Genomic DNA, 71,455 nt, shown 5'->3' on the forward strand with positions numbered 1-71,455 from the left:
TCTGTTCCCCTTAATATCTTATAAACTTCGATCAGATCACCCCTTAACCTTCGAAACTCTAGAGAATACAACCCCAATTTGTGTAATCTCTCCTCGTAACTTAACCCTTGAAGTCCGGGTATCATTCTAGTAAACCTACGCTGCACTCCCTCCAAGGCCAATATGTCCTTCCGAAGGTGCAGTGCCCAGAACTGCTCACAGTACTCCAGGTGCGGTCTAACCAGGGTTTTGTATAGCTGCAGCATAACTTCTGCCCCCTTGGACTCCAGTCCTCTAGATATAAAGGCCAGCATTCCATTTGCCTTCTTGATTATTTTCTTGATTAAGGACAAACTGTTTGCACTGGCAGGAAGGTTGGTATCCAGAGGACCCATATTGAAAAGGAAAAATTTGCAGGGCTATGGGGAAAGAGCAGGGGAGTGAGATTAATTGGACAGATCTTTCAAAGAGCTAGCCCAGGCACGATGGGCTGAAAGGCCTCCTTCTGTTCCGTTTGATTCTATGATTCTAGTAGATATCTTAGGGGACTCCAGAGGTAACAGTGTAGGAGTGGGAAGAGAAGCCATTGCAGGTGATTCTCTGGCTATGGCTGGATAGGAATGGAACCAGCCGAGGCCAGTCCCACCCAGCTAGACAAGGGAGGAATGGCGTTGGAGAAGGATGGTGTGATCAACTGTGTCAACAGCTGCAGACAGGTCGAGAAAGATGAGGAGGGATAGTTTACCACGGTCACAGTCACATAGGATGTCATTTGTGACTTTGTTAAGGGCCGTTTCAGTGCTGTGGCAGTGGCGGGAACCTGATTGGAGAGATGCAAACATGGAGTTGCGGGAAAGATGGGCACGGATTTGGGAGGTGACAACGCGTTCAAAGGACTTTGGGAGGGAAGTGAGGTAGGGGATGTGGCGGTAGTTTGCAAGGACAGAGGGGTTAAGGTTCATAACCTCAGTCAGTCCGGTCTAGCGGTAGTATAAACATTGCTTAAAATGGTGCTTTTACACAGGCTACATCCCACTATCCCTGTCTGGGCAGAATGACCTCAGTGCATTGCTTTCTTTTCAGTTGGGAGCCGGCCACACTGGGCTCCGCTGGGGAATGCAGAGGCCTAGTTGCCATATCTAGAGCAAACATGTGGACACATTTTCAGAGCTTGCTGATGGCACAAGCTGCCTCGCCAGCCATCAATGCATATTGGGCTAGCTCCACATATTTACTGAAACCCGCTCCCTTAAAAGCCAACAGAATATTCGTTGACCCCACGTTATTATGGGTCCACAATGCCGCTGGTTCCCCAAACGTTGGGGGTCACTGACACAGCGAAGTGCGGCCGATGGATAGACCTCTGGGTTCTTGTCATATAAAGAGCACTGTTAATTGTTCAGACTGACAGTGTGGTGTAAATAGAATCACATAGAATTTACTGCACAGAAACAGGCCATTCGGCCCAACAGGCCTATGCCGGTGTTTGTGCTCCACACGATCCTCCTCCCACCCTACTTCATCTCAGCATATCCTTCTATTCCTTTCTCCCTCATGTACTTATCTAGTTTCCCCCTAAATGCATCTACGCTATTCACCTCAACTACTCCTTGTGGTAGCGAGTTCCACATTCTTACCACTCTCTGGGTGAGGAAGTTTCTCCTGAATTCCTTATTAGATTTATTAGTGACTATCTTATATTTATGGCCCCTAGTTTTGGATTCCCCCACAAGCAGAAACATTTTCTCTACGTCTACCCTGTCAAACCCCTTCATAATTTTAAAGACCTCCATTAGATCACCCCTCAGTTTTTCTCTTTTTTTAAGAGAAAAGAGCCCCAGCCTGTTCAGACTTTCCTGTTAGTGGGAGTTATGTTCTCTGCTTTGTGTTAAAAGCAGGAGTCTCACCATCTGTTCCCAGTTTGGAAAATAAGCAGGTAACACAAATTATGATAAACTTCACCAGCTTTTAATTTTTCATCTTTAATTTTGTTGCTTAAATAGTGACTCCCACGGGAAAGTTGAACGTTGCCTTTTAATAATGCCTCAAATCAGGCCCATGCGTTCTTTCTTTGTATTTAGACAAAGCAAATGCAAGTTCATATCTGTAACATAGCTGGGGATGGTAATAAACAGATATAATGTACAGCTGTAGCTGAAACCTGGCATTTGGAAATGCTAATAGCTTGTATCTGGTTTAGTCGTGCCCGTGACTAATCTCTAATTACTGACTGCCAATTTCTGAACAGCACCCTGTCACTTATTCATGTTGATTGACAAAATGCATAGAGCAGCTGATTCTGTCTCTGCCCTCACATTGAATCTCTCAATCTGGCACATAGCACTGATATTATATTAAACACCGTGCAGAGATGTGCAAACCATTACAATATCCTCCATACACGCAGGATAATGGATACTTGGGAACCATTTCAAAGCAGTAATCTAATTCCTGGGTTTAAATTACATTATAAACCACAAACTGGAAGGAAAAAAAATTGACTGGACTGTCATCTGAACCCTGAGATTACATTACTGCTTTGAAATCACACCATAGTAATCTATTATTTCTTATAATAACAGATACTGTTAATAGCTCGCAAATTCATGTTGCTGTGTGCAAATTGGATGCTACATTTGCTTACAGAACAACAGTGACTACACTTCAAAAGTAATTCATTGGCTGGAAAGCGCTTTGGGATGTCCTGACAACATGAAAGGTGCTATATAAATGCAAGTTCTTTCTTTTAGATAGAATAAAGTTAGCCAGGATTCCTGGTCCTGATCCCTATCCAGCAACACCTGTTGAAAAGTGTATGAGTGGAGAAGGGACTAGATTCATAAGAACAGGAGGAGGCCATTCACCCCCTCCAGCCTGCTCCGCCATTCAATGAGATGATGACTGAGCTGTATCTTAACTCCATTTACCCACCTTGGTTCCATATCCCTTAATACCTAACAGAAAAAAAATCTATCAATTGTGATGCTCATTGTTGTTGAATAGCTTGCCAACACTCACTGTCTTGGGTCATAAATGAAGAATTCGCCACTTCCATGAGGTACTGGAGGGTGACAGGTGCCTTTGGAGCTGTATCCCAACGTGACTTAGCACCTTCTGGACAGGACGGGAGGTAAATGTTTTTTTTTAAATCGCCTTTTTCCCCCCCCAAGGGTTTTATAATATTAATTTAAATATCATCGAAGTTTTATTGCTGCTGCAAACCCATTTGTTTTCCCAACCACTGAGGCATTTTCGGAGCAGGCCTTCGTTTCCTGGCTCCTTGGCGACAAATGGCCAAGAAACTAGCAGCTTCGGCTAAATGGGCCTTATATATATTTTTTATCAAAGAAGATTATGAATTTACCCAGCTTTAAATATCACCTTAGAGAGAGTCGCGTTATCAGGACGCCAGTTTAAAAATCAACTAAGCTGCAATGTATGAGGATTAACAGTAATGCCCATTTTGTTTCTGTTCTTTGTTTAAAGAAAGTCAGATGACACCATCAGGGGGCAGTCGCTTAAAAGAGCAACTGACGCTGACGGTGTCAGAAGCTGAATTATCAGCAAAGATAGTCATTAACCTTAAGGGTGCTTCAGCATTAACTTGTATGTTAATTCAGCCCTCTCTCACTCACTCAGACATCAGTGACATCGCAAAAGCATTGCCCACCCCCTATTGTCACAATATCATCAGCACTTGACGTCTAAATCAAAGGCAGTCAACAATTTGACAGCAAACAAGAGTTAATAATTCTCTGATGTTTGACTTTCTTTTTAAAAAGGACACTGATGATGAAGACAGTCTCTTTAATATACAGAATAAGGTATTTAATAAGGTACTTGGTTTTAAACCACCATCTGAATATTTCACCCTTAGGGGGTTTAGGTAAAGAGTGATGTTTAGTGTCTTGTTTAATTAAGCTCTTTCTGTTGGAAGTGTATGATACAATTTATTTTCCTAAAACCAGTCATGAATGGCAAGCTTTAAAGAACTGTAATTTCACAAAAGGATTATCTGATCAAAGTGATTTCATAGAATCATAGAAAGTTACGGCACAGAAGGAGGCCATTCAGCCCATCATGTCCGTGCCGGCTGAAAAAGAGCTATCCCGCTTAATCCCACTTTCCAGCACTTGGTCCGTAGCCCTGTAGGTTACGACACTTCAAGTGCATATCCAAGTACTTTTTAAACGAGTTGAGGGTTTCTGCCTCTACCACCCTTTCAGGCAGTGAGTTCCAGACCCCCACCACCCTCTGGGTGAAAAAATTTCTCATCAGCTCCCCTCTAATCCTTCTACCAATTACTTTAAATCTATGCCCCCTGGTCACTGACCCCTCTGCTAAGGGAAATGGGTCCTCCCTATCCACTCCATCTAGTCCTGTCATAATTTTATACACCTCAATTAAATCTCCCCTCAGGCTCTTTTGCTCCAAAGAAAACAACCCTAGCCTATCCAGCTCTGGCAACATCCTCGTAAATCTCCTCCGTACCCTCTCTAGTGCAGTCACATCTCCCCTGCAATGTGGTGACCAGAACTGTACGCAGTACTGAAGCTGTGGCCTAACCAATGTTTTATACAGTTCTAGCATAACCTCCCTGCTCTTATATTCTATGCCTCGGCTAATAAAGGAAAGTATCCCGTATGCCTTTTTAACCATCTTATCTACCTGTCCTGCTACCTTCAGGGATCTGTGGACATGCACTCCAAGGTCCCTCTGTTCCTCTACACCTCTCAGTATCCTCCCATTTATTGTGTATTCCCTTGCCTTGTTTGCCCTCCCCAAATGTATTACCTCACACTTCTCTGGATTGAATTCCATTTGCCACTTTTCTGCCCATCTGACCTGTCCATTGATACCTTCCTGCAGTCTACAGCTTTCCTCCTCACTATCAACCACACGGACAATTTTTGTATCATCTGCAAACTTCTTGAGCAAGCCCACCACATTCAAGTCCAAATCATTAATACGTACCACAAAAAGCAAGGGACCCAGTGCTGAGCCTTGCGGAACCCCACTGGAAACAGCCTTCCAGTCGCAAAAACACCCGTCGACCATTACCCTTTGCTTCCTGCCACTGAGCCAATTTTGGGTCCAACTAGCCACTTTCCCTTGGATCCCATGGGCTTTTATGACCAGTCTGCCATGTGGGAACTTGTCAAAAGCCTTGCTAAAATCCATGCACAATACATCAAACGCATTACCCTCATCGACCCTCCTTGTTACCTCAAAAAAAATTCAATCAGGTTAGTCAGAAACGACCTTCCCTTAATAAATCCATGCTGACTGTCCTTGGTTAACCCCGTGCCTTTCTAAATGATGATTTATGCTGTCCCTCAGAATTGATTCCAATAATTTACCCACCACCGAGGTTAGACTGACTGGCCTATAATTACCCAGTCTATCTTTTTCTCCCTTTTTAAACAATGGTACAACGTTAGCAGTCCTCCAATCCTCCGGCACCAAGCCTGTAGCCAGGGAGGATTGGAAAATGATGTTCAGAGCCTCTGCTATTTCCTCCCTTGCTTCTCTTAACAGGCTGGGATACATTTCATCCGGGCCTGGCGATTTATGTACTTTCAAAGATGATTTGCTGAAATATTTGATATGAGAAATCGGAGACTACCTCATTTAGGACTGTTCATAATCGTTAGCCCAGCAGTTCCAAGGCACGTGTGGAGAGGGTCACTACACACACACACAGACCACCCCCCCATTTTACTGGGCTAAATCACCTTTCTTGTACCACTGCGTGTGATGATTGTAATGAAAGCCACCCGATCACAGCCTCTCACTTTCCTGCTTCCCTGAATGTGCTGTGCTACATAATCCGTTCCATTATCAGTTACAGATCTTCCATTCAGAAGATTGTGGGTTCAAACCCCACTCCACAATTTGTGCGCATAATTTAGGCTATCAGCACAATACTGAAGGAGTGCTGCATTATCACAGATACCACCCGTCAGGTGAGACATTAGCCCGAGGCCTCGTCAGCTTGCTCCGATGGTTCCATAGGAACAGGAGTAGGCCATTCAATTAAATAATGGCTGATCTGTACCCCAACTCCATTTACCTGCCGTTGCTCCATATCCCTTGACACCCTTTCCTACCTCCAGCAGACACTGAAGATCTTATGGCACTATTTGAAAACCAGGGAATTTTCCTGATGTCCAACATTCCTCCCTCAACCAATACTACCCAAAAACAGATTAACAGCTCATTCACCTCTTTGCGGGATCTTGTTGTGCGCAGTGGCTACCACGTTTGCCAACACAACAAATGTCACTACATTTCAAAGTACTTTATTGTATGTGAAGTGTTTTGAGTCATGACTAGGCAATATAGAAATCCAGCCCTTCCCTTCTTTCTTTGCAGAGTCTGTATTCATCACAGTCTAATTAATGCAGCACTCCTTCTGTATTGTGCTGATAGCCTAAATTATGTGCTCAAGTTGTGGAGTGGGGTTTGAACCCACATTCTTCTGAATGGAAGATCTGTAACTGATAATGGAACGGATTATGTAGCACAGTGCATTCAGGGAAGCAGGAAAGTGAGAGGCTGTGAGGAAACAGCATAATCCATAGGCTTTCAAAAGAGGAAGGTTCACTATTGATCCCTACTGAAAATTCAAAGAGTTTTTTTCGCCTTTGTTCTCAAGTGAAAATAAAGAACTTGCATTTCTATAGCGCCTTTCACGACCTCAGGACATCTCAAAGCGCTTTACAGACAATAAAGTACTTTTGAAGTGTAGTCACTGTTGTAATATAGGAAACGCGGCAGCCAATTTGCGCACAGCAAGGCCCCACAAACAGCAATGTGATAATGACCAGATCATCTGTTTTTAAGTGTTGGTTGAGGGATAAATATTGGCCAAAACACTGGGGAGAACTCCCCTGCTCATCTTCAAAATAATGCCATGGGATCTTTTACATCCACCTGAGAGGGGCAGACGGGCCTTGATTTAACATCGCATCTGAAGGTGGGCACCTCCGACAGTGCAGCACTCCCTCAGTACTGCACTGAAGTGTCAGCCTAGATTTTATGCTCAAGTCCCTGGAGTGGGACTTGAACCCGCAACCTTCTGACTCAGAGGCAAGAGTGCTACCAGTGAGCCACAGCTGACACCGTGGCCACACGTGATCCTAGACAGGCAGTGTGTGCAGCCTGTTCTACCATGGAGGGCATCGCAGTGAAACCCGATCTTGTCTAAAACACACGCACACTTTCCTGCAGGGTTATCACTGGATCTTAATCAGGATTTTATTTCCCCCTCTCCTCCCCAACCTGGGAGGTTGATACAATTTCTGGCATCTCATTCTGCCTTGGCTGAGATCTGCTAACTCAGTGCAGACTGGAGAATTGTTTCTTCAAAAGTCTTAAAGACAGCAAGTGCTGACAGCATCACTGGGGGAAGCTGGCTGGGAGAGGTCCAACCATCTGAGGTAGTTGAATTGACATCAAAGAGATATAGTTTATATATGCAGGACACATTAAAGAGGGAAGTACATTCAAATAAATAAACACATAATCCGAGATGTCATCAGTTTCTCACGCCTCTTAGTCATGGTTTACCTTGAAAGTTGCTGGTTAAAGGCAGTCAGGGAACAGACATTTTGTGCGGAATTGCCCCATGCAATTTTGCTGTCACAGCATCATCAATGGGACCAGTGGGTCAGAAAGTAAAGGGTTGTGTGTGAAATTAGCCCAGGCAGTCTCAATCCAGCACGGGCCACAGCACAAACCGCCACTAATTCAGCAGCAATTGGCAATGCCACTCAGATAAGCCATCCTGTCTGGGAAATGGAGAAGAGTGTCACTTGGGAGGTGCTCTATTGAAGCTGCGGTTGGGCCAGAGTAGAGAGAGCTCTACCCTCACCTGCCTGTGCTACTCGTGATCTGGGAGCGCTTGATGCGGATAATGGGTGCCTGAAATGGGACGTGTTCTGTTCCCCAGCACTAACAACCCTCGCCTCGCCGAAAGCAAAAATTAGGAGAGACTTTTAAAAGGCACCCGCCTTGTGGCTCAGTGTCTAAACACACGACCACAGCATTGGTACTTAGACACAAGATGGTCCGAGACTTGATTTCCAATCTACGCAGAGTTAGCTGGCCCAGTGCCTTTAGGAGATGGGAGAAGATTGAGGGGAGAGGGGTTAAATTCGCTACAAGGTCTACTCGAATCAGTCCCGAGTGAAAAATGAGGCACAAGACAATTTGTCTATGGCTCCCTCAACAACTAACCAGTAGAACAAACATTTTCATCCCAGCGTGACTGCACTGTGCTGTTTCAATACTACCAGAACGGCAGTATTTTTTTTAAAAACTTTTTTTTTTAATGGCTATTGATGGAAAACACTTTGGCTCCATCGCAACATCGCACAGAAGGGACGAAAGCTGTACATTACTGCCACCTAGAGAACAAATGCTCAAAGACAAGAGAAAGAAAAACAAGCAACTTGACAGGGGATTCGCATTTCTGAACACTGATTTTCACAGGAGATTTTCGCAAGATTAAATCTTTATGTCACTTCATTAAAACTACTCCTCAGTCATGTTTGAAATGTTAAAACCTCTCACGCCTGACCTACACCGACGCGGAGAAATCTCAGCGGAAATTTAAGAAAAAGAGATTTCCACTGATATGACGAGATTACCGGGTCATTCATCCTGTTTTCTTTGACTGAAATAAAATCTGAAAATTTATCCAACTGGCTTTGCGTAATTGAAAATAAAATGTTACAGTATAAATAGATCGGGCAGGTGGAATGTACTGAGAGCCTCGAGGAGCTCTGTCAGAGAGGTAGCATCTGTGTTTGCACCTACTAGTATTCCCAACGTGATAAGTTTCCTGACCCCAGACAGATCATCGGGGACATTTGCAGTCGAGTGTTTTCCCAAAGGGAAGGGAAATGAATCAGGTGATGAAACAAGCCGCTCTGCTACCGCAAAATGGGATGGCAGGGTTCGGGGAGGGAGAAAGGGGGACTGGAGCAGTCCAGGGTTGAACAATGGCGACGTGAGGATCATCGTAGGTACAGCACAGGTGGAGGCCATTCGGCCCATCGTGCCTGTGCCGGCTCTTTGAAAGAGCAATCCAATTAGCCCCATTCCCCTGCTCTTTCCCCATAGCCCTGTAATTTTTTTTCCATTCAAGTATTTATCTCATTCCCTTTAGAAAGTTACTGTTGAATCTGCTTCCACCGCCCTTTCAGGCAGTGCATTCCAGATCATTACAACTCGCTGCGTAAAGAAGTGTTTCCTTGTGTCACCTCTGGCTCTTTTGCCGATCAGCTTAAACCCGTGTCCTCTGGTTACCGATCCTTCTGCCACTGGAAACAGTTTCTCCTTATTTACTCGTCAAAACCGTTCATGATTTTGAAAACTTCTATCAAATCTCCCCTTAATCTTCTCTGCTCTAAGGAGAACAACCACAGCTTCTCCAGTCTCTCCACGTAACTGAATTCCCTCATCCCTGGCACCATTGTAGTAAATCTCTTCTACACCCTCTCTAACGTCTTGACATCCTTCCTAAAGTGTGGTGCCCAGAATTGAACACAATACCCCTGCTGAGGCCTAACCAGTGTTTTATAAAGGTTTAGTATAACTTCCTTGCTTTTGTACTCTGTGCCTCTATTTATAAATTTAGTCACGAGTGGTGGAGGACAATTAAACAACTAACGGGAGGAGGAGGCTCCATGAACATCCCCATTCTCAATGATGGCGGAGCCAGCTCCTGAGTGTAAAAGACAAGGCTGAAGTGTTCACAACCATCTTTAGCCAGAAGTACCGAGTGGATGATCCTTCTCGGCCTTCTCCTGAGGTCCCACCATCACAGATTCCAGTCTTCAGCCAATTCGATTCACTCCAGATGATATCGTGATGACTGAATATTCTCGGGTTTTGTTTGATTGCCTTTGTGAATCAGGGAGCTTCGATGCAGAACTTTGCCTCAGGAGATTAAATGGATGGAGTAAAAACCCGATGATAGGGTATGTTATACATGGTCTGTGGAAGAAGATTAAACGGGTGGGTAGAGTCCACGATAGGATATATTATAAAAGATCTGTGGGAGGAGATTAAATGGGTGGGTAGAGTCCACGATAGGATATATTATACAAGGTCTGTGGGAGGAGATTAAACGGGTGGGTAGAGTCCATGGTAGGGTATATTTTACATGCGTGGGAGTCGATTAAATGGTAGGGTAGAATCCATGATGGGGTCAGGTGTTCACAGGCTGTGAAAGGACATTAAACGATGGGGTAGATTGTGGATGGGCAAAAATCAAAATACTGCAGATACAGTAAATCTGAATATAAAAACAGAAAAATCTGGAAATACTCAGGTCAGCATCACATGTGGAGAAACAGAGGTCGACATTTCAGGTCCAAGACCCTTCTTCAGGATTCGGGTAAAGTTTAGACCTGAAACATCAACTTCTGTTTCTCCACGGTTGCTGCCTGACCTGTAGATGGTAGATGATGTGGGAGGAGATAAAATGGATAGGATAAAGTCCATGATAGGGCAGATTATGCATGGTGTGTGAGAGGAGAGGCGTGATGGGCTAAATCAACTTTCCTTTAATCCAAGGCTCTCCTTTGTTCTTAAAAGTATCAATGTTCTACTCAAAGAGTAATAATCAACAACCATTTCATTTCATTTAAAGAAGAACGTTACCTCCCTCTAATTTTCTAGTCTGAGGCACAGTCCCCACAGGCGTTGACACCCAAGTGGCCATGCTTCAGGTCTGCCCAGAAGAGATAAGCGTCCATAAGTTATTCAACTCTCGGGACATGGGGGGGGGGGGGCGGTGGGGAGAGACATATCAAGCCTGATCCTGTTCTCACCCAATATCTGCATAAAAACTTTCCACTGGAGAGCAGAATTCCCACCCCTAATCACAATCCAGGCATCACTAGCGTGCAGAGGCTTGCCAGGACTTGTGGGGCCATACCTCACTGTGCACTGCCTATAGGAGAGAATCGCAGGGAGAAAATTAGATTCTTATTTTTAAAACGAAGGGCAGAAAATGTTACGCCATCAATTAATTCCACCTCAGTAATTATTTCATTAGTTGGCACAGCAAGTCAGAAGGGAATAAGGGTGTTAAACAAAATTAAATTGGAACAAATTCACCTAAAGTTTGCTTCCCCCTCACTCCAGCGTCCTTAGATCTTAGCATCAGAGATAAGTCATCCAGCTGATGTGGTAATCTGGCACCAGGTCTCTGCTAATGTTGCTCTTAAGGATTACCCATACTAGGGTCCATACCCGAAAAGTTATCCTATCTTTTCTTTTTCAGGCACTGAACGACCTGGACAAAAATCTACAGTGATTTGAACAACAATTGCATTTATATAGCGCCTTTAACGTAGTAAAATATCCCAAGGCGCTTCACAGGAGCGTAATCAGGTAAAATTTGACACCGAGCTACATAGAGATATTAAGACAGGTGACCAAAAGCTTGGTCAAAGAAGTAGGTTTTAAGGAGTGACTTAAAGGAGGAGAGGTAGAGAGCTGGAGAGGTTTAGGGAGGGAATTCCAGAACTTTAGGGCCTAGGCAGCTGAAGGCACGGCCGCCAATGGTGGAGCGAAAGAAAACGGGGATGTGCCAGAGTTGGAGGAGCGCAGAGATCTCGGAGGGTCGTAGGGCTGGAGGAGGTTACAGAGATAGGGAGGGGCGAGGGCCATGAAGGGATTTGAAAACAAGGATGAGAATTTTAAAATCGAGGCGTTGCCGGATCGGGACCCAATGTTGATCAGCGAGCAGAGGGGTGATGGTTGAACGGGACTTGGTGCGAGTTAGGATTCGGGCAGCAGAGTTCTGGATGAGCTGAAGTTTAGGGAGGGCGGTAAGTGGAAGGCCGGACAGGAGAGCATTGGAATAGACGAGTCTGGAGGTAACAAAGGCATGGATGAGGCTTTCAGCAACAGATAGAAACACGCAGAACATCTGTTGATGCAGAGTAACCGGGAAATAAAGAGCAAAAACTGTGATGGAGAGAGACTATTTTTAACAATTAAAATATCCAAAGAAAGTGATTCTATTCTTTGGTCAAAGTGCTTCAGATTTCAAGGCACTCTGCCTGCGATGCGGTCTAAAAGCACACTGTTACACAGCCACACTGAAACAACAAAGAATCAATTTGAATAGCTAAAGAATTTTATTTGCCTTCATAATTTTACCAGTGTAGTATTCACACAGTGACAGAACTGTAACCACTTTCCACATATTGTACTGACATCCACCCCTTGATTGAGTAGCCTGTCGATACCGACTGTCTTATCTCGGAAATGAATAATGGTCACTTGGTTGAGTTACTAGGGGGCTCCTGGTGCCTGTGGACATTACCCCAGCCACCAGACAGACCCAACAAATACATGACTGGATGGCAGTCCAGATATTCAGCTGTACTGGCAATGTGGGGGGAGGGCGTTATGGGTCCACTACATGACCGCAACTTTGCCCCATATTTAAATACCCCATTAGTGCTCAGTTCTGGCGCTGTTCCTTCAGACGCAAATAACAGACTTGCACGATCAACTACTTAAGTTGATTTTTTTTTAATTATTTTTTTTTTGAAAAATATCATCAGTATTTCAAAAATGTTACATAGAATTAGGATCAATTTTTAAACAAAATGATGGGTTATATTTAAAGAGCTAATGACCTTATCGGCAGAACTGGGCCCCATGCTCCTCAGAAGACCGATTTTAAGAAATACTGACAGCCAGATTTCCCCTTTAACTATACCATAACACACAAGAGTATTTTCTTGTTGGTGTTTCACTTTAGCGTATCATGGACAGTCCCTGGGAATGGATGTAGAACTGTTAATTTCCACTTGTGTAAATAGTTTTTAACGGTCTGGAGCATGGGACCGTGTCACTGCTGCTGTGTCTCGCCTTGTGTCTGAATGTGGCCTTCCTTCTGGGCTTGTTGCTGTTGCTCCTCCTGCATCCCTTTCAGCAGCTCTTGCAACTTCAGCTCTAACACTGGGTCCCGCTTCTCCGCATCCTGGGGACCCTCACTCACGACACTCGTCCGCGACATCTGAAAGTCACAATGAGGGAGTTAGAGGCTAATGAACGGCTGGGCCTATTTTAATCGAATTAGCACAGTAAGTGCTGCTTATACAAGAAAGAAAAGTCTGGTCCAATCACACTGAAAGAAGCTCAACAAGAGTAAAAAAAAAACAACAAAAACAAAGGGAACCTTCCCAACTTAATCATAATGTTGTTATCTGTGTCTATACGACCGGTGCCCACCGGTTGCGAAAGATCTCAAGCATGCTGGCAGACACCGCATGTTCCCTCTCCAAGGCCACCTAGGCAAGGAGAATATCACAGAAGAGATGCAGAAAGCCAGGACAACGACCACCACCACCTCCTCCTCCTCCTTCTTCTCCCCCCCCCCCCCCCCCGCTTGCCATGGGCCGTGAATGGATACCTGGGATCAAGGCAGTAATGCAATCCAGTGGATTTGTGTGTGGGGTAATACAACAGCAACTTGCATTTATATAGCGACTTTAACATAGTCCCAAGGCACGACAGATAGAGAGAGATAGTTCGTAATACATATGAACTAGGGATAATGCACAAAACTCTGGCAGATATTTTCCCACTCCGAGCCCAGCAGCAGAGGTCCTACTGCCATGGCAACCAAGATCAGCTAACTCAGCAAAGACTTGGGTCCTTCTGGTCTACGTGGCTCGATACCACACTGAGCCATCAGAGGGAGCTAAAGCCGGAATTGCAACATCAAACTGACGGCAGCGTTAAGATTAATTTTGGCCTCGTTTGCGTCAAATGTTTGGCCTCTGCTCTTACTTGACTGAATGAGGGAAAGCGCAGTCTAGCTAAGCTACTGGTTGGTGTGTGTTTACCCCACTATGAAGTGCATTTGCCCCCTAAGCCAAGAGAGCGCTGAATATTTCCGTCGCAAAGCATGGAATCATTCTCGGCAATTGTATATTGGTGTCAAACTCCTATAGATGAGAAACATGGCAAAGTCATTTTCATGACGGAACTGCCACTGTGAATTTAACATGCAGCGACAGTTTTTTTTAAATGAACTGTTCATAATTAATGTGATCCAGTGGCAAGAACAAACTTCTTAAAATTTGGACAAGACTTCATACTTTAAATGTAAATCTATAAGAAGCGTTTGTGATGGAGGGAGGTTGTATTTTCAATGAGAATTGCTGGTTCCTCCCCCCCAATGCCTCCTCTTTTCTAACCTGATGTTACCCTACATCAACTACCCTCCCTCCTGGCTGAGGGCATGTGGCTCTGCGGGCAGCAATCCTGCTTCTGGGTCAGAAGGCTGCATGCTACAGCAGAACTTGAGCATATAATCGAGAGCAGGCAGACACTCCAGTGCAGTAATGGTGGAGGTGGAATTGTCACTAGTGGGACATTGCAGTGTCTGGGCACAAGTCCCATCAAACCTCATCACAACAAGAGCTCTCTCCCAGAGCTCAGGTGAAGCTGATCACGATGACCGAGCACCTTCTCTCCTTTCCTCCCTGCACCCCCCCCCACACACACCCAAGAACTGGCAGTCACAGGCTGGTCCTGCTGCTGAGAGACTGTGTTATACTTACTCCCGCGCCGCCCCTCCTTCGTAAAATGACTCCCTCCGCCAGGAGTGCCCTGCCGGTCGCCTCAAATAACATCTCTTCGTTGGTTTCACCCTGTGCCTCCAGATCTTGGTACTTCTCCACAAATCTAGAAACAGCAGGTCGGACAATGTGTGAGCTTCCCACCATCATAGTCAGGAATCCTAATGACCAGGAGACAACCATACTGCTGGCCTGAGGTTGTAGACTGTATTCTTTTTAGATTAGGACTAGCAGAAAAACTTTGGGCATCAAGACTGAAATTCCGTTTGTGGAAAATGATTATTTTTAAATTAACAAAAAGTTAATTCGTTAACAAAATGAATAACCTAAAGAAACAAAAAAGGAAAAGAAATATATATTTCCCCCTATTTTAACATCTACCTCTCTTTCAATTTGTTCAGCAACTTTGCAGTCAGGTCCAAACAGATTTTTCCCCACACGACCGGTCTTTAGGTATTACTTTGAAACTCACCATTCCTTGAATGAAAGGGCAAGCAGCAAATTGCCTCCCAGGCCTCTTCCAAAGCCACCCTGATGGTCAGTCAGGGTGAGAGGATGGCCCAGCTAACTCATTAGGTCTCATTTCCCCTCTTCCCCATGTGCATTTCACTCTTAATTCGCAGTCACTTGTTTCACATTATCTGATCATTCAAATTTTTGTAGCACTAAATTCCCACTCGGCTGAGTTATTTATGTTGCTCGATACAATTCGGTCGATCATTCACTTTTTTTTTATAAAATGCAAAAAAAAAAATCAAATCCAGGGACCACCTCCAATCAAGGGGGTAAATTGTTTCTAGTCCTCCGTCTATGCCAATTCTGGGGCAGAGGTTGAGAGCTGCGTGAGTGCGCCTCAGGGGCAAGGTCCATGCCCCCATGGCAAAAAGCTCCACTTAAGATCACCCTGCTGCAGCACAGCTGAGACATAACTCAAATCCATAACTCAAATCCATATCCCACCGCTTCAGTCCGTTGCTTCATAAATAACTTAGTCAATCCTTGTTCAATCTAATAATTCCTTCTACATGCTTGCTACACTTCTATTTTACATTGAGAAATCAGGGTGAAGAGCCAAGTGCCAACTCTGCTTTTCGCTGCTGGTGCCAGTTTTACACTTTCCATGTGTTTTTATTCTGGCCTGAGGAGAAATCGCCTCCATGCCCCACTCTCATTTAGGTTTTGTTGTTGGGTGCCAGTCTCCGGGGCCCAGCTGGGATCTACTGTGTAACATGGAGGAGGGTGTGAGGCCAGCTCCCGGTGTTTAGCACAAGCGACGAGAGGCACTTGATTCGTGCCTTCGTGGATCTATAACTCCGCTGGTTGTCTGCGGGTCGGATTGTTTATACCTAGGAGCGCAGTCAATGGTGGAGAACTGTGTGTCTGCTTGGCCGCAATTCTCGAACGTAAACGCGCTCTAAGAGTCACACAAACGGAACCGTTTGCCGAGACCAAAGGATATCCGAGGACAACCCATTAGATTATTTATTGGGCATTGTGAGCTGTGACAGTGCTGCTAATTTTTTTTTTGGCGGGGGGGGTGAATATTAACAAGGGTTTAACCTTACCTTTGGCACGTCGAGACGAAATTGGATCGTGTGAGGTCAAAAGCTCTTGGCCCATTCCCATACACCTCGTAGAATTTCCTGCAATTAAAAGAGCCTCAGAATGAGGGGGTGTGAACCAGCACAAACACAGAAAAGTCTCAGTTTCCACAGATATCTTTCTGTCTAAATAAAATCCCATAACAGTGAGGGGTTTCTTTTGTGTGTGTTATTATAGATTTTCTCCCTTCCCCTCTGTTTAAGTCTCCCTTCATCGCAGCCTGACTTGCCTGGGATTTGGAAAGAACGGGGTGTGTGTGTGCGTGCGTGCGTGCGTGCGCGCGGGCGGGGATATTAGTATTCAGAGAAGTGGAACACACACTATGATCTTAACACTCCTGTCGGGGGAGATTTTAAATGAAAGTCTGGTGCGTCTCCATACCAAAGCAGGTAGGGGAGATTTTTTTTTGTTAAGGCAGAGAGCAACACTGAGCAGCTGATTAATAATTATCAGCCGAAGATGCCATCTGGCTGTTCTTTTGGCCAAGGAGAAGTGTGTGAAAACCAAGGACATAAGAATGTTTAGGACCAGGGAAGGTCCAAAAAGCTCATCTCTTTTTGGATAGATCAACCCCTTGAACCTATTTATCAATCTTAAAATACTCAGCAAGTCAGGCAGCATCTGTGGAGAAAGAAACAGAGTTAACATTTCAGGTCAACGACCTTTCGTCAGAACTGGAAGAGGTTAAAGATTTAATAGTTTTTAAGCAAATACAGAGCCAGCACCTTCCCCCCCTCCCCCGGCTCTGTACTTGCTTAAAAACTGTTAAATCTTTAACCTCTTCCAGTTCTGACGAAAGGTCGTTGACCTGAAATGTTAACTCTGTTTCTTTCTTCACAGATGCTGCCTCACTTGCTGAGTATTTCCGGCATTTTCTGTTTTTATTTCAGATCTCCAGCATCCGCAGTATTTTGCTTTTTATTTATCAATCTGCTCTGCTGGCTTTCCCTGGTAATTTACTCCACAGTTCTATTACCCTTTGGGTGAAAACATTCCACGTGATTTTCCTTACTGCACCTAACTTTCGTCTCCTGGTATTAGAACCATTCTCCATGGTGGGCAATTTGCCTGGATCAACATTGTCAATTTCCTACATAATCCTGGAACATTTCATAGAATCATTACAGCACAGAAGAAGGCCATTCAGCCCATCGAGCCCATGCCGGCTCTTTGTAAGAGCAATCCCCCGCTCTTTCCCTGTAGCCCTGCAACATTTTTCCTTCAAATATTTATCCAATTCCTTTTTGAAAGCCACGATTGAATCCGCTTCCACCACCCTTTCAGGCAGCGCATTCCAGATCATAACTACTCGCTGCGTAAAAAAGTTTTTCCTCATGTTGCCTTTGGTTCTTTGGTCTTAAATCTGTGTTCTCTGGTTCTTAACCCTTTCGCCAATGAGAACAGTTTCTCTTTATTTACTTTATCTAAACCAGTCATGATGTTGAACACTTCTATCAAATCTCCTCTCAATCTTCTCTGCTCTAAGGAGATCAACCCCACGTAACTGAAGTCCCTCATCCCTGGAACCATTCTAGTAAATCTTTTCTGCACCCTCTCCAAGGCCTTCACATCCTTCCTAAAGTGCGGTGCCCAGAATTGGACACAATACTTCAGTTGTGGCCGAACCAGTGTTTTATAAAGGTTCAATATAACTTCCTTGCTTTTGTACTCTCTGCCTCTACTTATAAAGCCCAGGATCCCGTATGCTTTTTTAACCGCTTTCTCAACCTGTCCTGCCACCTTCAAAGATTTGTGCACATATACCCCAGGTCTCTATGTTCCTGCACCCCCTTTAGAATTGTACAATTTAGTTTATATTGCCTCTCCTCGTTCTTCCTGCCAAAATGCATCACTACGCACCTCTCTGCATTAAATTTCATCTGCCATGTCTCTGCCCATTCCATCAGCCTGTCTATATCCTCTTGAAGTCTGTCACTATCCTCCTCACTGTTTACTTTCAAGTTTTGTGTCATTTGCAAATTTGGAAATTGTGCCCTGTACACCCAAGTCCAAGTCATTAATATATAGCCAAAAAAAGCAATGGTCCTTGTACTGACCCCTGGGGAACACCACTGTATACCCCCCTCCAGGCAGAAAAACAACTGGTCACCACCACTCTCTGTTTCCTGTCACTTAGCCAATTTCATATCCATGTTGCCACTGCCCCTTTTAATCCATGGGCTTCAATTTTGCTGACAAGCTTATTATGTGGCACTTTATCAAATGCCTTTTGAAAGTCCATATCCACAACATCAACCGCATTTAATTAGGTCACTTTGAGGTCTCAATTTTTCCAAGGTAAACAAACCCAACTTCCTTAACAGCACTTCAAGTACTATATTCAATTTTGATCACCAAGGGAAACATTAACCCACGGAGGAAGTGTGGATAAGAGCCAAGAGGTTGATTCGCTAGTGTCAAAAGATTGAATTACAAGGTAAGACTTTAGCCTTTAGCGGAGAGGACCAGTCAGATCCTATATAGGTCGGTAGAGCTCAGGTAAACCCAGAGTACTATTTCAGGATAACACACTGGTGAAAGAGCACTTTACAACTTCAGGAAGAACCAAGAATGATCAACACAAAGAATAGCCTTCGGGTCGATGAAAGCAAAAACTTTAGCTTCAGCCCAGATCCAGCTAGATGATGTGATTAAGGGGAACTGTAAACTTTCTCTTCTGCATGGATGAGCTAAGGTGGGCGTCCCTTTAACTGTAATTCTCTTGTGATCTTGGTTGCTTGCCTCAGGGAGAAAAAATTGAATGAGACACAACTGGAATATTGTTGGCTCTAAAAATGTAAGTAAATCTTACGCTCGAATCATGTCTTCCTGGTAGAAAATTTCTTGAACTGGGTCTTGCACTTTTCCAAACCTTTCCTTTGGTTTCTCGTAGACTGGCTCCCGTTTTGGAGGGAAAGCAGTGTAAACATCGTACCAGATAGGTTTCTCGGACTCCTTCATGACACCAGATCGCAGCAAATCTCGGACCCTACGTTTGAACAACAGCAACGACAACATTAGTGGACTTCTTGTCTTTATCTACGGTGACAAATCAAATTCTAACCCAAAGTCTGAATTCTTAACAAATTGGCATCTTTAACCCAACAGAGCACGGGGAACTGAATAAGAGTTGTGTTGTCATGTAGAGGGCAGTCAGCCTGGAGCGCACCTTTCAATCTCAAGAAAATTCTGTGAGGGCGAAGACTCAGTCAAGTACCAGAGGAGGCAAATGGAGCCAAACTTGCTGGGGTATGAGGGCTGTTTTATCCCCTTTGCCCGCCCCTAAAAAGCTTTCGGTCAGCACAAACCCTTCATTTATTCTGAAAATGCTGTAATTACAGAGCAGGTCTTTCCGCACTTGAAAAAAGAGGCAAGTTAACACTTCAGGTGGAGAACTTTTGAAATTCTCCACCCAAGATACCAACTCATTCTTTTTTTTAAAAAATCATGAAGGGTCTAGACAGAATAGAGAGAGAGAAACTGTTCCCATTGGCAGGAGGATCAAGAACCAGAGGGCATAGATTTAAGGTGATTGGCAAAAGAACCAAAGGTGACATGAGGAAAAACTTCTTTACACAGCGAGTGGTTAGGATCTGGAATGCACTGCCCGAGGGGGTGGTGGAGACAGATTCAATCATGGCCTTCAAAAGGGAACTGGACAAGTACTTGAAAGGAAAAAGATGTGCAGGGCTACGGGGATAGGGCAGGGCAGTGGGACTAGCTGGATTGCTCATGCATACAGCTGGCGCGGACTCGATGGGCCGAATGGCCTCCTTCCATGCTGTAACCTTCTACGATTCTAAAATGTTCTTGGGAAGCATCATTGGCCAGGCTGCATTTGCCGATCCCATGCAGCTTGCTAAGCCACTTCATGGGGCTTTAAGAGCCCGCCACATGCTGAAGGGCCAGAGTCAGGTTCCATTCCCTGGTTGTCATTAATGAACCAGTTGGGTGTTTACAACAATCTGGCAGCTTTTGTGGTCACTTTTTTCTGGTGCCGTCCCACAAACGACCCGATTTATTAAATTCAGTATCACAAAAAACCTGCCATGGTTCCTACCGTTCTCCTTCCAGAAGCTGCCTGAGCAGCTGTTGATTTCTAACGTTTTCTGTTTTTATTTCAGATTGCCCATTTATTTTTAACCCATTAATTTATTGCGTCTGATGTAAAATACACTAGTGAACTAAGCAACGATGAGTGCGTGGGTGTCAAACACTCAGAACTTAAATTTACAAAGCGCCTTTCACGGCCTCAGGACGTCCCAAAGCGCTTTACAGCTAACAAAGTACTTTTGAAGTGTAGTCACTGCTGTAATGTGGGAAACGTGACAGTCAATTTGTGCACAGCAAGATCCCACGAGCAACAGTGGGGGGAAAAAAATGACCAGATCAACTGTTTTTAGCGATGTTGGTCGAGGGATAAATATTGGTCAGAGCACCGGGGAGAATTCCCCCACTCGTCTTCGAAATAGTGGCAGTGGGATCTTTCATGGTCCACCTGAGAGGGCAGATAGAGCCTCAGTTTAATGTTTCATCTGAAAGACGGCACCTCCGACAGTGTGGCACTCCCTCAGTACTGCACGGGGTGGGGGTCAGTCTGGATTTTGTGCTCAAGTCTCTGCATTGGGGCTCGAACCCACAACCTTCTGACTCAGAGGCGAGGGTGCTGCCCACTGAGGCACGGCTCACACCGAGTCAATGAGTGTGTTAGAAAGGCTGGGAAAAGATCTCACATCAATACCCAGTTTATTCACTTCAAGCCTTTAAGTGAATTTAAACCCTCCCCCTCTCCGTTACCCTGGCAACCACTGACCACCCCCCCTCCCTTCACCTCTCCTCACCCCCACCACCCCTACCACCCTCTCCCACCCCTCTCCTCACCCCCTCCTCTCCTCACCCCCTTCCCCTCCCTCCTCTCCTCACCCCCTTCCCCTCCCTCCTCTCCTCACCCCCACCACCCCTACCCCCTCTCCCCTACCACCCCTCTCCTCACCCCCTCCCCCTCCTCTCACCCCCTTCCTCTCCTCACCCCCTTCCCCCCCACCCCTCTCCCTCTCCCACCGGTTCCAAACAGCTGCCAATTCCCCCGGACCTGGTGAAGATGCTGCCGAATTTCTCCAGCCTGCTGCCGGCCATGATCACAGAGAGCCGGGGCCGGAGCCGGAGCCGGAGCCGGAGCGGAGGGTCAGTCACTCAGGCCCGCTCTCCTCACAAACTGGCTCCGAACCGCGCTCTCACCCGGAAACACTAACCACTCCTCCAGGCTCATCAATCGAAGCCCGGCCAGACGCAATCTATCCACCGCCCACACATCGATCAGCAACTAATCCACACAGATTGATACAAAATGCAGATCAGAGCATGTTATGTTACATTTATTGGGACCATGTATGACAGAGGCTATACAGCTAATAGATATATATCTTATATGATATATATCTATTAGCTGTAATTTATATAATGTCATATTTTTTTAAATTACATCGACCTGTGACAATATGTAATGATTGCAGCAAATGATTTTTTATTGCTCAATTCTGCTGATCAACGAGCAGTAGCGAGCATGGTACCTCCTCCCGTACATTGGGCTCATGGCGGTAGGGACAAGGCTTTTTATGCCAAATTGCAGTACTTGGGCAGAAAATCATCTACACCCAAAGAGATACTGTATTGAAACTCTTGAGAGATTTTATCCAGGATTTCACGCCATGTCAAATAACTCACCCTAATCATAATGCCATATTTGCCAAGTGTCACTCATTTGAATAGAGGTCAAACGTCAGCATTTTGAGGGCCCGGTTAGCGTTTGCTGACAAAAATTTTAAAGCGTGGGTCCTTCACCCCTTGGTTTTTCTCCTACCCAAGTCCTATTGCAAAAGGACTGGACCGAGCTCTTCCCTGCCACTGCACCCCGCCCTTTGTCCCCATCACGTGGAAGGAATTAAGCTCTCGACTCTTCAGCTGTTGATCCCTGCCTGGCCCGACCTGACCCTTCGGCCACTGCTCCTAGTCAAACCTGACTCTGCAACTACTGCCCCCCACCTCTTCCAACCCTGGAGTAATTTAAAATCTGCTGTCTGTACTGTGTTCAGCTCTGGACACCGCACCACAGGAAGGAGATATTGGCCGTGGAAGGGGTGGGAGTGCTGCACAGAATCACCAGAATGATACCGGGGCTAAAATGGTTAAATAATGAGGACAGGCTGCATAGACTAGGCTTGTATTCCCTTGATTATAGAAGATTAAGGGGTGATCCCGAAGAATCATGCACCCTTTTAGTCCACCCCTAAGGTCCAACCAACCTCAGGAATAGAAAGCCAAAGCTAATGAGACCTGCAAGAGCTACGCTTGTACAGTAATTTTTAAAAGCAGCTGAGGAATTGACACAAGAAGGGCTTTAATCAAACGTTCCCCTGTCCTCTAGCATACTAGCTGATCTGACAGCAGTTTTGACACACAATTTATTACCATTTACATAAGTCATTAAGTCAATGTCAACTTGGCAAAAAACTGTTCTGATTCATTCCCATCAAAATACAGTAACTTTAATAAAAAAATATAACAGTACTGATCCCCTCACACCTACTGCAACTCAACAAACTGATTTAATAATAAACTGTATAACAATATGTCAACCAGTATATCATCAAAAGAAAATACATTGCATCAATTTCTCTATTAAATAAGTCAGTTTCAGGAAATATGTTTTGATACATTAAAGCATTAGGTTTGGGGGAATTCAGCTGGGGATTTGGGAGGAGGGTTGTGCTGGAGATTTGGGGGTAGCTTGTGCTGACAATTTGGACCGGGGAAGGGGATTAGTAATCAGATTTCTGCCCTAAGACTGAAATGACCATTAACCCTATGTTTTCAACCACTTTAATTCCCCCCCCCGCCCAAAAAAAGAACAAGTCCCAATTGTAATATATAGTGTTACATTATGTGTTAAATGATATAAATAATCCATCCATCAACTCACTGTGAATAACAACAAAGGGATCTACTAACAAGTTGCAAGCACATTGATTGAATCCCTAGATTAAAATACTGCAGTTGCTGGAAATCTGAATCCCTGGAGTTGTTACTGAGAAACTAAGGTCAAGGACCAAAGGTCATAGTGCAGGACATCACCAAGATTGCTGTGAGGAGAAAAGGTGACATAATTTAAGTATTAGTTAAACAATACCAAGCAAAGCCTGTCAGTCTGGGCCCTCCAGACTGGCCAGCGGGTCATGTGCAGCCTCATTCTGTTACACTTTTAATGTTAACACAATGTTCTGCATGATTTTTTTCTAAGATATATAGCTAATATTTTACAGATTCAAAATGTATTATGTTATACATTGCGACCACGAGCAACAGCTTTTTAAAAAAATGTGATTTTACAACATTTAACTTGCTGTAGCGCTGCTCATTGGTAGCCCTGGGTCTGGAGCATGATTATAATGCTTAGCCGTTAATTTGGCTTGTTCCCCTTAAGGCCACTTTGGGGAAAATGGGCTTAAATAGGAGCGGAGGTCAGTTGGAGTTTAATTGGTGTTTGGTGAGGGAAGGTTGCAGATTGCCTTCTGCTCGTAAATTTCCAGCTCCAGGTCAAAAAAAAAACACCTTTGAAAAATATTGGAGATGAGGAAAGAAGGCTGTTTCACAAACGGTCAAGCTTAATCCAATTGGGTAACAAAAGAGTGTGTTCCCTTTCAAATTGGCTTGGGAAGGCAGTGTGGCTGGAGGATGGACCAATGGCAGTAGTGTGGGGGGTGGGGCGGTTCGAGGCGGGAGGTCATGTGATGACACTTCCAGGAATACACCCAACCAGAGCTGGCAACCCTAGCCACAGGCAGGTACATGAGAGAAAGTCAGCCAGGCTTCCTGCTGCCGAATGCTATCATGCAATCCCTACTGGAAATGCATATATATGGACACTGGTTAACAACACAGTGTTGGATGTGGCTCTGAGGCCCTTCAAAACCTGCCGATTCTCACCATCAAGGCCCACACATGAATAATGATGTGGAGATGCCGGTGATGGACTGGGGTTGACAATTGTAAACAATTTTGGTGTTGGTGTTGTATAACTTGGTGTTGTAAAATTGTTTACAAATGAATAATGATAACCTGGGTGAGTTACCAGAGGGGCCACTGCTTACCTGTGGAACTATAGCCCAGTGAGGGAGTCAGCGGGTTCAGGGGAGGAGACGAGTGACAGCGGAGCAAAGGTGGGGGAGGGGAGGATACAGGGATTCAGCAGGTAATGCAAAGAGGAAGAGGTAAGGTTAGAGATGGGAGTGAGGGGTGGTATAAAAGGTGAAGGGGTAAGGGGAGAGATAGGAGTGAGGGGTGGTACAAGGGGGAAGAGGTAGTGAATGGGGGACTCAATAGCTGTGGCGGTCGCACAGGTGACGGTCAGAGGGGGCGGGAAGGGAGTGACACAAGGCAACATTTTAGCTGTGACCCATACCGGAAATTATAGCCTACAGCCATTGGTGGCTCCTTTTCCTCATCCTGACCTGCCAATAGCACAATCATGCCACCCACCACCTCCCACCGAAAAGGAAAGGAGAAAAAAAAGTTTAGAAGCAGAAGAGATACAGAATATACTTGAAATGGGAAAATTTGTAGGGCTGCAGGAAAGAACGGTTGAGCGGGACTAATTGGAAAAGCTCTTTCAAAGAGCCAGCATAGGCACCATGGGCCGAATGGCCTCCTTCTGTGTTGTATGATTCTATGAGAAGCAGGAGAGAGACAGAGAAAGAAACAAGGACAAGGCAGGTAAGAGAGAGATAATATTCCCTGACTTACCGTGTGCGAGATCCAGTAGTAATTAAAAAATATTTACTTGACCCTGAAAGAAGTGCAAACAGGAACTTTCAAAGCAAAGTTTCGCACATAACTGACTTCAAATCTAAATTCAAATCTACCAAATCACTCAAATTTATGAATCAGGCCTCATTTTCCAGTTATGGGTTTTCAGTGCTCAGTACACATAACACCCATCACATATTAAAAAACTCTATGAATATACTTCATGTCTAATAAAGTGTTACATTCAGATTTGACTACAGTCAGATGGATTAAATGAGCTGAGGCACAAATGCCCCATTTAGTTTTTAATATATACAAGCACTCTACATAAATCCTGTTCCAGACATATTTTTTCCAACTGATGTGTGTTCACTGGGGTTTAACTGTATATATTACTTTCAGGGCCATTGACTTACGGTGACTGAATAAGTCAAATTGCATTTTTATTACACAGGATATTTGCATTCCCTAATTCAGTTCATTTTTCTGTTCAGAAAGCAGTGCCCTTACCTACAAGCAAAAGGAGCTGTTATTCCTTGTAATGACTGAATAAGTCAAAAATCTGTTTCCGTTAAATAAAACTCTGTGATTTTGCCAGGGTTCTGAATTGGTCTGTTTTTCCATGAAAACTGCAAAGCAAAGTCCTTGATCATTTTTATTTGTGTGGTATCAGGTACAAATATCAATAAGATCATTAGAATGTCAGGTACAGAAAATAAACAAAAAGGCTAATGGAATGCTCGCCTTTATATCTAGAGGACTAGAGTACAAGGGGGTAGAAGTTATGCTACAACTGTACAAAGTCCTGGTTGGACCACACCTGGCGTACTGTGTTCAGTTCTAGGCACTGCATCTTAGGAAGGATATATTGGCCTTGGAGGGAGTGCAGTTTAGATTGACTAGAATGATACCTGGATTCCAAGGGTTAAATTACAAAGAGCGATTACACAAACTAAGTTTGTGTTCCCTGGGTGAATTGATCGAAGGTTTCAAGATATTGAGGGGAACTGATAGGATCGATAGAGAGAAACTATTTCCGCTGGTTGGGGAGTCTAGGACTAGGGGACGTAGCCCAAAAATTAGAGCCAGGACTTTCAGGAGTGAAGTTAGGAAACACTTCTACACGCAAAGGGCGGTAGAAGTTTGGAACTCTCTTCTGCAAATGGCAGTTGATGCTAGCTCAATTGTTAATTTTAAAACTGAGATGGATAGATTTTTGTTAACCAAAGGTATTAAAGGATATGAGGCTAAGGCGGGTATCTGGAGTTAGGCCACAGATCAGCCATGATCTCATTGAATGGCAGAACAGGCTCGAGGGGCTAAATGGCCAACTCCTGTTCCTGTGTAATACTGTGCGTGTCCACAAACTTCTGCTGCAGGATAGTCATCAGTGATGAAAGAGAAAACTTAATTCAGGAAGAGACTGACAGTACATAGCACGGTTGTTGCTACACTGTCACGTGGAATGAAATAAAACCAGATGTCACTTCAGTTCAAATCACGGATACAGTCGCAGGATCCTGTTGCCTGCTGCCCGTATCCTAACTCGCACCAAGTCCCGTTCACCCATCACCCCCTGTGCTCGCTGACCTACATTGGCTCCCGGTCCAGCAACGTCTCAATTTTAAAATTCTCATCCTTATTTTCAAATCCCTCCATGGCCTCACCCCTCCCTATCTCTGAAACCTCCTCCAGCCCTACGACCTACCCAGGTCTCTGCGCTCCTCCAATTCCGGCCTCTTGCGCATCCCCGATTTTCATCGCTCCACCATTGACGACCCTGCCTTCAGCTGCCTCGGCCCCAAGCTCTGGAATTCCCTTCCTAAACCTCTCTTTAAAACCTATCTCCGAGACCAAGGTCACTTGTCCTAATATCTCCTTATGTGGCTCGGTGTCAAATTTTGTTTGATGATCGCTCCTGTGAAGTGCCTTGGGACATTTTACTACATTAAAGGCGCTATATAAATGCAAGTTGATGATGTTGTCTGCACAGCGCTGGCTGAGGGTTCAGCTCAGGAGATTTGTGTGCAAAGGAATAAAATTTAAAAATACAAAGCATGATTTATTTAATTTTAATCCAAATTCAATCTACCAAAAACACACCACAATGTTTAATATCCCATAACAGGCAATTTTTTTTTTAAATGACTGCCTCACTAATAACCAATGCAGAACACTTCCTCTATAACATACGTTTGTACGGTATCCAGGGACAGTGAGCGAGCGTTCAGTGCTTTTAATTCACTATTGACAACTGTATCAAATTTCACTTTAAAGCTGTAAAAAGACTTCCATTTATTCAGCGCCTTATCACTACTCCAAAACATTTCAAAACGCTTCACGTACAATGAATTGCTTTGAAATGCACTGACTTGTTATGTGGCCAGGTGCTGGAAAATGCACAGTGCAGCTCTATCTGTCCAGGATTAAACCCATTCTAAAAATAAAACACTCAATCTCTGAATGTTTTACTTTGTTCTCCCATGAATGATCGAATTACATCAAATGTACAGCACAAAAACAGGCCATTCGGCCCAACAGGTCTATGCCAGTGTTGATGCTTCACATGAGCCTCCTCCCACCCTACTTCATCTAACCCTAATCAGCATAACCTTCTATTACTTTCTGCCTCGTGTTTATCTAGCTTCCCCATAAATGCATCGATGCCATTCGTCTCAACCACTCCTTGTGGTAGCGAGTGCCACATTCTAACCACTCTCTGGGTAAAGAGGTTTCTCTTGAATTCCTGATAAATCCAATCTGGGATTAAAAGAAACATTGAAAAAACACTTTCGGCATTGCACACCACACTGCCGTCTTGTAAAACTTTATTCCACGATTAAGAGTCACAATCAACTGCTCCACACTTACACGTCTGATTTCTGTAGCGCTTGACATCGAAATGCATGAACATTTAACAAGGGGGTAAAAGGTGGGACCAAGCGGGAAAGGGGAGGAAACTACAGTTGAAGAAAAGTTTATACAGGAGACTGGTGAAGGCAAAATGGTTTTGGGAAAGAGAATTTCAGTGTAGTGGCTGAAAGACTGGCCTCCTGTGGTAAAGTGGAAACAAGTAGGAATCCAGTGCAAGAGGGTAACACTATCCATCAGTAACATTATTTTACTCATTCTTTGTAGAATGCAAAAGAGGGTATTAGCATAAACCACAGCGAGGAAAACAGAATCTGGTGAACGCAGCTCACAATGTGCTTGGTAAGGGAGAGTAGGATTTGGTGGCAGCAACATCTAACCAGCCATAACTTCAAAAAATGAACCGTCTGAATCTTCGTAACCTGCGTTGAGTATGAAGGGCAAACTGACCCAACCATTTATATTAATTTCCACGTTTCACTCCTCTCCCCCTCCCAGCTACAACAGCAATCACTTCCATCCAGGACTCTGCTCCAAGTTCAAGGCTAAAGCCTCCACTTGACGTGGCTCAGCGAGGAAAGGTGTTCAGGGCGACCCACACCCGTGCTCATCACTGCACCGTGGCAGCAAGCACCAGCCAACGCACTAACTCAGCCATCCCCATCCCCATCCACCTCCACCCACCCCCCCCCCCCCCCGTCTCCCTGAGTCATGTTAACCCAGACATTAAGACCCATAATATCTACAAAATGTGAGCTGGTGTCCCGGTCCCTCTGTGCTCCAATCTGCAGATTTCCATCCCCACCCGTGCAAAACCTAGATGCAATTTAATGAATATTTAGGTGATTTGGTCACAAATTAAAACTGATGCTTAAAAATGAGGGAACAAGGAGAAGGAGGGAACAAATTGCATCTAGTCACTGGGGGAAGCTGCATTAGTTCTAGGCAGCAAAACTAGACAAAGCACAGGATGTCAAGAGAGCACCCATCCTCACAGAGCAGCACTGTGCACCCACTCCCACCCCCCCCCACAGAGGTTACCACGGACAGTCATCCTCGATCGATGCGATGAAGCCAAAACTCGTTTTGCTCTGACAGCTGAAAGGAAGCAACTGTTTGGATTTTGGGGAGGGGGGGGAAGGAGGAGAAACACCAGAGAGATAAACTACTGTGAACATTGTACCCAACTCTAGTCTTTATTTTAAAACACTCGTCTTTTTAAACCATCTTGTTTATCACACTGTCTGTAGGAAGCAGGAACAGGTAATTTGCTTCGAAGAACGTGTTTGGCGATGAATGCGTTTGGCGACTATCCTCCGCACCGCGAGTAACGTTTTGCAGCGGAGCTGGACTTCACGGGATCAGAGACAGCGACCCACAAATTTCACAAGCAAATGGTCAGCCGGGTTTGTGGTTAGACGATTCCCGCCCACTTCACGCAGAGGGCTTTTGCTTCTGGTGTTTTGCAAACCACTCGTTGCTCTTGTCTGCTGCCATAGCCTGTTAGGAAAGAAGCGCAAGATTATTCCCTCAGCCCAACAAGGAAAATGGATAGCTAGTGGTTCAGACTCTCCCTACCCTTCCAATTGACTTAACGGCAGAGAGGGAAGCTAGGGCAATTAGGGATGGGCAATAAATGCCGGCCTCGCCAGCGACGCCCACATCCCATGAACGAATAATAATAAAAAAATAAAACCAATGTGAAGAGGCACTGAACCATTAACGTCGCAGCATTTAGTTTGCAAAAGCTCATATTGACATTAGCCTCCACCCAAACCCTGTATCAGAATTCTTATTGTGATCACTTCCACCCACTCATTGCTTTCCATCTGATAAATTGTAACAAACAAATAGGTTAGAAGTTCTGGGTACACTTTGCACCTTAATTGGAGACATCAAGCTCTTTGACAGTTTGTTTTAATTACCACTGAAATTCTCATCACAAACCGTGGTAACCTCTGCAGGGGGGGGGGGGGGGGGGGGAGTGGGTGCACAGTGCTGCTCTGTGAGGATGGGTGCTCTCTTGACGTCCTGTGCTTTGTCTAGTTTTGCTGCCTAGAACTAATGCAGCTTCCCCCAGTGACTATCAACTAACCCCAATGTGCCCCAGGATCAAGAGATCAAGTCCCAGTTTTCGGCAATAAGTCCCATCAAGTACTCTCCTGTATGGGTTGTTGGTTAAAGTTTTGTTGGGACAAAGTATGTGAACGATGGGAAAGGCTCTACTCACATAATCCATGGGTGCCCGCCCCGCCCCCACCCAAACCAAGCGCCACACAGAAACATGGACACAGGTAACAATGACTCCCTGTGGCACAAGGCTCTCGGGGCTGTAACAGGGTAAATTTGTTTCTCGTTTAATGGTAAAAATAACCAAATGCAGAATATCGAGAGATGTGCATTACTCTAACACTCTCCCAAACACCATAAATTGCAAATTGTCCAATTCTGCGTTACCCACATCCTTTCCCACACTAAACTCTGCTTGCCCATTATTCACATACTCAACTGATCTACACTGGTTCCCTGTCCTCTGACCCATTGAATCGAAAATTCTCATCCTCGCCTATGAATCCCTCCACCCCAGGCCAGCACTGCAACTTCCTCCATCCTTACATACTCTCCCATTCCCTTCAGTCCTTAGCTTCTGTTCCCTTCTCTCCTCATCATTGGTGGCTGAATCTCCCTCTTCAAACCCCTCCCCAACTTTAAAACTCTCAAAAACCATCTCTTTGGCCAAGCTGTTGCTTGCCTCTCCCAGCTCGCTACCCGTCCGTCCCTCCCAGCTCGCTACCCGTCCGCCCCTCCCAGCTCGCAGTTCCTTTCCTTTTTTTGTGAAGCACCGTGGGACATTTTTCTACATTAAAGGTGCTATATAAATGCAAAGTTATGATCTGGAATGCACTGCCTGAAAGGACGGTGGAAGCAGATTCAATAGTAACTTTCAAAAGGGAATTGGATAAATACTTGAAAGAGAAAAAATGTGCAGGGCTCTGGGGAAAGAGCAGGGGGAGTGGGACTAATTGGACAGATCTTTCAAAGAGCCGGCACAGGCACGATGGGCCGGATGGCCTCTTCTGTGTTGTATGATTCTATGATACTAAGCTGCTACAATAAAAGATGAGTCAAGGGAGGGGAAGAGAGAGGATGCAGTTCTTTGAATATTTTGCTTATCTATGGTTTGATTTCACGCTCTGGTGTGCCCGGTGTACTCACATTATCCAGTAGTTTTCTGCCTTCGGGATCCATCCTGGAGAGCTCACGGAAAGCTGAGTCACCCACAAGGCAAATTTCATGGCCATCCTGATGGATAAAAGAAGAACGCAGTGTTGCAGTGCACAGAATCTGGGTACAGCACTAAACATCCCTGACCACCATGTAGAACAAAACCCGGCTCGCCCACACCAAGTATCTGAGAATCATTTAAAGAAAAGTCATTCCTCCATTGGAGGGAATATAGGAACAGGAATAGGCCATTCAACCCCTTGAGCCTACACCACCATTCTATTAGATCATGGCTGATCTGCACCTCAACTCCATTTTCCTGCCTTTGCTCCATATCCTTCGATACCCTTACCTAACAAAAATCTATCGATCTCAGTCGAGAAAGTTCCAATTGACCCCCAGCATCCACAGCCTTTTGTGGGAAGAGTGTTCCAGATTTCTACTGCCCTTTGTGGGGAAAAAGTGCTTCACAATTTGGCTCCCGAACAGCTTGGCTCTAATCTTATTATGTCCCCTTGTTCTTGATTCCCCCACCAGAGGAAATAGTTTCTCCATAGTTACACTATCAAATCCTTTTAACATTTTAAACACCTCGATCAGATCATCCCTCAATCTCCTATACTCAAGGAAATATAAACCAAGTTTATGCAACCTGTCCTCATCCTCATAATGTGACCCTCTAAGTCCCTTCCCTTTGGAAGGGAGAAAGAAAATAATAATAAATAAAAATTTGACTGCCAAGTTTTAGAAACTATCTATCAAAAGAAATATTACTTAAAGCACAACACAATCACAAGCTTTGCGTGCGTTGTGAAAATGGTTAATTTTGACCAGAGCTCCCCAACACTTCTATCCATCCCACTCCCAGACCTCAGTTAATGCTCCCGTTCCTACAGCACGTACCTTTCTGATTTACCTCCTTTCTCAGGAGGTACTGCAGCCTTTCTGCTCAGCCCGGCTGAGCCGACCAGAGTGCAGAAATTGAACCTGCCTCTTTACGCTCTTGAGGCGTTAACAACAACAACTTGCATTTATATAGCGCCTTTAACATAGTAAAACGTCCCAAGGCGCTTCACAGGAGCGTGATCAGACGGAGATTTGACAGTGCTCATCGATGTTGCACTGCCCCAGCGTAAAATGACTTGCATGATCAACGTGCAGAACTCGTCCCAGAATCACTCTGCACATTTGCGAGAGGCCAGTGGTTATTTATGATCACTGACAGTACCTGTTCAGTATGATTCCTACCACTGAGACCAAAGGCAAATAGAAACTTGTACCCGTCCCCCACCGCCCCCGACGACAAAAGGCCGGAACTCACCGGGTCTGCCAGGATCACGACCTCCACCGTCGCCTTTCCCGGAGTGTCCAGACTCACCAACGGGGTCAGGATCTTCTGATTCTCCTCCTTCATCTGGGTCTCGATGCCTGGCAACTTATTAAAAATTGAACAACTCTTGGACCTAAACAATTTCCGTGATCACATCCGACAGAAGAGGATCGCTGACATTTGAGAGTTTGAATGCAATTAAAAATTGAAGTTTGTCGAGTTGAGAAACAATGGCAGCAACCAATCAGGGTATTTCCCTCTCATTCCTCGTCTAGGCAGTCGAGCCTGGATTTTCTGACCGAGATGCATCTCCAACAGAGCGGGGCTTCCGCCCGTCATCGAGATGCCCCACCCCCCTGTCCCCAGTTGACCTTTTGATTCCTGGGTCATCTGCAAGGGTGGGGTCAACAGGAGTAAAGCTGAGCTGAAGCCTTACTGTGGGAGATCTCGGGAGCCTTGCTGTGGTGGGAGGAAGAAGGCAGCCTCTGAGCGGCCCGAAATTTTCTATTATTTTAAAAAATTTCTCTCGGGGGCCCGTGCATAGACACATCCAGAGTGATTTCACGGGCAACTTTGCGGGGAAAGACTCCAAGGCCACTTCCGTCGGCCGTTAAAGGCTTCACATCAGGGTCTAATGGGCAGCCCTGGTGTCCAGTGTTCAAACGGGACTATTTGGCAAAGGCCGTGGTTTCCTCATGTTAATACCGTTCGCACGCACCTACCCACATATAGGCAGCCCCACGCTCTGGAATTAGGAACATAGGAACAGCAGTAGGCCATTCAGCCCCTCAAGCCTGTTCCGCCGTTCAATGAGGTCATGGCTGACCTGCCTAAATCATTCCACCACCATTCCACCTCCCTCTCCTCTTTTACGGCCCTTCTTAAAATCCATCTCTTTGACCAAGCTTTTGGTCATACCTCCTAGCATCTTCCTCCTTTAGCTCAGTATCCATTTTTTTAAAAACCCCTCAGGCCTCTGTTAAGCACTTTGGGATTTTGTTTTATTTTTAAAGGTGCTATATAAATCCAATTTTTGGGGGAATGGGAGGCTGTTGGGGAATCAGCGATTTTCCAGCTCCAAATCTGCCAAAAGACCAGGCTATGGAGTATATTTTCTTCAGAGCACACTGGCATAAATCACCATATCACTTTTATGCATAACATGGCTGAGGGGGTCTTCTGTTCCTCCCCCCACCCCCCCAACTTCCTCTAAGAAAATATAATTCCATCAAGATGGCACCAGCCCCTTTAAAAGGAGGTGCGAATTGCAATGGATACATTCTCCCCACCCTCCCCCATCTTGCAAAATTCTCTATTAACCCCCCACTACCCACCCCCCACCCCCAAATTACCTGCTCTCTTGGGCAAGAGAAAGCGATTCTTCCATAAGCTGTACCATGGTCGATGGGGCACCCGATGTCCTGCAGTTCCAACTTGCACTGCAAGATAAATAGCAAATGGACAATATGTCAGCAACGTTACAGTCAATGGCCTCTTCCTCTTCCAATAGCGATGAGAGTATACATTCGCTCATGTATTTTATTGCAACCTCCCTGGGCGTGAGAGTGAGATGTCGGCGTCCTTCACTCTGTCGCCAGATGGTTGGCCAGCAAGTAAGTGTGGTGCCAGGCAGGCCTCCAGCTAAAAACAAACCCCCTCTCCACCACTCACCGACATGCGAGGTGGTGGAAGCAGATTCAATAATAACTTCCAAAAGGGAACTGGATAAATACTTGAAATGGAAAAAACTTGCAGGGTTCTAAAGAGCGAGCAGGGGAGTGGGACTAATTGGGATAGCTCTTTCAACGATGGGCCGAATGGCCTCCTTCTGTGCTGTATCATTCTATGCTTCAATGTATGGAACTCCAGGCACAAACCTATCACTTGTGGCATTGGGCCTCCTCCTGACTGTATTTTTAAGGTGAAGTGCTGACAAAATCACACTCCCATTCCCAAAATAAAGGGAAAAATTGCAAGGCCACCTAGGCCAGGGGGGGCCACGATGACATTAGGGCGGGGTCCACTTTGCTGAGAGTCTCCAAAGTCAACAATCCTTCTCTATTTCAACCATGTTGTGGAGGCAACTTTTACCAAGCTCCTCACAAAAGGAACACTGAGCTCAACAATGGGAATTTGAATCCAGGACACTCCTAGCCTTTGAGGCCATGTCAAGTTAACCAAGCATGCACAAAAACAGAAGCTAAATCCAAATGGGTGTGCACCAGATTCACCGGCCTCGATATTAACAGGAGAGCCGGAAGGGTGCGGGGCAGCCCGGTAGCGAGCGACAAACCCATTTAAATAACTCTTCGCTGACACCTGGCCAGATTGACGGTCCCTGGCAGCGCGGGATTCCCCCTGGTGGTCAGTTAATTCTACGTTGCAGCTTCAATGATGTTACTTGAATGTTAATTAGAAACATAGAAAATAGGAGCAAGAGTAGGCCATTCAGCCCTTCGGGCCTGCTCCGCCATTCAAAATGATCATGGCTGATCGTCTAACTCATTACCTGTTCCCACTTTTTCCCTATATCCCTTGATCCCTTTAGCATTAAGAAATATATCTATCTCCTACTTGAATACATCTAATGACTTGGCCTCCACTGCCTTCTGTGGTAGAGAATTCCACAAGTTCACCACCCTCTGAATGAAGAAATTTCTCCTCATCTCGGTTCTAAATGGCATACCCCGTATCCTGAGACTGTGACCCCTGGTTCTGGACTCCCCAGCCATCGGGAACATCCTCCCTGCATCTAGTCTGTCTAGTCCTGTTAGAATTTTCTCTGTTTCGATGAGATCACCTCTCATTCTTCTAAACTCAAGTGAATATAGACCTAGTCGACCCAATCTCTCCTCATACGTCAGTCCTGCCATCCCAGGAATCAGTCTGGTAAACCTTCGTTGCACTCCCTCCATGGCAAGAACATCCTTCCTCAGATAAGGAGACCAAAACTGCACACAATACTCCAGATGTGGTCTCACCAAGGCCCTGAACAACTGCAGTAAGACATCCCTGTTCCTGTACTCAAATCCTCTTGTAATGAACGCCAACATACCATTCGCCTTCCTAACTGCTTGCTGCACCTCAATGCTCACTTTCAGCGACTGGTGTACAAGGACACCCAGGTCTCGTTGCACCTCCCCTTTTCCCAATCTATCACCGTTCAGATAATAATCTGTCTTTCTGTTTTTACAACCAAAGTGGATAACCTCACATTTATCCACGTTATACTGCATCTGCCATGTTCTTGCCCACTCCCCCAACTTGTCTAAATCACATTGGAGCCTCTTTGCATCCTCCTCACAGCTCACATTCCACCCCAGCTTTGTGTTGTCTGCAAACTTGGAAATGTTACATTCCATTCCCTCATCCAAATCATTGATATATATTGTGAATAGCTGGGGCCTAAGCACTGATCCCTGCGGTACCCCACTAGTCACTGCCTGCCAACCAGAAAAAGACCCATTTCCTGTCTGTCAACCAGTTCTCAATCCATGCCAGTATATTCCCCCCAATCCCATGTGCTTTAATTTTGCACACTAACCTCTTGTGTGGGACCTTATCAAAAGCCTTCTGAAAATCCAAATACACCATATCCACTGGTTCTCCCCTATCTATTCTACTAGTTACATCCTCAAAAAACTCCAGTAGATTTGTTAAGCATGATTTCCTTTTCATAAACCCATGCTGACTGTCCAATCCCATTAATGCCCTCCAAGTGTTCTGTTATCACAACCTTTATAATAGAAGCGAGCATTTTCCCCACTACTGATGTTGGGCTAACTGGTCTGTAATTCCCTGTTTTTTCTCTCTCTCCTTTTTTAAATAGTGGGGTTACATTTGCCACCCTCCAATCTGTAGGAACTGTTCCAGAGTCTATAGAATTTTGGAAGATGATCAATGCATCCACTATTTCCAGGGCCACTTCCTTTAGTACTCTGGGATGTAATTATCAGGCCCTGGGGATTTGTCAGCCTTTAGCCCCATTAATTTCCCTAGCACTATTTTTTTTTAACTAATACTGGTTTCCTTCAGTTCCTCCCTCTCACTAGACCCTTGGTTCCCTAACATTTCTGGGAGGTTGTTTGTGTCCTCCCTTTGTGAAGACAGAAGCAAAGTATATGTTTAATTGTTCTGCCATTTCTTTGTTCCCCATTATAATTTCCCCCATTTCTGACTGTAAGGGACCTACATTTGTCTTCACTAATCTTTTTCTCTTGACATATTTATAGAATTAGGCCCCCCCCACCGCCTCCCTTTTCCGGGAGCCTCGTTGAGGGCCTGGTTTGGGGCAGTAAATATTTAAACGGCTGGGAAGGCAGCGGAGTGAAAACGGGAGGTAGAATCTTTAAATTTTAGCCCCCTCCCCCCCCCCCCCCCCACATATTATTCCCACTGGGCGGGTAAAATCGGGGCCATGAAATCTGAACCAAAGTTAAAACCAACGTGGAGAGCAAGAATCACTTACTCTTTCTGCAACCTGCTTAACCAGTTAATGTTAAAAACCCAAATTAAGTTACGGTGAGGTGCAAACAGGGCCACAGAGTCCAATCTAAATTGGGGCCAAGCTGATTAAACTGGTAACGCACTTCACATCAATCTGGAGTGCAGAAATATGAAATGGAAAGCTGATGATCCACCAATTTTACCTCAAGTGTGTGTTTCATGGGCGTCTGCCGACTGGCTGGTCACCATTTCAATGGCAAAAACCAATTCAGAGAATGATAACTAATCAAAGGATAGAACGGCATGAACCTGCATCACTGCATTCATTTCACTTTCTTATTATTCTCCTCAACTCGGCTGCATCGACAGAATCACAACACTATTCGATGAGGTTTGGTCGCAGCTCACCTGGTCGTCCGCATATCCCAGCAGGGCTTGCTTCATGGCATCATTCTTTTCGTAGACTTTCATCCCAAGCAAATTGGACCAGTAATTGATTGAACGCTGGAGATCCGACACTGCCAGGGTTACCTTCTGCACAGGATCTGCACGAGCGACACATGCTTTAAGTATCGTTTGAAATGAACAACAAAAAAAATTGAATACAACAGCTCCAATTGCTCCATCTAACCCATTGGTTACTCAAACTTCTTGCGCTGTAATCCAGTGCCAAGCCTTTCCCAAGGGGTACAAGGGGAGACACAGAGACTAACGCAGCTCTCCGCTAGCAGCAATGGCAAAGCCATACCCATACCTGCCAAGCCCACAGATGCAGACTAAGCACCCATGGGTCATTTGACAGTGAGAGCATATAACATATGGCCTCCACCTAGAACTGGGAAAGTACCAACAAATTGGACCCTTTTCTGTCAGCCCAAACAAGTCCCTCATCCACAACCCCAAACACAACCCTTCACAGGGAGCGCCAGGCACACAGAAAGTTGAAGCACACCATCAGTGATGCAGCCCAAAGCCCCCAGAAAAAAACTATGTAACCACTGTGCAATCATGTCAGATTATACAACTAATGCCCTAAACCTTAAGCATGTGAAGCCACTGTACAGATAAACACAACTACACCATCAAGGGAAGCCCCTATAAATAGCACGTTAAGAAAATGTATTACAAATACACCAATACAGAACCCAGTTTTCAATGTTTCTCTTTAAAGAATCTTTTAAAAATATGCATCTTGAGAACTCAAACTCAACTTTCAGTGCTTTCTCCACCCACTTCCCAAACTCCAACTTGTCCATTACTCTGCTGCCCACATCCTATCCCACACTAGGTCTTGTTCACCCTCCACCCCTGTTCTCGCTGACCTCCTCTAGCTCCCTGTCTCCCAACGCATCAAATTCAAAATCTTTGTGCTTCGTTTACAAATTCCTGCACTTTGCCTTGTTCTACCCCTCCTCTATAATGTCCTGCAGCCTGATACCTGTGGTTCCCCAAAGGGAACGGGATTCTTTGGGAGTCTCACGGGAAAAGGGGGGTGGGGGGAGCGATAATACTGCGCTACGAAACCATTCACAGGGGGCACCCTGGCAAATCTCCCGCTTCCCCACATGGCCAGTCCACCTCTGATGTGCACCCAAATTTGGCTTAGTAAACCAGGCACCCAGAGCTTTTTATAAAGATCACATACAAAAGACTAACTTACTGTTCTCTCTGGTCTGTAGCAGAACATTTTTTAAGCTGCGATTAAACTAGTGACATCAAAAAAAAAAGCCAAATTGTAAATAAATTCACCGAAATATTCCCCCTCGCCTGCAGGTCAGTGAATCGATTTGTTTTTTTTTTGCTCTTTGTCAAGTTGATCCGAAGGTTTTAACTTTGTTCTTATCCAGACTCATAGCCATTCATTTCACATCTTGCACGACGGACCTACCAAACTGGGTTTAGAGCTTTATACAAAAGCAACTGATTGAAGGAACTAAAATCAGTTTGCAAACCTGTCTGAGGCTGTTCTTTGTCCACCAAAAAGAACTTGTATCCTCCTGGGGCCTCGGTTACAAACACGCCTTCCGTAGCTTCAGTCAGTGTCCATCCCTGGTTCTTGGCATTGCTGATTGCCTCACTGGACTGAAGAGTAATCCCCTGTGGAAAGAAAAATAATTTAACATTTCCAATACACTGCAATTAGATTTTAGGAGTTCTGTTCCTTCATATTAGGAATATAGGAACAGGAGTGGGCCATTCAGCCCCTCGAGCCTGTGACGCCATTCTATTTGATCATGGCTGATCTGTACCTCAACTCCCTTTACCCTCTGTCGCTCCATATCCCTTGATACCCTTACCCAACAAAAATCTACTCCCTCCACCCCCAGGCAGATAAAGAAATGCAACACAAAAACAGCATGGTTAAAAAAATAAAACACTCACCAAGAAGTCATTCCCCAAGCGATAGTCACCCACTCCGTAATTATAAGTCAATTCTGACACAAAGTGATTGTCCTCAGGGCCAAACCCCACCATGGTTTTACTCCATCTGCCATCGTAAGGCCTGTAACACAATTTAGAAAGAATTTAGAAGAACAAACTGTTATAGTGTCGTTCACACCCTCAGGATGTCACCAAAGAGCTTCACAGCAAACAAATTATTTTTGAAAAGCAGTCACTGTTGTTATGCAGGCAAATGCAGCAGCCAATTTGCACACAAGCTAGGTCCCACAAACAGCAATGAGATAAATGGCCAGATTATTTGTTTTTGGTGGCACTGGCTAAAGGATAAGTGTTGGCCAGGACACAGAGAGATCTCCCCTAATCTTCTTTGAATAGTGCCATGGGAATTTTTGCATCCACAGAAATAGTTAGACAGGGCCTCAGTTGAACATTATATCTGAAAGACGGTAGCTACGACAATGTAGCACTCCCTCAGTACTGTACTGAAGTGGCAGCCTTGATTATGTAGCTGGTGTGGGGCTTGAACTGACACTTCCTGACTCAGAGGTGAGAGTGCTACAATGGAGTCAAGCTGACATTCAAATTTACATCAATGTTAAAGTTGCAGCATTAAAGCCACCAGTACCATTCAGAAAAAGGCGAACGCTGGATTCTCAGTGAAACCTTTTGGCTGATGTTGCGCTTCCAGGCAGTAGGAGTTGTGTGCCGCTAACCTGGATAGGCCACGAGACCATGCAGGTGAAAGGTGAGGCAGTGGGTACATATATTGTTTGCCTCCCTATCCCACTCCATCATTTCTCCACCCAGACGAGGGCAAGCGGGCGACTTGCTCCTGTGCCTCTCCCATGCTAGCGCTGAAGGTGTCCAAAATATTCCAGGGCAATTAGTCGCCATCTTTCTTACCCCATCATTGGACTCGGGAAAGCATTTAGCCAGCATTAACCACCTCCAACCGACCAATCAGAAACTCACCTTGCGTGGGGACGGGGGTAGATTTGCTGAGTTCATTATCTGTAGCACAGTCGCAAACGCAAACGTAAAGAACATGTTTTAGTTTCACTATAAACAGAGGAAATCTTCTCTCCCTTCTCCCCGCACGATGAGCAATTACAGGGGATTAAATTGTGCCCATTATCAGTGGAGGATCCTTTAAAGTTTGGGTTGATAAACACTCTCGGCACAACCTTGTGCTCGCCCAAGCAATTATGCCAGATCGGAAGCTTAACGGTCATCGGAAATCGAGTGGTAAAAATGATACCTCTGAGTCCGTCAACCCTTGCTCTCACAAACAGATAAAAGAATCTACACACCCGTTGCAGCTTGCTTTGCAGCCTTCTTCAAACTCCTCGTGCCTCAGTACCTGCACAAATATCCAACATTAGAAAGTCAAACCCAAAACCAGTCCAAGTGTTCTCTCTCCACCCCCCCCCACACACTTTGCCATTAATTTCTCCCTTTACTCCAGAACACACTCATTCCTTACAAGAATATGATTTCATGAGCACTGGACATCTTCCTATATGTCATCCAAGTAGCCATTATTTGAGAGAGCATTGATGGTGAGCGTCGGCATGCTATTAGACAGTGGGGAGGTCAAAGTTCTGCCTGATCCTGTCCACAGGGGTTGCTGAGAGCCACTAGGGTAGGGACACTGCCTAATATTTTGCCTCCCTAAGCTAAGAGCGCTGAGGTGAACGTAGGGCCCAAAACAATGCCTAACCAAGATCGGCTAACTCAGCAGAAACTGGAGATTGAAACCAGGACCTTACTGGCCTGGATGGCTTGGCTACACATTGGATAAACGTGCAAATATAATCGGGAACATTCTAGAACGCTCTTCGATAAAGCTGCTACCAGAGCTCCCCAACACAGTAACTCCTGCAAGATCGCAGGTACAGTGATCCCACTGGTATTCATTCCACCCAGGTTCTTGCCCCTCTTCCCCTGAAGTATGTGAGCTCGTGCCTCACATACTTGAGTAGTTAGCTGATACGCACTGTCTAGGTTCAAACATAAAGAATGGCCACTTGTAATGAGGTACATGTGGGCTACTATTAGCCAGCCCATTCAGGAGGGGAAGTGGAGAAGGGAAGAGTAGCAACGTTATATGTATTTATATGTTAGGCAACTGTCTGCAGCAACATGTAAAATTGACATGTAGAATGGGTCCTTTCATACTCCCAATGAAGAATCATAGAAAGGTTACAGCACGGAAGGAGGCCATTCGGCCCATTGAGTCCGCGCCGGCTCTATGCAAGAGCAATCCAGCCAGTCCCAGTCCCACTCCCCCGCCTTATCCATGTAGCCCTGCAAATTTTTTCCTTTCAAGTATTTATCCAGTTCCCTTTTGAAGGCTATGATTGAATCTGCCTCCACCACCCCCTCGGGCAATGCATTCCAGATCCTAACCACTCGCTGTGTAAAAAAAGTTTTTCCTCATGTCACCTTTGGTTCTTTTGCCAATCACCTTAAATCTATGTCTTGTGGTTCTTGACCCTTCTGCCAATGGGAACAGTTTCTCTCTATCTACTCTGTCTAGACACTTCATGATTTTGAATACCTCAATCAAATCTCCTCGCAACGTTCTCTGTTCCAAGGAGAACAACCCCAGCTTCTCCAGTCTATCCACGTAACTAAAGTCCCTCATCCCTGGAATCATTCTCGTAAATCTCTTCTGCACCCTCTCTATGGCCTTCACATCTTTCCTGAAGTGCAGTGCCCAGAACTGGACACAATACTCCAGTTGTGGCCGAACCAGTGTTTTATAAAGGTTCATCATGACTTCCATACTCTATGCCTCTATTTATAAAGCCCAGGATCCTGTATGCTTTTTTAACCACTTTCTCAACCTGCCCTGCCACTTTCAACAATATGTGCCACATTCTACCCCCAGATCTCTCTGTTCCTGTACCCCTTTTAGAGTTGTGCCCTCTAGTTTATATTGCCTCTCCTCGTTCTTCCTACTGAAATGTATCACTTCACATTTTTCTACGTTAAATTTCATCTGCCATGTATCCTCCCATGACACCTGCCTGTCTATATCCCCTTGAAGTCTATCATTATCCTCCTCACTGTTTTCTACCAAGTTTTGTGTCATCTGCAAATTTTGAAATTGTGCCTTGTACACCCAAGTCCAAGTCATTAATATATGTCAAGAAAAGCAGTGGCCCCAGCACCGACCCCTAATGGACACCACTGTACACCTCCCTCCAGTCCGAAAAACAACTATTCACCACTACTCTGTTTCCTGTCACTTTGCCAATTCCATATCCATGTTGCTACTGCCCCCTTTATTCCATGGGCTGCAATCTTAATAAGCCTACCATGCAGCACTTTATCAAACGCCTTTTGAAAGTCCATACACACCACATCAACTGCATTGCCCTCATCTACCCTCTGTTACCTGCAATTTTTGAAATTGTGCCCTGTACATCCAAGTTCAAGTCATTAATACTCCAACAATTTTTTAAAAATTCTCAGAATGTGGGCATCGCTGGCAAGGCTGGCATTTATTGCCCATCCCTTTTTACCCTGAGAAGGTGATGGTGGATCTTCACATCTGAATGGCTTGCTTGGCAGAGGGCTTGCTCGGCAGTTAAGAGTCAGTCAATCATGTTGGTGTGGGACGGGAGTCACATAGCAGACTCTATGCAAGAGCAGGATGTGGAGATGCTGGTGATGGACTGGGGTTGACAAATGTAAAGAATCTTACAACACCAGGTTATAGTCCAACAATTTTATTTGAAAATCACAAGCTTTCTGAAAGCTTGTGATTTTCAAATAAAATTGTTGGACTATAACCTGGTGTTGTAAGATTCTTTACATTTATGCAAGAGCAATCCAGATAGTCCCACACTGGAGTGGGACTAGCTGGATTGCTCTTGCATAGAGCTGGCGTGGACTCGATGGACCAAATGGCCTCCTTCCATGCTGTAACCTTTCTATGATTCTATATAGGCCAGACTGGGTAGAGACAGTAGGATTTCTTCTCTAAAAGGATATTAGTGAACCAGTTTTTTTTTAAAAAAAGACAATCCGACAGCTTCATGGTCACTTTTATTGATATCTGGAAATAAACTGCTGATTTTGATTTTAAAAAAGCCTAATTCAAATTCTCAAACTACCACAGCAGGATTTGAACTCACATCCTCTATAGATTATTAGTCCAGACCTCCTGGATTACTAGTCCAGTAACATAACCACTACATTACAGGGTTTGAGTGCATCTCTAACATAGTTTTTTTTAAGGGTGGGGGGGTGTTGATGACAGCAATTAAAAGTGAGGAGGACAACACTTGAGGAGGGGAAACCATTGATATCAGCAGGCATGGGGTCTGGGTGGTCAGCAGTTTTGTGGCAATGGGGGCAAGGGGAGCTGGAGGTGGGTCTCATGGACGAGATGAGCTTGGCGAGGGCATGGGAGAAACTAGAGAAAGATGTTTGGCTTGGTGAGCGAGGAAAGCATCAGAGGAAACTGAATGGATAGTCTCAATCTTGGACAAAAAAGTCCATGAGCTTCACAAACTTTGAGGTAAGGATAGAGGGCAGGTGAGAGGGGTTTGAGGGGATGATTGGTAGTAAAGAAAAGAAGCCAGAGGTCATCTTTGCTCTCCAGGATGATCCTAGAATACCCAAGAGCGAGGCCCGATATCACTTGATGTGCTCCAGCCAGTCTGGTGATGGGTGGCTAAACCAGTTGTGTGGCAGATACACTCAAATCTGTGTCCTTTAGACTTGAGGAAGCGAAGGTGGGGACCATGCCAGCAGGAAACAATTAGGATGGGAGACAGTAAAGTTTTTTCTGGGGACAAAAGGGCATCAAACCTGGAGGTGAGGGAGTGATTGAGAAAATTGACAGCTGCAGAGGTATTGTGGTGAATCAAGGGCCGATGGATAGGTTGCCTGGATGAGTGCAGCTCCAACAACACAAGACGCTCGACACCATCCAGGACAAAGCAGCCCGCTTGATTGGCACCCCATCCACCACCCTAAACATTCACTCCCTTCACCACCAGCGCACAGTGGCTGCAGTGTGTGCCATCCACAGGATGCACTGCAGCAACTCGCCAAGGATTCTCCGACAGCACCTCCCAAACCCAAGACCTCTACCACCTAGAAGGACAAGAGCAGCAGGCACATGGGAACACCACCACCTGCACATTCCCCTCCAAGTCACACAACATCCCGACTTGGAAATATATCGCCGTTCCTTCATCGTCGCTGGGTCAAAATCCTGGAACTCCCTTCCTAACAGCGCTGTGGGAGAACCGTCACCACACGGACTGCAGCGGTTCAAGAAGGCGGCTCACCACCACCTTCTCAAGGGGCAATTAGGGATGGGCAATAAATGCTGGCCTCGCCAGCGACGCCCACATCCCGTGAACAAATAAAAAACTTAGGAATGTGAAATTGAATACTGTGGTCCAAGTCCTGATGGGAATAGACGAATGACAGGTGAGGAATAGAACAATCAGGATCTGTGACCGTCACATGGAGCTGTGCCCCTTCTTCAATCAGTGGGCACAGCAAGGAATAGGAACAGACATGAATAACAATTAGGATTTAGTTTTATAAGTTTCCTTTTGTTCTGTTGAAATATGTTCTATTATTAGTTGTGCACCTTAAAAAAAGGGGAGGCACATGTAATTTTTTTTTCTGTTGATGGCACTGGGGCAAGCTGGTGTCATTTTTATGGATCATTTTAAAAAGGCATAAAATTGTGTAACATTCAGATGGGGAAGTTTTGATTAATGATAGACTGTATTTATTCTACGATTGGCAGGAAGTTATGCTAATCTCACATCCCTGTACACACTGTAATTAGACCTTAATGTTTTGCCACAAGCTGCACAGAGTTTGTCAAATTCTACAGTCAGGGACCCTGACATTTATCAATGCCTCCTGAAATCAAGGTAAACATGAGTAGGGCAATAATTTGTAGGCGCACAAAATCCTCACACACACACACACCCTTCCGAATGTTCAATCTCATTTATTTTAGCCAGATTTGATACCCATGCATTGCAATTTTACATAAGTCTGGAGGCAGTGAAGTTTCTGAACGGATCTGAATGATAACAAATCACCGTCCAAAGACCATAAGATCTTAAATCTCTTTTGCAAAAATAAAAAGCCTATTTTTTGCACTGTTTCTATATGAAGGTTGCAGTTATAACCGTGTAGTTTTCTTTTAAAAAAAAACATTAATTTCACAATTCAAACCAGGCTGAAAGAGGCGAGTTTAGTAGCTGATACATGTATTTGGTGCAGAGCGTTGGACTATCCAATGACCTCGGTTGGAAAACGCTTCAGCTGCTGCTGGTTTACAGCTTCATATTTACAGGAAGAGAATTAAACACCAAACTCACAGTCATGCCCAGAATGTCCCTGTAGAATCTGGCAGTCCGGGCTCGGTCTCCCACCTTAAAGACAAAATGCAGCGCCCTGCCCAGCACCATGGTGACCAGACTCCAGTCTGGGCCGTCACCTGACCGGATGGTTCCATCCCCCCCCCCCCCGCGTCTCACGTGACATTTCCCACTTTGCTACACGCGCATCCAGTGCGCACGCGCGCCACTAGCAGAGTCTTTCTTGCTCAATTGGATTTCTTTAGCAGTAAATTAATTGAAATTGTCTGTCTGATATCCACCCCCCCCCCGCCCCCGCGTATCTGGTCCTGTGTGTAACAAGCAAACAGCTGAAATAAGAACACCCACACTCAACAGGTCAATTAGCATCTGTGGAGAGAGCAGACAAGTTAAACTTTCAGATGTGGACCCCCCCTCGTCAGAACTGTTTGGTCCTGCTTATTCTCATTGTCTTCCTTCTGCTCAGAATGCAACTGAAGCAATTATCCCTCTCTCCTGAAGTGGTAGACCCTTTGCTGAGTTAGGGTCCACGACATGCCACTAACCCTCTAGCCTCACCCACGTGTCCATTCTTCACGTATAAGGTAAGACAGCGAGGGGCAATTGTGTCTGCGCTCGACATCCACGTGTGCCATTTCCAGCATGGTTCACTGGATAGTGATTCAAAACCTGGCAGATATTTTCCCAACCTAGCCCAGAAGAATTGAGGACAATTATAACATCTCAACTGAAATGTTTATATATTACTTGTAAACACCTCACCTGAGGAAAATGGTGAGGGCAGAGACCCAGTTAAGTACAGCAGGTGTGAGGTGTAACTAAATTAGCTGGGATGTCAGTGCAATGTGTCTGGGACTGAGATCAGGAATCAAATCCTGGCTGGAAGGATTGTTATTTGGGTCCAATATTGAGTAGAAGCAAGGTATCTGAACCACTTTCATAAGAACATCCCCAGATTAACATGTGGGGACATTACCATAAACCAGTTAGTTATACAGCAGCACTGAGACAGCCCTTGGCTGAGCTCTGTGATCCATGGTGTAAAGCCCAGAAGGCTTCAAGAGAGTGATTTTAAATGAAGTAAAATAGATATGTAGTATATTGAGGGATGTGATAAGTGAATGTATCCGCTTGAGATTATCAAAGCATTTCATGAAGTTCTGCAAAGCATTTCATTACAAATAAAGTTCCTTTCAGTTTAAATAAAAGTCATGTAGTAAGGCAATTAGTGTTGAAGTCTGAACAAAAGATAGCTTGGGGCATTTTGCTCATCTTTGGTTTTATCTCATATTAAAGTAAAAGAAACAAACAAACACTTTGTTCACATGCTTGGATGGAACGACTTTTCAACTGTGAAAGACATCTTGTACTCAAGTCATTTAGCAGTTTTTCACTGTTAGCTTTCCAGCTTGGATCCTAACAGAACTTTTTGTCACCCGTAGAGCACATCTGGTGGAAATGATGATGGATAAAGGAAAACACAGAGTTAAGGATGTAGGGCTGGGACGCAGCATGGTTCTACCCCATTTCTCATCTAAAGGACGTAAAACAAATGACTGTACTTCAATTTTTTTTTATTCGTTCATGGGATGTGGGCGTCGCTGGCGAGGCCGGCATTTGTTACCCATCCCTAATTGCCCTTGAGAAGGTGGTGGTGAGCCGCCTTCTTGAACCGCTGCAGTCCGTGTGGTGACGGTTCTCCCACAGTGCTGTTAGGAAGGGAGTTCCAGGATTTTGACCCAGCGACAATGAAGGAACGGCGATATATTTCCAAGTCGGGATGGTGTGTGACTTGGAGGGGAACGTGCAGGTGGTGTTGTTCCCATGTGCCTGCTGCTCTTGTCCTTCTAGGTGGTAGAGGTCGCGGGTTTGGGAGGTGCTGTCGAAGAAGCCTTGGCGAGTTGCTGCAGTGCATCCTGTGGATAGTGCACACTGCAGCCACGGTGCGCCGGTGGTGAAGGGAGTGAATGTTCAGGGTGGTGGATGGGGTACCAATCAAGCGGGCTGCTTTATCTTGGATGGTGTCGAGCTTCTTGAGTGTTGTTGGAGCTGCACTCATCCAGGCAAGTGGAGAGTATTCCATCACACTCCTGACTTGTGCCTTGTAGATGGTGGAAAGGCTTTGGGGAGTCAGGAGGTGAGTCACTCGCCGCAGAATACCCAGCCTCTGACCTGAAGCATTAGAGCACCAATGCATATCATGTGTCTCCTGGCCATGCCAACAGTAAATGTGACAAAAATTATAATTAAAGTATTATAAAAACAAATAGAATGTTTTTATCTTCTGAAGTCGAGATTGATGACGTGAGGGAATATTAACAATAGCTGGAATTCAGTAATGAGGGTCTCCTATTTGATCCCTGGGCTTGCTACAAATTACCTTGATATTTGGCAAGCCAAGATATACTTCTACGGGAATGATCTGTGATGTTAGACCTGAGAAAATATTTAGAGTAAAAACCCCATACTGTTACAGTCCACACCAAAGCACCTTATAGCAGGAGTCACCGAATATTAATCAGGAGCAGGAACCCTGGCTGATTTGTTTCCAGCCAAGACTAATGGGCATCATCTCCAGAATGTTTAAGAACCGATTTGCAGAACCCAAAATTTGCCCAGACATAGTTGGCAAAGCACATTTGGAATGATATGGTGACAGTCGTGTTCCAGGAGGAAAAGACATTCCTGTGAAACATAGCGGTCACAGGCTTGGTCCTCCCCTTGAAGAAGACGTAGGAAGATGTCTGAAGACGTTTCCACTTCTGCGGGAAACCAAAATTAGGGGCCACAAGTATAAGATAGTCACCGGGAGGAAATTTCTTTACCCAGAGAGTGGTGAGAATGTGGAACTCGTCACCACATGGAGTGGTCGAGGCGGAAAGCACAGATCCATTTATGGGACATGAGGGAGAAAGGAATATGTTGATGGGGTGAGATGAAGAGGAGGGTCGTGTGGAGCATAGACACTAGCACGGACTAGTTGGGCCGAATGGCCTGTTTCTGTGCTGTAATCCAGAGGCGTGGTCTGTCACAGCGCCCTGAGGGGGGCGGGACCCTGCCGCTCACGTGACCCAGATGTAGCCGAGCGGTTCACGTGACCCCCCCCCCACGCCTTTTGGCTACATTCCCCGCGCATGCGTGGAGCTCAGGGCCAAGATGGCGGCGCTCATGAGAAGCGTGAGCGGGTGGGGCGCTGTCCGATTCCTCGGGCCGGGGCTCCTGCCGGGTCCGGCCAGACGATCCGTCCGAGCGCTGAGGAGGCGGCCTCTCCAGATACTGTATCCCCAGAGTGAGGGAGGGCCTCGGCTTAAAGGGAGCGAACGCCGCCCGGCTCCCCAGCAGGAACGGTTGCCGGCGGCGGACGGCCACAGCGGACCGGCTGCCGTCCCGAAAGGTCAGCCGGCGGGGCCCCTCCGCCCGGCTTCGTTGGACGGACTCTCCTACGAGAAGGCGTTTCCCGGGGACAAGCGGCTCGCGTAAGGGACAAATCTGACCCCTTCCAGCAGCGTTAATACTCGGACCTGCTGAGTCTCTTCCCCCGGTACTAATAAACCGGACCCGGAGCTTGTCGCACAGCCAGTGGGAAAGGATCCTGTCCCCTCCCCGGCACACACACACTGTCCCCTCCCCACACACTCTGTCCCCTCCCCGGCACACACACTCTGTCCCCTCCCCGGCACACACACTCTGTCCCCTCCCCGGCACACACACTCTGTCCCCTCCCCACACACTCTGTCCCCTCCCCACACACTGTCCCCTCCCCGGCACACACACACTGTCCCCTCCCCGGCACACACACACTGTCCCCTCCCCGGCACACACACTCTGTCCCCTCCCCGGCACACACACTCTGTCCCCTCCCCGGCACACACACTCTGTCCCCTCCCCGGCACACACACTCTGTCCCCTCCCCGGCACACACACTCTGTCCCCTCCCCGGCACACACACTCTGTCCCCTCCCCGGCACACACACTCTGTCCCCTCCCCGGCACACACACTCTGTCCCCTCCCCACACACACTGTCCCCTCCCCGGCACACACACTCTGTCCCCTCCCCACACACTGTCCCCTCCCCGGCACACACACTCTGTCCCCTCCCCACACACACTGTCCCCTCCCCGGCACACACACTCTGTCCCCTCCCCGGCACACACACTCTGTCCCCTCCCCACACACACTGTCCCCTCCCCGGCACACACACTCTGTCCCCTCCCCACACACACTGTCCCCTCCCCGGCACACACACTCTGTCCCCTCCCCACACACTCTGTCCCCTCCCCGGCACACACACTCTGTCCCCTCCCCACACACACACACACTGTCCCCTCCACTCCCCACACACACACTGTCCCCTCCCCACACACACACACACTGTCCCCTCCACTCCCCACACACACTCTGTCCCCTCCCCACACACACACACACTGTCCCCTCCCCTCCCCACACACACACTGTCCCCTCCCCTCCCCACACACACACTGTCCCCTCCCCACACACACTCTGTCCCCTCCCCACACACACACTGTCCCCTCCCCTCCCCACACACACACTGTCCCCTCCCCACACACACACACTGTCCCCTCCACTCCCCACACACACTCTGTCCCCTCCCCACACACACACTGTCCCCTCCCCTCCCCACACACACACCCTCCCCTCCCCACACACACACTGTCCCCTCCCCTCCCCACACACACACTGTCCCCTCCCCTCCCCACACACACACTGTCCCCTCCCCTCCCCACACACACACTGTCCCCTCCCCACACACACACTGTCCCCTCCCCACACACACACTGTCCCCTCCCCTCCCCACACACACACTGTCCCCTCCCCACACACACACTGTCCCCTCCCCTCCCCACACACACACTGTCCCCTCCCCTCCCCACACACACACTGTCCCCTCCCCTCCCCACACACACACTGTCCCCTCCACTCCCCACACACACACTGTCCCCTCCCCACACACACACTGTCCCCTCCCCTCCCCACACACACACTGTCCCCTCCCCACACACACACTGTCCCCTCCCCACACACACACTGTCCCCTCCCCTCCCCACACACACACTGTCCCCTCCCCTCCCCACACACACACTGTCCCCTCCCCACACACACACTGTCCCCTCCCCTCCCCACACACACACTGTCCCCTCCCCTCCCCACACACACACTGTCCCCTCCCCACACACACACACACTGTCCCCTCCCCACACACACACTCTCCCCTCCCCTCCCCACACACACACTGTCCCCTCCCCTCCCCACACACACACTGTCCCCTCCCCACACACACACTGTCCCCTCCCCACACACACACTGTCCCCTCCCCACACACACACTGTCCCCTCCCCTCCCCACACACACACTGTCCCCTCCCCACACACACACACACTGTCCCCTCCCCTCCCCACACACACACTGTCCCCTCCCCTCCCCACACACACACACTGTCCCCTCCCCACACACACACTGTCCCCTCCCCACACACACACTCTCCCCTCCCCTCCCCACACACACACTGTCCCCTCCCCTCCCCACACACACTGTCCCCTCCCCACACACACACTGTCCCCTCCCCTCCCCACACACACACACTGTCCCCTCCCCACACACACACTGTCCCCTCCCCACACACACACTCTCCCCTCCCCTCCCCACACACACACTGTCCCCTCCCCTCCCCACACACACACTGTCCCCTCCCCACACACACACTGTCCCCTCCCCTCCCCACACACACACTCTCCCCTCCACTCCCCACACACACACTGTCCCCTCCACTCCCCACACACACACTGTCCCCTCCCCACACACACACTGTCCCCTCCACTCCCCACACACACACTGTCCCCTCCCCACACACACACTGTCCCCTCCCCTCCCCACACACACACTCTCCCCTCCCCTCCCCACACACACACTGTCCCCTCCACTCCCCACACACACACTCTCCCCTCCACTCCCCACACACACACTGTCCCTTCCCCACACACACACTGTCCCCTCCCCTCCCCTCCCCTCCCCACACACACACTGTCCCTTCCCCACACACACACTGTCCCTTCCCCGGCACACACACACACTGTCCCCTCCACACACACACTCTGTCCCCTCCCCTCCCCTCCCCACACTCTGTCCCCTCCCCTCCACACACACACACTGTCCCCTCCCCTCCCCACACACACACTGTCCCCTCCCCTCCCCACACACACACTGTCCCCTCCACTCCCCACACACACTCTGTCCCCTCCCCTCCCCACACACACACTGTCCCCTCCCCTCCCCACACACACACTGTCCCCTCCCCACACACACACTGTCCCCTCCACTCCCCACACACACTCTGTCCCCTCCCCTCCCCACACACACACTGTCCCCTCCCCTCCCCACACACACACTGTCCCCTCCCCTCCCCACACACACACTGTCCCCTCCCCTCCCCACACACACACTGTCCCCTCCCCTCCCCACACACACACTGTCCCCTCCCCTCCCCACACACACACTGTCCCCTCCCCTCCCCACACACACACTGTCCCCTCCCCTCCCCACACACACACTGTCCCCTCCCCACACACACACTGTCCCCTCCCCTCCCCACACACACACACTGTCCCCTCCCCTCCCCACACACACACACTGTCCCCTCCCCTCCCCACACACACACTCTCCCCTCCCCTCCCCACACACACACACTGTCCCTTCCCCTGCACACACTTATGCTCATTACTTTCCCCCCTCCCCTTATTCATCATTAGTGATTCAGCATATTCCAGGCTCCCCATGTCGATTATTACGATCTGTTTTCATGTGCAGTTGAGATGTTTCATATTCTAGGAGTTTTCATTGAGTAACATGTCACAGCTTCTTGTTCTCAAAAATAATTGCCCAACAGCATGAAGGTGTCTTTTTTTAAAGTTTATGGTAATTCAGGCTATCTGGTTTGGATAACTGAAGTTGCTATTGAATTCTCTTAAACTCTTGACTAGTTTAAACAATGACCTTTTAAAATCCTTTGTACCCATTCCATCTCACTTAAGTAACTCTGACCGAAAATGAACGGTAGCTCATTTCAGGATCTTTTTGCATAGTCATAGTTTCCAATGATCTGATCTGGGCAATACTGAGCACTGTAGTTAATTGTTTTTTTATATTTTTCTCACCAAGTTTCCTCCTGTTTCCGAGCCGGGTTACAGTTTCATTGGAGCCATTTGCCACCCTGTACCTTGCCAAATATCCATTATTCATGTACGAATTGATAGACTATTTGATTGAGGTGTTAGAGCTGAACCCAATCCTGCCACCCATATGTAGGCACTTCAACAGGGATAACTGGGTGGTATTCAGGGTGGGAACTTTACCCATTTTTTTTCTCTCTAACCTGGGGGTATGGAGGCCACTTGCAGTGACCCTAACGCTACTGCTGCTGCAATTAACTAACTCGGCAGAGACCAGGTAACAAACTGGGATCTTCCCATCAGTACATGGCATAAGCCTTCCACCCCAAACCAAACTGCTTCATTAATCCTCTGTGTTCTGATTGCTGTTTTTAGGATTCCAAAGGGACTAGATAACGTGAGAACCTATTTCACCTTGTCAAGAATAGTACAGCCAGAGGAGACAGCCTGTGCTTGAAGGGGTTGGGGGGTTAAGTTCAAAACTAATCTGCAGAAACATTATTTCAGTGAGCAAGTGGTCAATCTATGGAACAGGCTCGCTGTGGAAATGGTGGAAGCAAAAAGTGTCAATTCATTCAAATGCAAATTAGATAGATTTCTTTCAGAAAATAATATTTTGGGATACAGTGTATGCGTAATTTGAGACATGACATGTGGTGAGTGTAACATGCTCGGGAGGAACAGGTGACTTTGGACCTAGGGTTCCCAAAGCTCTCCACCACTGGGGGTTTCCTTGTGTCTGGGTCTGTTGTAGACTCATTGAGAGAGATTGATTGCTATGATTAGTCAACAACTCCATTAACATTGTATCCTGCGACTGCCCGGATGGTAGAAGGCGAACTAGATGGACCATGGTCTTTTTTCGTCTCGCAATTCCTATGCTCTTTTTAGAATCTAATTATATATTACTCTTATCAATAGGAAAGTTGTGACCATTGTCAAGTCCAAGAAATTCCGTGACCAGCACAGGAAGATCCTGCTGGAGGGCCGGCGGTTGATAACCGATGCCTTGGGAGCTGGAGCGTTGCTGCAGACTCTCTTTTTCAGTACTGTCGAGAGCCTGAAGGAATTGCCTCTGGAGAAACTGAAACATGTCAAGTTAATCAAAGTGAAGTTCGAAGAGATCAAGATGTGGTCTGATCTTGTAACTCCCCAGGGAGCAATGGGTAAGTCCCCAAAATGATTGCTCTTGGATGCTCATTTCATTGTTGCCTGTTAGATCAGGGCTCAGCAGATATGCTCCACAACTTCGACAGCACCTCCCAAACCCGCAACCTCTACCACCTAGAAAGACAAGAGCAGCAGGCACATGGGAACAACACCACCTGCACGTTCCCCTCCAAGTCACACACCATCCCGACTTGGGAATATATCGCCGTTGGGTCAAAATCCTGGAACTCCCTTCCTAACGGCACTGGGAGAACCGTCACCACACGGACTGCAGCGGTTCAAGAAGGCGGCTCACCACCACCTTCTCAAGGGGCAATTAGGGATGGGCAATAAATGCCGGCCTCGCCAGCGACACCCACATCCCATGAACGAATAAAAAAAAAACTGGGAGCTGACAAAAAAAAACATTGGTGCATAGCAACAACAAAAAAAAGAGGCACTAGTCTGCCAATAAGACTTTCTTTCATTTAGCACTTTATCACATGGCTTTGAAACATTCCAAAGTGCTTCACACAAGAATTGTTTTCTGAGCGCACTGTGTGTCGGTGAATGGCAGCCATTTTGTGCACAGCAAGATCCCACAAAGAGCAATGAGATGAATGACCAGTTCTTCTGATTTTGGTGGTGGTGTTGGTTGAGGGAGGAATGTTGGCCAGGACACAGGAAGCAGAGAACTCACTGCTTTTTCTTTCAAAAAGTACTATAGGATTTTTAAAATCTACTGGAACAGGCAGGCTTGGGCTTTGGTTTAATGCCCTAGACTGAATCAAATACAAAATTGTACACACCGTTACACAGTATAAAAATTCTAGTGATAACCCTGCGCTTGAGCTGTCAAACTACCTGTGGGTGACGAGCAAATAGAATCAGAGGTTTTAAATCTTTAATTTAAGCTCTTAGCCTTACTGTTTTTGACAGGGATTTTTGTAAGACCAGAACACTCCCAGATGAAATATCCAGCTGCTCAGCAGGAGAACGCCATTCCCCTGTTCCTCATCTGTGACAACATCCGAGACCCTGGAAACTTGGGGACGATATTGAGATCGGCAGTGGCTGCTGGATGCAGCAAAGTACTGTTGACAAAAGGTTAGTGTCATCAATGTTTGCATCAATTGTGTTATAACCCCTGCCCCCCCCTCGGCTCTTCAATTTTCTCCCCTTTCTCTCCCAAAGACATTGACTCACACACGGGCCATGATTTGCACAGGTTCCAGCAGCACTTTGATGCCTCCCCCAACCAGCTACTGTTCACGTGTGAGCCGAAACAATGATGGCAGGCTAATTGACCGTGGGAGACCTCACCGAGCTCAACCCTGTCCTCATCTAGTGTTCACTCACTTATATTTTCCACGAGGGGCCATTTGTTAGAATTCAGGAGTGGGAACCCTAGCTGATTTTTTTTTTCAAGCACCTCCCTAGTCAAGGGGTACAGAGCCCAAATTGGATGGCCTACCCTTGCCTCCGAGATTAGCTAACTCAACAAAGCTGGTGGATCAACCTTGATCTGTGTTGCTGAGTATCACATCAGGAGAGCCACAAAGAACAGTTCAAAAGAAACAGCATTGGTTCTCCACTGCCTCGTTTAGAACACATCATCAGGCTGTCCCATAAATATCTTAACTATCAGGAGATGATTGTATCTTCACATTGTTTCTGACGGAGCTATAAAGTATCATTGGAGATCTCTTCTCAACCTACACCGCGTTAAACAGAAACTTATAGCCAACACAGAGAGAGAGCGCCTTGAAAAACCAGGCTAATTTTGTGCTGATCGAGGTGAGGGGTGTTTGTGCTGATGAACAGAACACTTTTCTAGACTGGGTCCCCAGCGGTAGCATGGAGTACTCCTTGCTTTAGGTATAACACAGGGTCAGATGTAGGGCAGGGCTCCTTCAGCTCTGCCCTGAACAATGTGTCTCCTTCGTAGCCATAGAACAGTGTCCCGTTAATGCGCCAGTGTGACACTTCTCTGTCCCACTTCAGTTACCCCGAGAGAGACTGCCAACCCATTTGAATGTTTAACACTTTGTGTTTTCATTGATTCGTATCCACTCCCCAAACGCTTTTTTTCATTTGCAGCTGGCAAAGAAAGGAAACTTTCATTCCATGAGTCTGAGCTGTATTCTGAATCAGACGCCCAAGGCGGAAGAGCAGTGTGCGAACCCACTGCACCAACTTCCCCTGCGCCACCCAGTTGCTCCGATCCTGCACCAGCTCCCCCTGGGCCATGCAGTCCTGACCCTGCACTCGAGCTCCTGTACAAGCTCAATTTGCGACAGTGAAAAAAAATTGCTTAAGGATAATTAAAATGTTTTCTTCCCCCACCCCCCCCCCCCAGGCTGCGTGGACGTCTGGGAACCCAAAGTGCTTCGGGCTGGCATGGGCGCTCACTTCCGCATCCCTGTTATTTCAAATCTAGAATGGGAAGTAGTCCCTAACTACCTGACCAACAGCACCCGTGTTCACGTGGCAGACCATTCCTACCTGGGTGCTGAAAACCACACGGCGCCTCCTGAATCTCTCGCAACCAGCGAACAGAGCGGGGCACCATCGCGCACAAACGTGAGACGGATGGAATACGGGGAGAGCAACAGTGAGGACGGAGAGAGAGAATTTCCACTTTCGTTGCCTGCAGTGGGAGCTCAGTGTCACTACCACGACTGGGCACAGGAGCAAACCGCCATTGTGATTGGCGGCGAGACGCACGGGCTCAGCTTAGAAGCCCTCTTGCTAGTTGAGAAGACGAGAGGGAAACGACTGTATATCCCCATGGTTCCTGATGTGGACAGCCTCAATTCAGCCATGGCAGCGAGTGTTTTACTGTTCGAGGGAAGGAGACAGCTCTTGTTCAAAGAGGCGAATGCCGACCGGACTAAAAGGACCTAGCAGTGGTGTCGCTCGAATGCGAGCATGTCCGCTGTAACCCTGGGTTTAGCATTCTCTAGCAGCTCGCCAAAGCAGCGTTCGAGTCAGCCGTGCCAGTTCAGGAGATGTTAAACATCCACCGTCAATACTGGTACCTCAAGTTTTGGCAGGTCTACAAACAAGGCTGAGTTTTTACCAACATAATAACAGTTGCTGGACTTCAAGTTCGTTCATTGTACGAGAAGAGCTTTGGGATGCTTCTGAGAGACTTGATACGGCACAGTGCAAATGGAAGTATTTGTTGGGCTGGCGCAGTATATTGCAAATATCAGCTCTTTTACCCCTTACACCGTCGTCCAAATCGCAAGATGATTATGGTTGAGGGAGGCTAATCGTCCCACCTTAATTTATCCATCCAGATAAACCCTATAGTCCCACTGCAGCATCCGATAGTTTCTTAAACAATTCCAGGGTTTTCACCTCCACTACTCTGGGAGTCCGTTCCGAGTGATGATCTGTGCTGAATTTACCTTTTACTAGTTTTAGCCTGCGTCCCCTCGTCCTACTGGTAAGGTAATTTTCCTCATTTACCGTTACTATTCCCTCAATTTATAAGATTACTTCTCGGATTTCTCCAGCATAGGCTGAAAAGCCCAAATCCAACCCAAACACAGGAGCTAAAGCTGTCTTCGTGTCTGTATTCACCTGGGAAGCATCATAATAGGTACATCACAGGAGGAGGCCGTTTGGCCCATCGTACCTGTGCCGACCCTTTGAAAGAGCTATTGATTTAGTCCCACTCCCCTGCTCTTTCCCCATAGCCCTGCAAATTTTTTCCCTTCCAAGTATTTATCCAATTCCCTTTTGAAAGTTACTATTGAATCTGCTTCCACCACCCTTTCAGGCAGTGCATTCCAGATCATCATAACTCGCTGCGTTTAAAAAAAAATGTTTCCTTCTTTCTCCTCTGGTTCTTTTGCCGATCACCTTAAATCTGTGCCCTCTGGTTACCGACCCTTCTGCCACAGGAAATAATTTCTCCTTATTTACTCTATCAAATCCCCCCTTAACCTTCTCTGTTCTAAGGAGAACAACCCCAGCTTCTCCAGTCTCTCCACATAACTGAAGTCCCTCATCCCTGGCAACATTCTAGTAAATCTCAACTGCACTCTCTAAGGCCTTAACATCCTTCCTAAAATGTGGTGCCCAGAATTGAAGACACAATTCCAGCTGAGGCCTAACCAGTGTTTTATAAAGTTTTAGCATAACTTTCTTGCTTTTGTACTTTATGCCTTTATTAATGAAGCCCAGGATCCCATATGCTTTTTTTAACAGCCTTCTCAACTTGTCCTGCCACCTTCAAAGATTTATTTGTGTACCCCCAGGTCTCTCTGGTCCTGCACCCCCTTTAAAATTGTACCATTTAGTTTATATTTTGCGTCCTCATTCTTCCTACTATAATCTATCACTTCACACTTCTCTGCGTTAAATTTCATCTGCCATGTGTCTGCCCATTTCACCAGTCTACGTCCCCCTGAAGTCTGTTACTATCCTCTACGTTGTTTACTACATTTGAGTTCCGTGTCATCTGCAAACTTTGAAATTATACCCTCTATACCCAAGTCATTAATATATATCAAAGAGCAGTGGTCCTAGTACTGACCCCTGGGGAACACCACTATAATTCCCTCCAGTCTGAAAAACAACTGTTCACCTCTACTCTCTGCTTTCTGTCCCTTAGCCAATTTTGTATCCTCTGTCCCTTTAATCCCATAGTCTCCAGGTAACAGTGATACATTATTGAACTGATTATAGTGTCTCCTATTCCACATGGCTTCACAGTAGTAGACTCTTGCAGAGTAAATCATAAGCTTGTAGCTCCCAGCTTCATTATACTGAGAAATAGGAAAGACAGTTCAGTTAACACAGCACCATAATCAAAATTTAAAACACCTGCACAAGGAGAAATTTGCCAGAGCTCCAGGGGAAAGAGCAGGGGAGTGGGACTAATTGGCCTCCTTTGCGCTGTCTGATTCTATTGCTGGAAGTCACATACGAGCAGAAAACGCTGGATGTACAGAGCGGGTCTGTCAAGTTGTAGACCCTTCACTTGCAGTCCTGATGAGAGGTCTACACCTGAAATGTTAACCTGCCCTCCTTCTCGGGCACTCCAAGCCCAGCACAATCTATTTTTATATCCTGATAGTATAATTTATTAGAAAACAAATACCACAGGCAGCTGTTGGCCCGTCGAGCAATGACACGCACGTTGAGGTCCCTCTTATCCAGATGTTGCTTGTTTAATTAGAAATTGTACAACAATTGTATGGTGAATTTCATTCTGACTGGAGTAATCTTCCATTTCATATCAAACTGCAGACTTGCAGAGTTTTATGTGGTTGGAAAATTACTATTTGTGCGTAGATTGCCAGAGTCTGAACCAGCAAAAGATATTTGGTAGAGGTTTTTTTTTAAAAAAGTGGAAAAACTGCAAAGTTGAAATAAGAATAAAGGTGTACACCAGAAATGTTAACCTGTCTTTTCTCCTTTCAGATGTCAACATGTCTGCTGTATTTTTTATTCCTAGGCAGGACTTTCAGATTCTGCAGTTCAGATACTTGGCACTGGGTGATGCTATATCGAATGTCTGTACTGAAACATGCCAATGGTGGTGTTCCTGATTGCAGCCACAGGATGGTGCCTGGATCTGCACAGTCCCCATCAGGGACTGGAGTTGAGCACTGCAGCAATTTAATGAAATTTGCCATGCATGATTCAAAAGGAGGAATTTCTGCTGGTCAGCCATGGCTCAGTGGTAGGACTCTTGCCTCTGAGGGGGTTCAGGTACATCGATCATTGAAGTGTCATGAACAGGTGCAGAAAATAATCAAGAAGGCTAATGGAATGCTGGCCTTTATATCTAGGGGACTAGAGTGCAAGGGGGCAGAAGTTATGCTGCAGCTATACAAAACCCTGGTTAGACCACACCTGGAGCACTGTGAGCAGTTCTGGGCACCGCACCTTCGGAGGGACATACTGGCCTTGGAGGGAATGCAGCTGGTTGGGGATTCTAGGAGTAGGGGGCACAGTCTAAAAATTAGAGCCAGACCTGTCAGGAGCGAGATTAGAAAACATTTCTACACACAAAGGGTGGTAGAAGTTTGGATCTCTCTTCCACAAACGGCAATTGATACTAGCTCAATTGCTAAATTTAAATCCGAGATAGATAGCTTTTTGGCAACCAAAGGTATTAAGGGATATGGGCCAAAGGCAGGTACATGGAGTTAGATCACAAATCAGCCATGATGTTATCAAATGGCGGAGCAGGCATGAGGGGCTGAATGGCCTACTCCTGTTCCTATAAGGTTGTGACTCCAGGGACTTGAACTCATAATCTAGGCTGACACTCCAATGCAGTACTGAGGGAGCGCTGCACTGTCAGAGGTGCTGTCTTTTGATGAGACATTAAATCTCAGGTGGCTGTAAAAGATCCCACAGCATTATTTCTAAGAGCAGGGGAGTTCTCCGCAGTGTCCTGGCCAATATTTATCCCTCAACCACTATTATTTCATTGCTGTTTGAGGGATCTTGCTGCAAATTGGCTGCCATGTTTCCTACAATAGTGACTACACTTAAAGTACTTCATTGGCTGGATAGCATTTTAGGACAGCCTGAGACTGTGAAAGGTGCTATATAAACGCAAGTTGTTTCTATAATCAAAAGATAAATTGAATGCTCTGGGAGATAACAGAACAGATTAACGTTAGGTCAAAGTAGTGCTGAAGGGAGATTATTGATTGGGATACACAAGATGACAAGACTATTTCTGAGCTTGAAGATCTGAAGATGATGCAGAACCTGTTTCTAAAACAGAGAGAGAGAGGCAGGCAGGCAGCCAGCAAGGAGGGAGAGTGCAGTACCAGACCTGATCATGGCCAATGGAGATGGTGATAAAAGCAATACTGGTGAGGGAACATCTGGAAACTTTCTGGCTAAAATGAGCAGACTATTAAAATAGTGTGATTTTTGGCGAGCTGACAAAGGTTTGCAGAGGCAATAAAATCAGTTGTAATAGGACATTTTAAAGAAATCAGTTTTTAAATACAGAAGGAATTTATCCCTGAAATGGGTAGAGGGTGAAATAGGATAAAATCCAAGGGCCCAAGTAATGGTTAAGATAAGGAGATTGATACAGACAAGCTGACAATGTCAAACTGGGATTCATTTCTAGAACTGAAAAGCAGAGAGGTTATGTTAAACTTATATAGAATCATGGTTATACCACATTTGGAGTACTGTGCAGCGTTCTGGTCTCCATATTATAAAAGGAATATAGAGGCACTGGAGAAGGTGCAAAAATGATTTACAAGGATAATCCCAGAACTGAGAGGTTATAATTATCAGGAAAGACTGAACAGGCTGGGGCTCTTTTTCTAGAAAAGTGAAGGCTGAGGGGTGACTTCAGAGATCTTTAAAATTATTAAGGGGTTTGATAGTGTAGACGTGGAGAAGATGTTTCCACTTTTGAGGGAGTCCAAAACAAGGGGCCATAAATATAAGACAGTCACTAATAAATCCGATAAGGAATTCAGGAAAAACTTCTTTACCCAGAGATTGGTTAGAATGTGGAACTTGCTAGTACAAGTAGTTGAGGCGAATAGCATGGATGCATTTAAGGGGAAGCTAGATAAGTACATGAAGGAGAAAAGAATGGAAGGATATGCTGATAGGGTTAGATGAAGTAGGGAGGGAGGAGACTTATGTGGAGCATAAACACCAGCATTACAACAGTGACTACACTTAAAAAATATTTAGCTGTAAAGTGCTTTGGGATGTCCTGGATCATAAAAGGCACTATATAAACACAAGTCTTTATAGGCAAATTGTGTACTGTGGCTACAAGAGCAGGTCAGAGGCTGGGTATTCTGCAGCGAGTGACTCATCTCCTGACTCCCCAAAGCCTTTCCACCATCTACAAAGCACAAGTCAGGAGTGTGATGGAATACTCTCCACTTGCCTGGATGAGTACAGCTCCAACAACACTCAAGAAGCTTGACACCATCCAGGACAAAGCAGCCTGCTTGACTGGCACCCCATCCACCACCCTAAACATTCACTCCCTTCACCACCGGCACACCATGGCTGCAGTGTGTACCATCCACAGGATGCACTGCAGCAACTTGCCAAGGCTTCTTCGACAGCACCTCCCAAACCTGCGACCTCTACCACCTAGGAGGACAAGGGCAGCAGGCACATGGAAACAACACCACCTGCACATTCCCCTCCTAGTCACACACCATCCCGACTTGGAAATATATCGCCATTCCTTCATCGTCGCTGGGTCAAAATCCTGGAACTCCCTACCTAGCAGCATTGTGGGAGAACCTTCACCACACAGACTGCAGCGGTTCAAGAAGGCGGCTCACCACCACCTTCTCAAGGGCAATTAGGGACGCCCACATCCCATGAACGAATAAAAAAAAAAGACACTAGGTGGATAAGGCACCAGCTCCAATGATCTGAATCCCAGGACCTTAAAGGAGTTGGGGACAAGTGATTGTGGATCCACTTAAATGTATTTTCACGAGCGCACCGGACTTGGGGCAGATGCCAGAGGGCTGGAAAATAACATCTGTATCTCCTACAAGCCATCTCACTATAGATCTCTAAGTCGCTCCGTGATTGTGGGAGAACTTGATGAAACAATGGTGAGGGACAGTATAAGGGGTCACCTTGAGAGGCGTAGATTAATTGGAGAGGAATTCCCTCCCCAAACCTCTCCTTTAAGGCACTCCTTAAAACCTACCTGTTTGACCAAGCTTTTGGTCACTTGTCTTAATATCTCCTTATGTGGCTTGGTGTCAAATTTTTGTTTGATAATCGCTCCTATGAAACGCCTTGGGACATTTTACTACGTTAAAGGCGCTATATAAATGCAAGTTGTTGTTGATATAGCATTAGGAGTGGGAGGTCGTCTTTGATAAATCCATACGGTTATTTTGAAGTTACCAACGTTGTGGATAAAGCTCATTCTTTACCTCAACATCGTCCCACAGAAAAGACTACGGCACAATATTCAGACCCACGGAGAGAGAAATGTATTGAATTAGATGAAAGAACAGATAGCGGAAAGAAAGCAAGGAGCGGCAACATCATCAACAAGTTGCATTTATATACAGCCTTTAAAGTAATAAAACGCCCCAAAAGGTGCATCACAAGAGTGTAATCAGACAAAAAATGGCACTGAGTCAAAGGACAGGTGACCAAACGCTTGGTCAAAGAGGTAGGTTTTAAGCAGCGTCTTAAAGTTGGAGAGGTTTAGGGAGGGAATTCCAGAGCTTAAGGCCTAGATGGCTGAAGGCATGTCCATCAGTGGCGGGGCGAAAGGAGCAGGGGATGCACAAGAGGCCAGAGTTCAAGGAACACAGAGTTCTCGGAGGGTTGCAGGGCTGGAGGAAGTTACAGAGATAGGGAGGGGAGAGACCATGGAGGGATTTGAAAATGAGGTTGAGAATTTTAAATGGCAGTGGGCGAGGTTCCTCACCACCAATGGAAAACCACTCCCATGGTGTCCAGTTTTGGTCCCCCTATTTCAAAAGGTGTTTTTTGGAGGGGTTCGGTGTCATGCTACAGGATTGATACCAGCACTTAGATAGGCCGAGTCACAGGTCAAGGAACGCATGTGCAGACCTCCATCATCATTGCACTTCAGTGCTCGACATACTTGGGTACGTCTGCAGTATAACATCGCAGCCAGCAGGTATCAGTTTCAAATCGCTAGCTGCAGCATAACTGCAGACAGTATAACGTTAGACAGTATAAAGCAGTTAGCAGCGAGTCAGCACACCCAGCTGTGAGAGGGACTATAGCAGCTCCTTCACCCACACTGTCCTTCAAAACAATCAACAACTTGCATTTAAATAGCGCCTTTAACGTAGTAAAACAACCCAAGGCGCTTCACAGGAGCGATTACCAAACAAAATTTGACACCGAGCCACATCAGGAGATATTAGGACAGGCGACCAAAAAGCTTGGTCAAAGGAGTAGGTTTTAAGGAGCGTCTTAACAGAGGAGAGAGAGGCAGAGAGGTTTAGGGAGCGAATTCCAGAGCTTAGGGCCTAGGCAGCTGAAGGTACGGCCGCCAATAGGGCTGGAATGGACCAAAGATACACCTTCACGGCCCACCATTCAAGTGAGACATTTAAGAAACAATAGGCAGCACTTCATAGAATCGTACAGCACAGAAGGAAGCCATTCAGCCCATCGTGCCTGTGCTGGCTCTTTGAAAGAGCAATCCAATTAATCCCACTCCCTTGCTCTTTCCCTAGAACCTTGCAAATTTTTCCTTTTCAAGTATATATCCAATTTCCTTTTGAAAGTTACTATTGAATCTGCTTCCACCGCCCTTTCAGGCAGTGCAATCCAGATCATCATAACTCGCTGTGTAAAAAAAAAATGTCCTCATCTCCCCCCCCACTCTGGTTTTGTTGCCAATTATCTTCAATCTGTGCCCTCTGGTTACCGACCCCCTCCTGCCAGTGGAAACAGTTTCTCTCCATGTACTTTATCAAAAAAAACCCTCATAGCTGTGAACACTTTTACCATCTTTCTGCAGAAATTCCTTTTTACAACAGGAAGGTGGCTCCCATGCTCTATTCTAACAAATGATTCATCCTTATTATACCAGCAGGCCTTTTTTTATTTTCCAGTGGGGGGGGGCGGGTGGCGGTGACATAATGAGGGTGAGATTATTAAAAGATTTATTGGGTTCCAGCACAGCACTGTCAGACTGACAAATGTTGTCTGGGCTGCGGCACTGATACAGCAGGCCTGTTATTAGCAGCCAGGCGCACACTTGCATCCCATGCCTCACTGGTTAACAACATTACAGACTGCGGGTAAAATATGAAGTGAGGTTTTCTCATTTGCTCTGCTCGGGTGCGTTGGCAGAGGGGCGGGCCGTGAGCATCTCGGCCGAGCAACGTTTAAGGTTTATTTTTTGCGAGAAAACCCACTGCGGGTCGGCTCTAATGAAATCCGACCAGACTGTTATTCCGAATCCCTCGTTCGTTTTAACTCAGAGCCCCTCAAATAAATATTAAATACAGTAACTAGTTAAACATGTCCTGAAAATGAAAAAAAATTTTTAAATGCGTGAAGTAATTTTTAAAGTCCATTAAGAAATATCAGTGTTGACTTTATGTTTTATTTTGAGCTAAGTGGTGAGAGCTGCATTCAAATCACTGCCGCTCCAGTCACCAGCCCTGAGGGGGCTTCTGCAATCTATTTGCATTAATTCAGCTCCCTCAATACTGTCACGCACAATAATTCTTCCCAGCCAGCTCCCCGACGACATCAGAACTGCCACTGGAAGCAAAACACTGACTTCCCCGCCACACACACACACACACATCAAAAAAGCAAAAGAAGCAAACCGTAAAAACAATTTTTAAATTAAATTCTTATTAATGGTTTCATATTTTTTTCCTTTCTTTCCCGTCAGTATCTTGCTCCCCCCCCCCACCTCTCTCTCTCTGTGTGCAGGATTGCTAAATGCTATCCGTTAACTCCCGCTTGAAGGTGGACTTCAGTGAGGATGGGATCAGGTTTGGCTGTGATTTCCCCCCCTCCCCCCATGGTCAAATAGCTTGCTGACACTCACCATCAAGACTCATGCATGAAGAACAGCTACTATGGGTTGAGGTCTGCCAACACTCGTGAAACTGTATCCCAGCCAGGAATCAGCTCAAAGCAGTCAGGGCGGTGGCAGGAGAGCTCCAATTGGACTCAGCACCTGTGGCCTACGGTAGTGGGTCGAATAAAAATCAGCCAGGTTCCCTGGCCTGATACCAACATAGTGACCCCTCCCCACCCCCACCGTTGGAAGTGTGTGGGCGTGGGCGTCGAGCGAAGACACGATCGTCACTTGGCTGCGACGCCCTCCACAGTCGAATAGCCGGTCACCACTCATACCTGAAGAATGGCCAGTTGGGCCAAGGTACTGGAGTGCAACCAACACTTTTGGACCCAGCAAGACTCAACACGTTCGAGAGAGAAGGGGAAGCAACAAAAAAAAAATACACAGGCGCTAGTGTAGGGTCAGTAACAGGACCCCGGGGATGGCATCAGTGGCCGCAGCATCAACAATAGTCCCAGCCTCAATATAAGGGTCAGTCAATCGGACGTCACTCACATTGTGAACAATTGCAGCTTTTATAGTCTGGGAGGAGTTCATTCAGAAAGGGCTGAGTAAAGGAGAACATGGTCCAAGGATTTAAACCCATGAAGAGAGCTGGTGGAATAGATTTGGAGAAGGACAGGTGCAGGATCATAAACTAAGGAATAGCATAACTTACTTCAGTGTCATCAGACCTTCAACACCCACCGAAGCAGGCGGCTGGGATCTCAGCTCAACGTCTCACCCAAAGGATGACACCTCCAACAATACAGAACTCACTCAGCACTGCACTGGAGTGCCAGCTTAGATTGTGCATTGTAGTCCTAGTGCGGGACTTGAACCCACAACTTTCTGACTGAGGGGCGAGAGTGCTACCTCTGAGCCATGGCTGACAAGTTTGCGGATACAGAAATTACTGCACTTCAAAATATTTCATTATACATAAAGAGCTACGTGCGATTTCCAAGAGATATACAGATTTAAGCTGATTGGCGGAAGGATTAGAGGGGATATGAGGAAAAACCTTTTTACCCAGGGGGTGGTGGGCATATGGAATTCGCTGCCCGAATTGGTGGTAGAGGGAGGGACCCTCAACTCTTTTAAAAAGTACCTGGACCTGCACCTAAAGTGCTGTAAGCTGCAGGGCTACGGACCGGGTGCTGGAAGGTGGGATTTTAAAAAAATTATTCGTTCATGGGATCTGGGCGTCGCTGGTGAGGCCGACATTTATTGCCCATCCCTAATTGCCCTTGAGAAGGTGGTGGTGAGCCGCCTTCTTGAACCGCTGCAGTCCGTGTGGTGAAGGTTCTCCCACAGTGCTGTTAGGAAGGGAGTTCCAGGATTTTGACCCAGCGACGATGAAGGAACGGCGATATATTTCCATGTCGGGATGGTGTGTGACTTGGAGGGGAACGTGCAGGTGGTGTTCTTCCCATGTACCTGCTGCTCTTGTCCTTCTAGGCGGTAGAGGTCGCGGGTTTGGGCACCTGGTTGTTCTTCGAGCCGGCATGGACACGATGGGCCGAACGGCCCCCTTCTGTGCTGTATCTTTTCTATGGTTCTGGATACGATAAGGCACTATATAAATGCAAATCTTTCTTCCCTTCATACAGTTGTTAATTTATAGAACACACTCTCTTCCTAGGACGGTGAATGCAGACTCTGATGGTATGAATTGACACAGAGCTCAACTGAAAGAGACTGTCACTTAGCACAGTGAATGTGAACTCAATTGAAGTATTTAGAAAAGGGGACAGTCTGATTCCTGTTTCTGTCACGGCAACAACTTGCAGTGAAAACAATACTGAACGGTGTCAGTCTGACTTACTGCGGAGATGAATACTCTTAATCTAAACATGCTGGTTTCAATGAGAATTCCACAATTGCACTGGCTCATTGCTTCAGTTTAGTCCTTCCTGCATTTTTTTGGCGCACTCACACACACACACACACACACACACACACAGCGAAAGAGAGAAAGGGTGCTGGAATGAAAACTGACTTGCCTAAACACGCAGCATATTTTTCTCTACTTGGCTGATGTGATTCCAAGCTAAGCCCCGCAGTTCTGGAGTATGTGTTCAGGTCTGGTTATTAGTTTTTAAGAATAAAAAGAGTCTCTCTGTGCAGTGTGCAAAATTATCCTGGCTTTTCAAAATAAAGTACAAACAGGATGTAATACCTCATACCTGCCACAGGATGTAAGACTGAATTCCATAGGCAACTGGATAACCGAATGGCCACATAATACAAGTTTACCGGGGTCACTTACACTGTGGATTAACATGGGTATTGTAGGCAAACACTCCCTTCTCTGATTTTTTTTTTCCTCTCTTCTCCCTTCCTGTCCTGACTCTTCCTGGGCTAGGATTCCACAGGCAAATATAGCCCTTTGGTACCTCAGGTGGTCATTCCTCATGAGAGTCTCTACAGCGAGGGTCCCAAGCTATTCATCCATGGGGAGGGGGGGGGGGGAAGAGAGAGGAGGGCATCAGTCACACCATCTTCAGGCAGAGAGAAATGGGGAGCAAATTCGAAATAAAAGAAAAATATTACGTTATGAAGGATGCCAAGGACATGGAGAGGGCAAACTGAAGAAAGTTATCTCGATGATGCCAGCGAAACTATGAGGAGAAACTAGGGAAACTGGGGGTATTTCCATTAGAACAAAGAAAGCGAAGAGGAAGTTTGATAGAAGTGATCAAAATTATGCAGGCTTTGGGTAAAGTAAAATCGAGATAAACTATTTCCACTGGTTGATGAGTCTAACTCGAGAGCCATCACCAAAAGAATGAAGGGAGAGGTTAGGAGAATTTTTCGCACAGAGTAGTAGTTAGGACATGGAATAGTCCACCATAAACAGTGGTGGAAGCTTTTAAGAGGGAAGTGGATAAATATTTGTTCTGCGGTTGCAACGAGCTAACTTGTCTTGGCCCCGGTCTCAGAGAAGGCTGAGGGACTGTCAGTCAGGCCCCCACTAGAAACTCATGGCTGGAGATCACAGGGCTGGCTCAGCCGAGATGGATTCCTGCACTCGACGTGTCCCCTGCCAACATGGATTCTAAAGGCTCAGCCATGGAGAGTGGTCACTTGGATATGGCATCAGACCACAGGGTCACTACTGGCCTTGAAATGGTACCCCAGGATATGTCATGACAAACCTACTGGAGTTTTTTGAGGACGTAGCTGACAAAGAATAGATAAGAGAAAACCAATGGATGTGGTGGATTTGGATTTTCGGAAGGCCTTTGATAAAGTCCCACATAAGAGGATAGTGTGCAAAATTAAAGCACATGGGATTGTGGGTAATATACCGGCATGGATTGAAAATTGGTTAACAGACAGGAAACAGAGAGTAGGATTAAATGGGTCTTTTTCGTGGTGGCAGGCGGTGACTAGTGGGGTACCGCAGGGATCAGTGCTTGGGCCCCAGCTATTCACAATATATATCAATGATCAATATATATCAGGATGAGGGAACCGAATGTAATATTTTCAAGTTTGCTGACGACACAAAACTAGGTGGGATCGTGAGTTGTGAGGAGGATGCAAAGAGGCTACAAGGCGATTTAGACAAGTTGAGTGAGTGGGCAAATACATGGCAGATGCAGTCTAATGTGGATAAATGAGAAGTTATCCACTTCGGAAGGAAAAACAGAAAGGCAGAGTATTATTTAAATGGTGATAGATTGGGAAATGTTGATGTACAAAGGGACCTGGGTGTCCTTGTACACCAGTCACTGAAAGCAAACATGCAGGTGCAGCAAGCAGTTAGGAAGGCAAATGGTATGTTGGCCTTCATTGCAAGAGGATTGGGTATAGGAGCAAGGATGTCTTACTGCAGTTATATAGGGTCTCGGTGAGACCACACCTGGAGTATTGTGTGTAGTTTTGATCTCCTTACCTAAGGATATACTTGCCATAGAGGGAGTGCAGCGAAGGTTCACCAGACTGATTCCTGGGATGGCAGGACTGTTGTATGAGGAGAGATTGGGTCGACTAGGCCTGTATTCACTCGAGTTTAGAAGAATGAGAGGGGATCTCATTGAAACATATAAAATTCTGCCAGGGCTCGACAGACTGGAGGCAGGGAGGATGTTTCCCCTGGCTGGGGGGGTCCAGAACGAGGGGTCACATCTCAGGATACGGGGTAGGACATTTCGGACTGAGATGAGGAGAAATTTCTTCGCTCAGAGGGTGGTGAACCTGTGGAATTCTCTACCACAGAAGGCTGTGGAGGCCAAGTCACTGAATATATTTAAAAAGGAGCCAGATAGATTTCTAGACACAAAAGGCATCAAGGGGTATGGGGAGAGAGCGGGAATATGGTATTGAGATAGAGGATCAGCCATGATCATATTGAACGGTGCAGCAGATTCAAAGGGCCGAATGGCCTACTCCTGCTCCTATTTTCTATGTTTCTATTACTATTTGGAGAGGTTGTAAACAATTTTACAACACCAAGTTATAGTCCAGCAATTTTATTTTAAATTCACAAGCTTTCGGAGGCTACCTCCTTCCTCAGGTGAACGATGTGGAAATGAAATCCTCGAAATGAAGTCGCATTTATAATTCACAGAACAATGCTTGGTGAGTACAGACAGTTTTTTCAACTGCCCGTTGCCAAGGCAATCAGTGTGCAGACAGACAGGTGTTACCTGCCAGGTCTCACAGAATATACAAATCACCAAAAAAAACAACAAACAAAAAAAACCAGAGATAGAGAGGTAGAAACATAGAAAAGACAGCAACTGACCCGTTATATTAAAAACAGATAACATTTGTTCGCTGGTGGGGTAACGTGTAGCGTGACATGAACCCAAGATCCCGGTTGAGGCCGTCCTCATGGGTGCGGAACTTGGCAATCAATTTCTGCTCGACGATTTTGCGTTGTCGTGTGTCTCGAAGGCCGCCTTGGAGAACGCTTACCCGAAGGTCGGTGGCTGAATGTCCTTGACTGCTGAAGTGTTCCCCGACTGGGAGGGAACCCTCCTGTTTGGCGATTGTTGCGCGGTGTCCGTTCATCCGTTGTCGCAGTGTCTGCATGGTCTCGCCAACGTACCATGCTCTGGGGCATCCTTTCCTGCAACGTATGAGGTAGACAACGTTGGCCGAGTCACAGGAGTATGAACCGTGCACCTGGTGGGTGGTGTCCTCTCCTGTGATGGTGGTATCTGTGTCGATGATCTGGCATGTCTTGCAGAGGTTACCGTGGCAGGGTTGTGTGGTGTCGTGGACGCTGTTCTCCTGAAAGCTGGGTAATTTGCTGCGAACGATGGTCTGTTTGAGGTTGGGTGGCTGTTTAAATGCGAGTAGTGGAGGTGTGGGGATGGCCATAGCGAGGTGTTCGTCGTCATTGATGACATGTTGAAGGCTGCGGAGAACATGGCGTAGTTTCTCCGCTCCGGGGAGGAGGGGGTGGGGAGGAAATCAGAGGGCAGGAATTTGTTATCTTGAACTTGTCATTGAAGATAATAATCCTGCTGGAAGTTTTAGGGTGTCAGACGCCATCCCTCCCACCACCAGCCTGGGACCTATTGCTACATTAAAGGGGCCATGTAAGTGCAGGTTGTTGGTTAGTGATTACACTAATGAGCATCAGTTGCTGTTCTCCGGCCAAAAAGCCCTCGAAACAAACTTAGACCCTTTTATGGGGTGATGCGAGGTGGATTTGTACTTCTAAAGGTGAAAGGATTTGAGCAATGGGGCAGGGAATAATTTCCCACTTTTGGTGCCCAGTATAATCATCGAGCACTCCCAGGTCAGGAATAGGTGCCGAGCAAAGCTCCATCAGCCCAGCCCCAACACCGTGCCTTAAGCCAAACACAAAAAAAACACCTCCTACTGTGATAAAGTAACACTTCCATTTCAACACCAAAGTGAGACTGCCAGCCAGTCCTGACTTAATTTG

At 46.4% G+C, this 71,455-nt stretch overlaps 3 protein-coding genes across 5 annotated transcripts; 1 reads left to right on the forward strand and 2 right to left on the reverse strand.

Annotated features, from left to right (window-relative positions):
- Positions 1-12,121: 12,121 nt before the first annotated feature.
- Positions 12,122-21,448, reverse strand: mrps23 (mitochondrial ribosomal protein S23). Its single transcript, XM_067967949.1, has 5 exons — positions 21,295-21,448; positions 19,015-19,191; positions 16,166-16,243; positions 14,583-14,706; positions 12,122-13,030 (listed from the first exon to the last, which is right to left on the reverse strand). Exons 1-5 carry the CDS (start codon positions 21,336-21,338, stop codon positions 12,863-12,865), a joined length of 591 nt encoding a protein of 196 aa, XP_067824050.1. The 5' UTR covers positions 21,339-21,448; the 3' UTR covers positions 12,122-12,862.
- Positions 21,449-29,048: 7,600 nt separating this feature from the next.
- Positions 29,049-45,786, reverse strand: glod4 (glyoxalase domain containing 4). 2 transcript variants are annotated; one of them, XM_068008428.1, is made up of 9 exons: positions 45,648-45,786; positions 40,590-40,639; positions 39,259-39,379; positions 38,829-38,973; positions 37,285-37,421; positions 33,783-33,869; positions 32,422-32,535; positions 31,092-31,178; positions 29,049-29,375 (listed from the first exon to the last, which is right to left on the reverse strand). In XM_068008428.1, exons 1-9 carry the CDS (start codon positions 45,735-45,737, stop codon positions 29,310-29,312), a joined length of 897 nt encoding a protein of 298 aa, XP_067864529.1. In that variant the 5' UTR covers positions 45,738-45,786; the 3' UTR covers positions 29,049-29,309. The 2 variants fall into 2 exon arrangements, with proteins under 2 accessions (XP_067864529.1, XP_067864530.1); XM_068008429.1 differs by lacking the exon at positions 40,590-40,639 and having other exon boundaries at positions 45,648-45,735.
- A 3,015-nt stretch (positions 45,787-48,801) lies between these two features.
- mrm3a (mitochondrial rRNA methyltransferase 3a) lies at positions 48,802-59,400 on the forward strand. 2 transcript variants are annotated; one of them, XM_067967950.1, is made up of 4 exons: positions 48,802-49,123; positions 53,754-53,998; positions 54,903-55,088; positions 56,341-59,400. In XM_067967950.1, the coding sequence occupies exons 1-4, from the start codon at positions 48,804-48,806 to the stop codon at positions 56,886-56,888; spliced, it is 1,299 nt and encodes a 432-aa protein (XP_067824051.1). In that variant the 5' UTR covers positions 48,802-48,803; the 3' UTR covers positions 56,889-59,400. The 2 variants fall into 2 exon arrangements, with proteins under 2 accessions (XP_067824051.1, XP_067824052.1); XM_067967951.1 differs by having other exon boundaries at positions 54,921-55,088.
- The last annotated feature ends 12,055 nt before the right edge of the window (positions 59,401-71,455 follow it).

The sequence above is a fragment of the Heptranchias perlo genome, chromosome 28 (assembly GCF_035084215.1).
Source record: "Heptranchias perlo isolate sHepPer1 chromosome 28, sHepPer1.hap1, whole genome shotgun sequence".
NCBI lineage: Eukaryota > Metazoa > Chordata > Chondrichthyes > Hexanchiformes > Hexanchidae > Heptranchias > Heptranchias perlo.

What these genes read in the sequence shown, in the direction of transcription:
- mrps23 (XM_067967949.1), bottom strand. Translation starts at nt 21,338, where the DNA reads ATGGCCGGCAGCAGGCTGGAGAAATTCGGCAGCATCTTCACCAG. An exon ending in TTCGGCAGCATCTTCACCAG is followed by an intron (nt 19,192 to 21,294) that starts GTCCGGGGGAAT and finishes GTTCAAACGTAG; the next exon opens with GGTCCGAGATTTGCTGCGAT. An exon ending in GAAGGAGGGGCGGCGCGGGA is followed by an intron (nt 13,031 to 14,582) that starts GTAAGTATAACA and finishes TGTGACTTTCAG; the next exon opens with ATGTCGCGGACGAGTGTCGT.
- glod4 (XM_068008428.1), bottom strand. Translation starts at nt 45,737, where the DNA reads ATGGTGCTGGGCAGGGCGCTGCATTTTGTCTTTAAGGTGGGAGACCGA. An exon ending in TGGGATATGCGGACGACCAG is followed by an intron (nt 33,870 to 37,284) that starts GTGAGCTGCGAC and finishes TTTATCTTGCAG; the next exon opens with TGCAAGTTGGAACTGCAGGA. An exon ending in TCTCTTGCCCAAGAGAGCAG is followed by an intron (nt 32,536 to 33,782) that starts GTAATTTGGGGG and finishes ATTTTTAATAAG; the next exon opens with TTGCCAGGCATCGAGACCCA.
- mrm3a (XM_067967950.1), top strand. Translation starts at nt 48,804, where the DNA reads ATGGCGGCGCTCATGAGAAGCGTGAGCGGGTGGGGCGCTGTCCGATTC. An exon ending in AACTCCCCAGGGAGCAATGG is followed by an intron (nt 53,999 to 54,902) that starts GTAAGTCCCCAA and finishes TTAAGCTCTTAG; the next exon opens with CCTTACTGTTTTTGACAGGG. An exon ending in CAAAGTACTGTTGACAAAAG is followed by an intron (nt 55,089 to 56,340) that starts GTTAGTGTCATC and finishes CCCCCCCCCCAG; the next exon opens with GCTGCGTGGACGTCTGGGAA.